This window comes from Camelus dromedarius, unplaced genomic scaffold (genome assembly GCF_036321535.1).
Source record: "Camelus dromedarius isolate mCamDro1 unplaced genomic scaffold, mCamDro1.pat HAP1_SCAFFOLD_175, whole genome shotgun sequence".
Classification (NCBI taxonomy): domain Eukaryota; kingdom Metazoa; phylum Chordata; class Mammalia; order Artiodactyla; family Camelidae; genus Camelus; species Camelus dromedarius.
The window spans coordinates 1,536,117-1,608,205 of NW_026989793.1; positions in this window are offsets into that span (position 1 = coordinate 1,536,117).

Here is a 72,089-nt window from a genome sequence, read left to right on the forward strand (position 1 = left end):
GTTCGTTCATCTAGCACAAAGGGAACGGGTTGCAGGAGAAACTATACTCTGGTTTCTCAGACTGTTTCCTAGTGCCGGTTTGAAGTTCCTGCAGTTTTCACTGTAAAAACGAGTTGGAGCTAGTACCTCCCATATATATGTACGGAGTGGAGTTTGCAACTGAAAAGAAACTTTGGGTTCCCAACAAGCTAGTTGAAGGACGGCTTTCACACACACTTATCTCTCAGAATTGAGCATGTGGAGAGACGTTCGTTCATCTAGCACAAAGGGAACGGTTTGTAGGAGAAACTATTACTCTGATTTCTCAGTCTGTTTCCTAGTGCCGGTTTGAAGTTCCTGCAATTTTCACTGTAAAACCGAGATGGAGCTTGTACCTCCCCATATATATGTATGGATTGGAGTTTGCAACTGAAAAGAATCTTTGTGTTCCCAACAAACTAGTTGAAGGACGGCTTTCACACACACTTATCTCTCGGAACTGAGCAAGTGGAGAGACTTTCGTTCATCTAGCACCAAGGGAACGGTTTGAAGTAGACACATTTTCTCTGTTTTTTCAGTCTGTTTCCTAGTGCCGGTTTGAAGTTCCTGCAGTTTTCACTGTCAAACAGTGTTGGAGCTTGCACCTCCCCATATATATGTATGGAATGAAGTTTGCAACTGAAAAGAAACTTTGTGTTCCCAACAAGCTAGGTGAAGGACGGCTTTCACACACACTTATCTCTCAGAACTGAGCAAGTGGAGAGAAGTTCGTTCATCTAGCACCAAGGGTACGGGTCGCAGTAGACACTTTTTTTCTGCTTTCTCAGTCTGTTTACTTGTGCCGGTTTGAAGTTCCTGCAGTTTTCACTGTAAAACCGTGTTGGAGCTTGTACCTCCCCATATATATGTATGGAATGGAGTTTGCAAGTGAAAAGAAACTTTGTGTTCCCAACAAGCTAGGTGAAGGACGGCTTTCACACACACTTATCTCTCGGAACTGAGCAAGTGGAGAGACGTTCGTTCATCTAGCACCAAGGGATCGGATTGCAGGAGAAACATTTACTCTGGTTTCTCAGTCTGTTTCCTAGTGCCAGTTTGAAGTTCCTGCAGTTTTCACTGTAAAACCGAGTTGGAGCTAGTATCTCCCCATATATATGTACGGAGTGGAGTTGGAACTGAAAAGAAACTTTGGGTTCCCAACAAGCTAGGTGAAGGGCGGCTTTCACACACACTAATTTCTCAGAACTTAGCATGTGGAGAGACGTTCGTTCATCTAGCACAAATGGAACGGGTTGCAGGAGAAACTTTTTCTCTGGATTCTCAGTCTGTTTCCTAGTGCCTTTATGAATTTCCTGCAGTTTTCACTGTAAACCCGAGTTGGAGCTAGTACCAACCCTTATATATGTAGGGAGCGGTGTTTGCAACTGAAAAGAATCTTTGTGTTCCCAAAAAACTAGTTGAAGGACGGCTTTCACACACACTTATCTCTCAGAATTGAGCATGTGGAGAGACGTTCGTTCATCTAGCAAAAAAGGAACGTGTTGCAGGAGAAACTTTTCTCTGGTTTCTCAGTCTGTTTCCTAGTGCCGGTTTGAAGTTCCTGCAGTTTTCACTGTAAAACCGAGTTGGAGCTAGTACCTCCCCATATATATGTATGGAGTGGAGTTTGCAACTGAAAAGAAACTTTGTTTTCCCAACAAGCTAGGTGAAGGACGGCTTTCACACACACTTATCTCTCAGAACTGAGCAAATGGAGAGACGTTCGTTCATCTAGCACAAAGGGAACGGGTTGCAGGAGAAACTATTACTCTGATTTCTCAGTCTGTTTCCTAGTGCCGGTTTGAAGTTCCTACAGTTTTCACTGTAAAACCGAGTTGGAGCTAGTAAATCCCCATATATAAGTATGGAGTGGAGTTTGCAACTGAAAAGAAACTTTGTGTTCCCAACAAGCTAGGTGAAGGACGGCTTTCACACACACTAATTTCTCAGAACTTAGCATGTGGAGAGACGTTCGTTCATCTAGCACAAAGGGAACGTGTTGCAGGAGAAACTTTTACTCTGGTTTCTCAGTCTGTTTCCTAGTGCCAGTTTGAAATTCCTGCAGTTTTCACTGTAAAACCTATTTGGAGCTAGTACATCCCCATATATATGTACGGAGTGGGGTTGCAACTGAAAAGAAACTTTGGGTTCCCAACAAGCTAGGTGAAGGACGGCTTTCACACGCAATTATCTCTCAGAACAGAACAAGTGGAGAGACGTTCGTTCATCTAGCACCAAGGGAACGGGTTGCAGGACACACTTTTTCTCTGCTTTCTCGGTGTGTTTCCTAGTGCCGTTTTGAAGTTCCTGCAGTTTTCACTGTAAAACCGAGTTGGAGCTAGTACCTCCCCATATATATGTATGGAATGAAGTTTGCAACTGAAAAGAAACTTTGTGTTCCCAATAAGCTAGGTGAAGGACGGCTTTCACACACACTTATCTCTCAGAACTGAGCAAGGGGAGAGACGTTCGTTCATCTAGCACCAAGGAACGGGTTGCAGGAGAGTGTTTTTCTCTGCTTTCTCAGTCTGTTTCCTAGTGCCGGTTTGATGTTCCTGCAGTTTTCACAGTAAAACCGAGTTGGAGCTAGTACCTCCCCATATATATGTATGGAATGGAGTTTGCAGCTGAAAAGAAACTTTGTGTTCCCAACAAGCTAGCTGAAGGACGGCTTTCACACACACTTATCTCTCAGAACTGAGTAAGTGGAGAGACGTTCGTTCATCTAGCACCAAGGGAACGGGTTGCAGGGGACACTTTTTCTCTGCTTTCTCAGTCTGTTTCCTAGTGCCAGTTTGAAGTTCCTGCAGTTTTCACTGTAAAACCGAGTTGGAGATAGTACCTACCCATATATATGTATGGAATGGAGTTTGCAAATCAAAAGAAACTTTGTGTTCCCAACAAGCTAGTTGAAGGGCGGCTTTCACACACACTTATCTCTCAGAACTGAGCAAGTGGAGAGACGTTCGTTCATCTAGCACCAAGGGAACGGGTTGCAGGAGACACTATTCCTCTGCTTTCTCAGTCTGTTTCCTAGTGCCGGTTTGAAGTTCCCGCAGTTTTCACTGTAAAACCGAGTTGGAGCTAGTACCTCCCAATATATATGTATGGAATGGAGTTTGCAACTGAAAAGAAACTTTGTGTTCCGAACAAGCTATGTGAAGGACGGCTTTCACACACACTTATCTCTCAGAACTGAGCAAGTGGAGAGACGTTCGTTCATCTAGCACCAAGGGAACGGGTTGCAGAAGATACTTTTACTCTGCTTTCTCAGTCTTTTTCCTAGTGCCGGTTTGAAGTTCCTGCAGTTTTCACTGTCAAACTGATTTGGAGCTTGTACCTCCCCATATATATGTATGGAATGTTATTTGCAACTGAAAAAAAACTTTGTGTTCCCAACAAGCTAGGTGAAGGACGGCTTTCAATCACACTTATCTCTCAGAACTGAGCAAGTGGAGAGACGTTCGTTCATCTTGCACCAAGGGAACGGGTTGCAGGAGACACTTTTTCTCTGCTTTCTCAGTCTGTTTCCTAGTGCCGGTTTGAAGTTCCTGCAGTTTTCACTGTCAAACCGAGTTGGAGCTAGTACCTCCCCATATATATGTATGGAATGGAGTTTGCAAATCAAAAGAAACTTTGTGTTCCCAACAAGCTAGGTGAAGGACGGCTTTCACACACACTTATCTCTCAGAACTGAGCAAGTGGAGAGACTTTCGTTCATCTAGCACCAAGGGAACGGTTTGAAGTAGACACATTTTCTCTGCTTTCTCAGTATGTTTCCTAGTGCCGGTTTGATGTTCCTGCAGTTTTCACAGTAAAACCGAGTTGGAGCTAGTACCTCCCCATATATATGTATGGAATGGAGTTTGCAGCTGAAAAGAAACTTTGTGTTCCCAACAAGCTTGCTGAAGGACGGCTTTCACACACACTTATCTCTCAGAACTGAGCAAGTGGAGAGAATTTCGTTCATCTAGCACCAAGGGTACGGGTCGCAGTAGACACTTTTTTACTGCTTTCTCAGTCTGTTTACTTGTGCCGGTTTGAAGCTCCTGCAGTTTTCACTGTAAAACCGAGTTGGAGCTTGTACCTCCCCATAAATATGTATGGAATGGAGTTTGCAACTGAAAACAAACTTTGTGTTCCCAACAAGCTAGGTGAAGGACGGCTTTCACACACACTTATCTCTCGGAACTGAGCAAGTGGAGAGACTTTCGTTCATCTAGCACCAAGGGAACGGTTTGAAGTAGACACATTTTCTCTGTTTTTTCAGTCTGTTTCCTAGTGCCGGTTTGAAGTTCCTGCAGTTTTCACTGTCAAACAGTGTTGGAGCTTGCACCTCCCCATATATATGTATGGAATGAAGTTTGCAACTGAAAAGAAACTTTGTGTTCCCAACAAGCTAGGTGAAGGACGGCTTTCACACACACTTATCTCTCAGAACTGAGCAAGTGGAGAGACGTTCGTTCATCTTGCACCAAGGGAACGGGTTGCAGGAGACACTTTTTCTCTGCTTTCTCAGTCTGTTTCCTAGTGCCGGTTTGAAGTTCCTGCAGTTTTCACTGTCAAACCGAGTTGGAGCTAGTACCTCCCCATATATATGTATGGAATGGAGTTTGCAAATCAAAAGAAACTTTGTGTTCCCAACAAGCTAGGTGAAGGACGGCTTTCACACACACTTATCTCTCAGAACTGAGCAAGTGGAGAGACTTTCGTTCATCTAGCACCAAGGGAACGGTTTGAAGTAGACACATTTTCTCTGCTTTCTCAGTCTGTTTCCTAGTGCCGGTTTGATGTTCCTGCAGTTTTCACAGTAAAACCGAGTTGGAGCTAGTACCTCCCCATATATATGTATGGAATGGAGTTTGCAGCTGAAAAGAAACTTTGTGTTCCCAACAAGCTTGCTGAAGGACGGCTTTCACACACACTTATCTCTCAGAACTGAGCAAGTGGAGAGAAGTTCGTTCATCTAGCACCAAGGGTACGGGTCGCAGTAGACACTTTTTTTCTGCTTTCTCAGTCTGTTTACTTGTGCCGGTTTGAAGTTCCTGCAGTTTTCACTGTAAAACCGAGTTGGAGCTTGTACCTCCCCATATATATGTATGGAATGGAGTTTGCAACTGAAAACAAACTTTGTGTTCCCAACAAGCTAGGTGAAGGACGGCTTTCACACACACTTATCTCTCGGAACTGAGCAAGTGGAGAGACTTTCGTTCATCTAGCACCAAGGGAACGGTTTGAAGTAGACACATTTTCTCTGTTTTTTCAGTCTGTTTCCAAGTGCCGTTTTGAAGTTCCTGCAGTTTTCACTGTCAAACAGTGTTGGAGCTTGCACCTCCCCATATATATGTATGGATTGGAGTTTGCAACTGAAAAGAAACTTTGTGTTCCCAACAAGCTAGGTGAAGGACGGCTTTCACACACACTTATCTCTCAGAATTGAGCAAGTGGAGAGAAGTTCGTTCATCTAGCACCAAGGGTACGGGTCGCAGTAGACACTTTTTTTCTGCTTTCTCAGTCTGTTTACTTGTGCCGGTTTGAAGTTCCTGCAGTTTTCACTGTAAAACCGAGTTGGAGCTTGTACCTCCCCATATATATGTATGGAATGGAGTTTGCAACTGAAAACAAACTTTGTGTTCCCAACAAGCTAGGTGAAGGACGGCTTTCACACACACTTATCTCTCGGAACTGAGCAAGTGGATAGACGTTCGTTCATCTAGTACCAAGGGATCGGGTTGCAGGAGAAACATTTACTCTGGTTTCTCAGTCTGTTTCCTAGTGCCAGTTTGAAGTTCCTGCAGTTTTCACTGTAAAACCGAGTTGGAGCTAGTATCTCCCCATATATATGTACGGAGTGGAGTTGCAACTGAAAAGAAACTTTGGGTTCCCAACAAGCTAGGTGAAGGACGGCTTTTACACACACTTATCTCTCAGAATTGAGCATGTGGAGAGACGTTCGTTCATCTAGCACAAAGGGAACGGGTTGCAGGAGAAACTATTACTCTGATTTCTCAGTCTGTTTCCTAGTGCCGTTTTGAAGTTCCTACAGTTTTCACTGTAAAACCGAGTTGGAGCTAGTAAATCCCCATATATAAGTATGGAGTGGAGTATGCAACTGAAAAGAAACTTTGTGTTCCCAACAAGCTAGGTGAAGGACGGCTTTCACACACACTAATTTCTCAGAACTTAGCATGTGGAGAGACGTTCGTTCATCTAGCACAAATGGAACGTGTTGCAGGAGACACTATTCCTCTGCTTTCTCAGTCTGTTTCCTAGTGCCGTTTTGAAGTTCCTGCAGTTTTCACTGTAAAACCGAGTTGGAGCTAGTACCTACCCATATATATGTATGGAATGGAGTTTGCAACTGAAAAGAAACTTTGTGTTCCCAACAAGCTAGGTGAAGGGCGGCTTTCACACACACTTATCTCTCAGAACTGAGCAAGTGGAGAGACGTTCGTTCATCTAGCACCAAGGGAACGGGTTGCAGGAGACACTATTCCTCTGCTTTCTCAGTCTGTTTCCTAGTGCCGGTTTGAAGTTCCCGCAGTTTTCACTGTAAAACCGAGTTGGAGCTAGTACCACCCAATATATATGTATGGAATGAAGTTTGCAACTGAAAAGAAACTTTGTGTTCCCAATAAGCTAGGTGAAGGACGGCTTTCACACACACTTATCTCTCAGAACTGAGCAAGTGGAGAGACGTTCGTTCATCTAGCACCAAGGGTACTGGTCGCAGTAGACACTTTTTTTCTGCTTTCTCAGTCTGTTTACTAGTGCCGGTTTGAAGTTCCTGCAGTTTTCACTGTAAAACTGAGTTGGAGCTAGTACCTCCCCATATATATGTATGGAATGGAGTTTGCAACTGAAAAGAAACTTTGTGTTCCCAACAAGCTAGGTGAAGGACGGCTTTCACACACACTTATCTCTCAGAACTGAGCAAGTGGAGAGACGTTCGTTCATCTAGCACCAAGGGAACGGGTTGCTGGAGAGACTTTTTCTCTGCTTTGTCAGTCTGTTTCCTAGTGCCGGTTTGATGTTCCTGCAGTTTTCACAGTAAAACCGAGTTGGAGCTAGTACCTCCCCATATATATGTATGGAATGGAGTTTGCAGCTGAAAAGAAACTTTGTGTTCCCAACAAGCTTGCTGAAGGACGGCTTTCACACACACTTATCTCTCAGAACTGAGCAAGTGGAGAGAATTTCGTTCATCTAGCACCAAGGGTACGGGTCGCAGTAGACACTTTTTTTCTGCTTTCTCAGTCTGTTTACTTGTGCCGGTTTGAAGCTCCTGCAGTTTTCACTGTAAAACCGAGTTGGAGCTTGTACCTCCCCATATATATGTATGGAATGGAGTTTGCAACTGAAAACAAACTTTGTGTTCCCAACAAGCTAGGTGAAGGACGGCTTTCACACACACTTATCTCTCGGAACTGAGCAAGTGGAGAGACTTTCGTTCATCTAGCACCAAGGGAACGGTTTGAAGTAGACACATTTTCTCTGTTATTTCAGTCTGTTTCCTAGTGCCGGTTTGAAGTTCCTGCATTTTTCACTGTCAAACAGTGTTGGAGCTTGCACCTCCCCATATATATGTATGGAATGAAGTTTGCAACTGAAAAGAAACTTTGTGTTCCCAACAAGCTAGGTGAAGGACGGCTTTCACACACACTTATCTCTCAGAACTGAGCAAGTGGAGAGACGTTCGTTCATCTTGCACCAAGGGAACGGGTTGCAGGAGACACTTTTTCTCTGCTTTCTCAGTCTGTTTCCTAGTGCCGGTTTGAAGTTCCTGCAGTTTTCACTGTCAAACCGAGTTGGAGCTAGTACCTCCCCATATATATGTATGGAATGGAGTTTGCAAATCAAAAGAAACTTTGTGTTCCCAACAAGCTAGGTGAAGGACGGCTTTCACACACACTTATCTCTCAGAACTGAGCAAGTGGAGAGACTTTCGTTCATCTAGCACCAAGGGAACGGTTTGAAGTAGACACATTTTCTCTGCTTTCTCAGTCTGTTTCCTAGTGAAGGTTTGATGTTCCTGCAGTTTTCACAGTAAAACCGAGTTGGAGCTAGTACCTCCCCATATATATGTATGGAATGGAGTTTGCAGCTGAAAAGAAACTTTGTGTTCCCAACAAGCTTGCTGAAGGACGGCTTTCACACACACGTATCTCTCAGAACTGAGCAAGTGGAGAGAAGTTCGTTCATCTAGCACCAAGGGTACGGGTCGCAGTAGACACTTTTTTTCTGTTTTCTCAGTCTGTTTACTTGTGCCGGTTTGAAGTTCCTGCAGTTTTCACTGTAAAACCGAGTTGGAGCTTGTACCTCCCCATATATATGTATGGAATGGAGTTTGCAACTGAAAACAAACTTTGTGTTCCCAACAAGCTAGGTGAAGGACGGCTTTCACACACACTTATTTCTCGGAACTGAGCAAGTGGAGAGACTTTCGTTCATCTAGCACCAAGGGAACGGTTTGAAGTAGACACATTTTCTCTGTTTTTTCAGTCTGTTTCCTAGTGCCGTTTTGAAGTTCCTGCAGTTTTCACTGTCAAACAGTGTTGGAGCTTGCACCTCCCCATATATATGTATGGAATGAAGTTTGCAACTGAAAAGAAACTTTGTGTTCCCAACAAGCTAGGTGAAGGACGGCTTTCACACACACTTATCTCTCAGAATTGAGCAAGTGGAGAGAAGTTCGTTCATCTAGCACCAAGGGTACGGGTCGCAGTAGACACTTTTTTTCTGCTTTCTCAGTCTGTTTACTTGTGCCGGTTTGAAGTTCCTGCAGTTTTCACTGTAAAACCGAGTTGGAGCTTGTACCTCCCCATATATATGTATGGAATGGAGTTTGCAACTGAAAACAAACTTTGTGTTCCCAACAAGCTAGGTGAAGGACGGCTTTCACACACACTTATCTCTCGGAACTGAGCAAGTGGATAGACGTTCGTTCATCTAGTACCAAGGGATCGGGTTGCAGGAGAAACATTTACTCTGGTTTCTCAGTCTGTTTCCTAGTGCCAGTTTGAAGTTCCTGCAGTTTTCACTGTAAAACCGAGTTGGAGCTAGTATCTCCCCATATATATGTACGGAGTGGAGTTGCAACTGAAAAGAAACTTTGGGTTCCCAACAAGCTAGGTGAAGGACGGCTTTTACACACACTTATCTCTCAGAATTGAGCATGTGGAGAGACGTTCGTTCATCTAGCACAAAGGGAACGGGTTGCAGGAGAAACTATTACTCTGATTTCTAAGTCTGTTTCCTAGTGCCGTTTTGAAGTTCCTACAGTTTTCACTGTAAAACCGAGTTGGAGCTAGTAAATCCCCATATATAAGTATGGAGTGGAGTATGCAACTGAAAAGAAACTTTGTGTTCCCAACAAGCTAGGTGAAGGACGGCTTTCACACACACTAATTTCTCAGAACTTAGCATGTGGAGAGACGTTCGTTCATCTAGCACAAATGGAACGTGTTGCAGGAGACACTATTCCTCTGCTTTCTCAGTCTGTTTCCTAGTGCCGTTTTGAAGTTCCTGCAGTTTTCACTGTAAAACCGAGTTGGAGATAGTACCTACCCATATATATGTATGGAATGGAGTTTGCAAATGAAAACAAACTTTGTGTTCCCAACAAGCTAGGTGAAGGACGGCTTTCACACACACTTATCTCTCGGAACTGAGCAAGTGGAGAGACTTTCGTTCATCTAGCACCAAGGGAACGGTTTGAAGTAGACACATTTTCTCTGTTTTTTCAGTCTGTTTCCTAGTGCCGGTTTGAAGTTCCTGCAGTTTTCACTGTCAAACAGTGTTGGAGCTTGCACCTCCCCATATATATGTATGGAATGAAGTTTGCAACTGAAAAGAAACTTTGTGTTCCCAACAAGCTAGGTGAAGGACGGCTTTCACACACACTTACCTCTCAGAACTGAGCAAGTGGAGAGACGTTCGTTCATCTAGCAACAAGGGAACGGGTTGCAGGAGACACTATTCCTCTGCTTTCTCAGTCTGTTTCCTAGTGCCGGTTTGAAGTTCCCGCAGTTTTCACTGTAAAACCGAGTTGGAGCTAGTACCTCCCAATATATATGTATGGAATGAAGTTTGCAACTGAAAAGAAACTTTGTGTTCCCAATAAGCTAGGTGAAGGACGGCTTTCACACACACTTATCTCTCAGAACTGAGCAAGTGGAGAGACGTTCGTTCATCTAGCAACAAGGGAACGGGTTGCAGGAGACACTATTCCTCTGCTTTCTCAGTCTGTTTCCTAGTGCCGGTTTGAAGTTCCCGCAGTTTTCACTGTAAAACCGAGTTGGAGCTAGTACCTCCCAATATATATGTATGGAATGAAGTTTGCAACTGAAAAGAAACTTTGTGTTCCCAATAAGCTAGGTGAAGGACGGCTTTCACACACACTTATCTCTCAGAACTGAGCAAGTGGAGAGACGTTCGTTCATCTAGCACCAAGGGTACTGGTCGCAGTAGACACTTTTTTTCTGCTTTCTCAGTTTGTTTACTAGTGCCGGTTTGAAGTTCCTGCAGTTTTCACTGTAAAACTGAGTTGGAGTTTGTACCTCCCCATATATATGTATGGAATGGGGTTTGCAACTGTAAAGAAACTTTGTGTTCCCAACAAGCTAGGTGAAGGACGGCTTTCACACACACTTATCTCTCAGAACTGAGCAAGTGGAGAGACGTTCGTTCATCTTGCACCAAGGGAACGGGTTGCAGGAGACACTTTTTCTATGCTTTGTCAGTCTGTTTCCTAGTGCCGGTTTGAAGTTCCTGCAGTTTTCACTGTGAAACCGAGTTGGAGCTAGTACCTCCCCATATATATGTATGGAATGGAGTTTGCAAATGAAAAGAAACTTTGTGTTCCCAACAAGCTAGGTGAAGGACGGCTTTCACACACACTTATCTCTCAGAACTGAGCAAGTGGAGAGACTTTCGTTCATCTAGCACCAAGGGAACGGTTTGCAGGAGACACTTTTTCTCTGCTTTCTCAGTCTGTTTCCTAGTGCCGGTTTGATGTTCCTGCAGTTTTCACAGTAAAACCGAGTTGGAGCTAGTACCTCCCCATATATATGTATGGAATGGAGTTTGCAGCTGAAAAGAAACTTTGTGTTCCCAACAAGCTAGCTGAAGGACGGCTTTCACACACACTTATCTCTCAGAACTGAGCAAGTGGAGAGACGTTCGTTCATGTAGCACCAAGGGAACGGGTTGCAGGAGAGACTTTTTCTCTGCTTTCTCAGTCTGTTTCCTAGTGCCGGTTTGAAGTTCCTGCAGTTTTCACTGTAAAACCGAGTTGGAGCTTGTACCTCCCCATATATATGTATGCAATGGTGTTTGCAACTGAAAAGAAACTTTGTGTTCCCAACAAGCTAGATGAAGGACGGTTTTCACACACACTTATCTCTCAGAACTGAGCAAGTGGAGAGACTTTCGTTCATCTAGCACCAAGGGAACCGGATGCAGGAGACACTTATTTTCTGGTTTCTCAGTCTGTTTCCTAGTGCCGGTTTGAAGTTCCTGCAGTTTTCACTGTCAAACCGAATTGGAGCTAGTACCTCCCCATATATATGTATGGAATGGTGTTTGCAACTGAAAAGAAACTTTGTGTTCGAAACAGGCTAGGTGAAGAACGGCTTTCACACACACTTATCTCTCTGAACTGAGCAAGTGGAGAGACGTTCGTTCATCTAGCACCAAGGGAACCGCATGCAGGAGACACTTTTTCTCTGCTTTCTCAGTCTGTTAACTAGTGCCGGTTTGAAGTTCCTGCAGTTTTCATTGTCAAACCGAGTTGGAGCTAGTACCTCCCCATATATATGTATGGAATGGAGTTTGCAACTGAAAAGAAACCTTGTTTTCCCAAGAAGCTAGGTGAAGGACGGCTTTCACACACAATTATCTCTCAGAACTGAGCAAGTGGAGAGACGTTCGTTCATCTAGCACCAAGGGTACGGGTCGCAGAAGACACTTTTTTTCTGCTTTCTCAGTCTGTTTACTAGTGCCGGTTTGAAGTTCCTGCAGTTTTCACTGTAAAACTGAGTTGGAGCTAGTACCTCCCCATATATATGTATGGAATGGAGTTTGCAACTGAAAAGAAACTTTGTGTTCCCAACAAGCTAGGTGAAGGACGGCTTTCAGACACACTTATCTCTCAGAACTGAGCAAGTGGAGAGACGTTCGTTCATCTAGCACCAAGGGAACGGGTTGCTGGAGAGACTTTTTCTCTGCTTTGTCAGTCTGTTTCCTAGTGCCGGTTTGAAGTTCCTGCAGTTTTCACTGTCAAACCGTGTTGGAGCTAGTACCTCCCCATATATATGTATGGAATGGAGTTTGCAACTGAAAAGAAACCTTGTGTTCCCAACAAGCTAGGTGAAGGACGGCTTTCACACACACTTATCTCTCAGAACTGAGCAAGTGGAGAGACGTTCGTTCATCTAGCACCAAGGGAAAGGGTTGCAGGAGACACTTTTTCTCTGCTTTCTTAGTCTGTTTCCTAGTGCCGGTTTGAAGTTCCTGCAGTTTCACTGTAAAAACGAGTTGGAGTTTGTACCTCCCCATATATATGTATGGAATGGAGTTTGCAACTGAAAAGAAACTTTGTGTTCCCAACAAGCTAGGTGAAGGACGGCTTTCACACACACTTATCTCTCGGAACTGAGCAAGTGGAGAAACGTTCGTTCATCTAGAACCAAGGAACGGGGTGCAGGAGAGTGTTTTTCTCTGCTTTCTCAGTCTGTTTCCTAGTGCCGGTTTGAAGTTCCTGCAGTTTTCACTGTCAAACCGAGTTGGAGCTTGTACCTCCCCATATATATGTATGGAATTTTTTTTGCAACTGAAAAGAAACTTTGTGTTCCCAACAAGCTAGGTGAAGGACGGCTTTCACACACACTTATCTCTCAGAACTGAGCAAGTGGAGAGACGTTCGTTCATCTAGCACCAAGGAAACGGGTTGCAGGAGACACTTTTTCTCTGCTTTCTCAGTCTGTTTCCTAGTGCCAGTTTGAAGTTCCTGAAGTTTTCACTGTAAAATCGAGTTGGAGATAGTACCTAACCATATATATGTATGGAATGGAGTTTGCAACTGAAAAGAAACTTTGTGTTCCCAACAAGCTAGGTGAAGGACGGCTTTCACACACACTTATCTCTCAGAACTGAGCAAGTGGAGAGACGTTCGTTCATCTAGCACCAAGGGAACGGGTTGCAGGAGACACTATTCCTCTGCTTTCTCAGTCTGTTTCCTAGTGCCGGTTTGATGTTCCCGCAGTTTTCACTGTAAAACCGAGTTGGAGCTAGTACCTCCCAATATATATGTATGGAATGGAGTTTGCAACTGAAAGAAACTTTTTGTTCCCAACAAGCTAGGTGAAGGACGGCTTTCACACACACTTATCTCTCAGAACTGAGCAAGTGGAGAGACGTTCGTTCATCTAGCACCAAGGGAACGGGTTGCAGGAGACACTATTTCTCTGCTTTCTCAGTCTGTTTCCTAGTGCCGGTTTGAAGTTCCTGCAGTTTTCACTGTCAAACCGAGTTGGAGCTAGTACCTCCCCATATATATGTATGGAATGGTGTTTGCAACTGCAAAGAAACTTTGTGTTCCCAACAGGCTATGTGAAGAACGGCTTTCACACACACATATCTCTCTGAACTAAGCAAGTGGAGAGACGTTCGTTCATCTAGCACCAAGGGAACGGGTTGCAGGAGACACTTTTTCTCTGCTTTCTCAGTCTGTTTCCTAGTGCCTGTTTGAAGTTCCTGGAGTTTTCATTGTCAAACCGAGTTGGAGCTAGTACCTCCCCATATATATGTATGGAATGGAGTTTGCAACTGAAAAGAAACCTTGTTTTCCCAAGAAGCTAGGTGAAGGACGGCTTTCACACACAATTATCTCTCGGAACTGAGCAAGTGGAGAGACGTTCGTTCATCTAGCACCAAGGGAACGAGTTGCAGGAAAGACTATTTCTCTGCTTTCTCAGTCTTTTTCCTAGTGCCGGTTTGTAGTTCCTGCAGTTTTCAATGTAAAACCGAGTTGGAGCTAGTACCTCCCCATATATATGTATGGAATGGAGTTTGCAACTGAAAAGAAACTTTGTGTTCCCAACAAGCTAGGTGAAGGACGGCTTTCACACACACTTATCTCTCAGAACTGAGAAAGTGGAGAGACGTTCGTTCATCTAGCACCAAAGGAACGGGTTGCAGGAGAAGCTTTTTCTCTGCTTTCTCAGTCTGTTTACTAGTGCCTGTTTGAAGTTCCTGCAGTTTTCACTGTCAAAACGTGTTGGAGCTAGTACCTCCCCATATATATGTATGGAATGGAGTTTGCAACTGAAAAGAAACTTTGTGTCCAACAAGCTAGGTGAAGGACGGCTTTCACACACATTAATCTCTCCGAACTGAGCAAGTGGAGAGACGTTCGTTCATCTAGCACCGATGGAACGGGTTGCAGGAGACACTATTTCTATGCTTTCTCAGTGTGTTTCCTAGTGCCGGTTTGAAGTTCCTTCAGTTTTCACTGTAAAACCGAGTTGGAGCTAGTACCTCCCCATATATATATATGGAAAGGTGTTTGCAACTGAAAAGAAACTTTGTGTTCCCAACAAGCTAGGTGAAGGACGGCTTTCACACACACTTATCTCTCGGAACTGAGCAAGTGGAGAGACATTCGTTCATCTAGCACCAAGGGAAGTGTTGCAGGAGAGACTTTTTCTCTGCGTTCTCAGTCTGTTTCCTAGTGCCGGTTTGAAGTTCCTGCCGTTTTCACTGTAAAACCGAGTTGTAGCTAGTACCTCCCCATATATATGTATGGAATGGTGTTTGCAACTGAAAAGAAACTTTGTGTTCCCAACAGGCTAGGTGAAGTACGGCTTTCACACACACTTAAATCTCAGAACTGAGCAAGTGGAGAGACGTTCGTTCATCTAGCACCAAGGGAACGGGTTGCAGGATACACTTTTTCTCTGCTTTCTCAGTCTGTTTCCTAGTGCCGGTTTGAAGTTACTGCAGTTTTCACTGTAAAACCGTTTTGGGGCTAGTACCTCCCCATATAAATGTATGGAATGGAGTTTGCAACTGAAAAGAAACTTTTTGTTCCCAACAAGCTATGTGAAGGACGGCTTTCAGACACACTTTTCTCACGGAACTGAGCAAGTGGAGAGACGTTCATTCATCTAGCACCAAGGGAACGGTTTGAAGTAGACACTTTTTCTCTGTTTTCTCAGTCTGTTTCCTAGTGCCTGTTTGAAGTTCCCGCAGTTTTCACTGTCAAAGAGAGTTGGAGCTTGTACCTCCCCATATATATGTATGGAATGAAGTTTGCAACTGAAAAGAAACTTTGTGTTCCCAACCAGCTAGGTGAAGGACGGCTTTCACACACACTTATCTCTCAGAACTGAGCAAGTGGAGAGACGTTCGTTTATCTAGCACCAAGGGAACGGGTTGCAGGAGACACTTTTTCTCTGCTTTCTCAGTCTGTTTCCTAGTGCCGGTTTGAAGTTCCTGCAGTTTTCACTGTCAAAACAATTTTGAGCTAGTACCTCCCCATATATATGTATGGAATGGTGTTTGCAACTGAAAAGAAACTTTGTGTTCCAAACAGGCTAGGAGTAGAACGGCTTTCACACACACTTATCTCTCTGAACTGAGCAAGTGGAGAGACTTTCGTTCATCTAGCACCAAGGGAACCGCATGCAGGAGACACTTTTTCTCTGCTTTCTCAGTCTGTTTACTAGTGCCGGTTTGAAGTTCCTGCAGTTTTCATTGTCAAACCGAGTTGGAGCTAGTACCTCCCCATATATATTTATGGAATGGAGTTTGCAACTGAAAAGAAACCTTGTTTTCCCAAGAAGCTAGGTGAAGGACGTCTTTCACACACAATTATCTCTCGGAACTGAGCAAGTGGAGAGACGTTCGTTCATCTAGCACCAAGGGAACGGGTTTCAGGAGAGACTTTTTCTCTGCTTTCTCAGTCTGTTTCCTAGTGCCGGTTTGAAGTTCCTGCAGTTTTCACTGTAAAACCGATTTGGAGCTTGTACCTCCCCATATATATGTATGGAATGGTGTTTGCAACTGAAAAGAAACTTTGTGTTCCCAACAAGCTAGATGAAGGACGGTTTTCACACACACTTATCCCTCAGAACTGAGCAAGTGGAGAGACTTTCGTTCATCTAGCACCAAGGGAACCGGATGCAGGAGACACTTATTTTCTGGTTTCTCAGTGTGTTTCCTAGTGCCGGTTTGAAGTTCCTGCAGTTTTCACTGTCAAACCGAATTGGAGCTAGTACCTCCCCATATATATGTATGGAATGGTGTTTGCAACTGAAAAGAAACTTTGTGTTCGAAACAGGCTAGGTGAAGAACGGCTTTCACACACACTTATCTCTCTGAACTGAGCAAGTGGAGAGACGTTCGTTCATCTAGCACCAAGGGAACCGCATGCAGGAGACACTTTTTCTCTGCTTTCTCAGTCTGTTTACTAGTGCCGGTTTGAAGTTCCTGCAGTTTTCATTGTCAAACCGAGTTGGAGCTAGTACCTCCCCATATATATGTATGGAATGGAGTTTGCAACTGAAAAGAAACCTTGTTTTCCCAAGAAGCTAGGTGAAGGAAGGCTTTCACACACAATTATCTCTCAGAACTGAGCAAGTGGAGAGACGTTCGTTCATCTAGCACCAAGGGAACGAGTTGCAGGAGAGACTATTTCTCTGCTTTCTCAGTCTTTTTCCTAGTGCCGGTTTGAAGTTCCTGCAGTTTTCACTGTAAAACCGAGTTGGAGCTAGAACCTCCCCATATATATGTATGGAATGGAGTTTGCAACTGAAAAGAAACTTTGTGTTCCCAACATGCTAGGTGAAGGACGGCTTTCACACACACTTATCTCTCGGAACTGAGCAAGTGGAGAGACGTTCGTTCATCTAGCACCAAGAGAACTGGTTGCAGGAGAAACTTTTTCTCTGCTTTCTCAGTCTGTTTCCTAGTGCCGGTTTGAAGTTCCTGCAGTTTTCACTGTCAAACCGTGTTGGAGCTAGTACCTCCCCATATATATTTATGGAATGGTGTTTGCAACTACAAAGAAACTTTGTGTTCCCAACAGGCTAGGTGAAGAACGGCTTTAACACACACATATCTCTCTGAACTGAGCAAGTGGAGAGACGTTCGTTCATCTAGCACCAAGGGAACGTGTCGCAGTAGACACTTTTTCGCTGCTTTCTCAGTCTGTTTACTAGTGCCGGTTTGAAGTTCCTGCAGTTTTCACTGTCAAACCGAGTTGGAGCTAGTACCTCCCCATATATATGTATGGAATGGAGTTTGCAACTTAAAAGAAACTTTGTGTTCCCAACAAGCTAGTTGAAGGACGGCTTTCACACACAATTATCTCTCAGAACTGAGCAAGTGGGAGACGTTCGTTCATCTAGCACCAAGGGAACTGGTTGCAGGAGACACTATTTCTCTGCTTTCTCAGTCTGTTTCCTAGTGCCTGTTTGAAGTTCCTGCAGTTTTCACTGTCAAATCGATTTGGAGCTAGTACCTCCCCATATATATGTATGGAATGGTGTTTGCAACTGAAAAGAAACTTTGTGTTCCCAACAGGCTAGGTGAAGAACGGCTTTCACACACACATATCTATCTGAACTGAGCAAGTGGAGAGACGTTCGTTCATCTAGCACCAAGGGAACGGTTCGCAGTAGACACTTTTTCTCTGCTTTCTCAGTCTGTTTCCTAGTGACGGTTTGAATTTCCTGCAGTTTTCACTGTCAAACAGATTTGGTGCTAGTACCTCCCCATATATATGTATGGAATGGAGTTTGCAACTGAAAAGAAACCTTGTGTTCCCAACAAGCTAGGTGAAGGACGGCTTTCACACACACTTATCTCTCCGAACTGAGCAAGTGGAGAGACGTTCGTTCATCTAGCACCAATGGAACGGGTTGCAGGAAACACTATTTCTCTGCTTTCTCAGTGTGTTTCCTAGTGCCGTTTTGAAGTTCCTGCAGTTTTCACTGTAAAACCGATTTGGAGTTGTACCTCCCCTTATATATGTATGGAATGGTGTTTGCAACTGAAAAGAAACTTTGTGTTCCCAACAAGCTAGGTGAAGGACGGCTTTCACACACACTTATCTCTCGGAACTGAGCAAGTGGAGAGACGTTCATTCATCTAGCACCAAGGGAACGGGTTGCAGGAGAGACTTTTTCTCTGCTTTCTCAGTCTGTTTCCTAGTGCCGGTTTGAAGTTCCTGCAGTTTTCACTGTAAAACAGAGTTGGAGCTAGTACCTCCCCATATATATGTATGGAATGGAGTTTGCAACTGAAAGAAACTTTTTGTTCCCAACAAGCTAGGTGAAGGCCGGCTTTCACACACACTTATCTCTCGGAACTGAGCAAGTGTAGAGACGTTCGTTCATCTAGCACCAAGGGAACGGTTTGAAGTAGACACATTTTCTCTGTTTTCTCAGTCTGTATCCTAGTGCCGGTTTGAAGTTCCTGCAGTTTTCACTGTCAAACAGAGTTGGAGCTTGTACCTCCCCATATATATGTATGGAATGAAATTTGCAACTGATAAGAAACTTTGTGTTCCCAACAAGCTAGGTGAAGGACGGCTTTCACACACACTTATCTCTCGGAACTGAGCAAGTGGAGAGACGTTCGTTCATCTAGCACCAAGGGAACGGTTTGAAGTAGAAACTTTTTCTCAGTTTTCTCAGTCTGTTTCCTAGTGCCGGTTTGAAGTTCCTGCAGTTTTCACTGTCAAACAGAGTTGGAGCTTGTACTTCACCATATATATGTATTGAATGAAGTTTGCAACTGAAAAGAAACTTTGTGTTCCCAACAAGCTAGGTGAAGGACGGCTTTCACATACACTTATCTCTCAGAACTGAGCAAGTGGAGAGACGTTCGTTCATCTAGCACCAAGGGAACGGGTTGCAGGATACACTTTTTCTCTGCTTTCTCAGTCTGTTTCCTAGTGCCGGTTTGAAGTTCCTGCAGTTTTCACTGTCAAACAGAGTTGGAGCCTGTACCTCCCCATATATATGTATTTAATGGTGTTTGCAACTGAAAAGAAACTTAGTCTTCCCAACAAGCTAGGTGAAGGATGGCTTTCACACACACTTATCTCTCAGAACTGAGCAAGTGGAGAGACGTTCGTTCATCTAGCACCAAGGGAACGGGTTGCAGGAGACACTTTTTCTCTGCTTTCTCAGTCTGTTTCCTAGTGCCGGTTTGAAGTTCCTGCAGTTTTCACTGTCAAACCGAGTTGGAGCTAGTACCTCCCCATATATATGTATGGAATGGAGTTTGCAACTGAAAAGAAACTTTTTGTTCCCAACAAGCTAGGTGAAGGACGACTTCACACACACTTATCTCTCGAAACTGAGCAAGTGGAGAGACGTTCGTTCATCTAGAACCAAGGGAACGGTTTGAAGTAGACACTTTTTCCCTGTTTTCTCAGTCTGTTTCCTAGTGACGGTTTGAAGTTCCTGCAGTTTTCACTGTCAAACCGAGTTGGAGATTGTACCTCCCCATATATATGTATGGAATGAAGTTTGCACCTGAAAAGAAACTTTGTGTTCCCAACAAGCTAGCGGAAGGACAGCTTTCACACACACTTATCTCTCAGAACTGAGCAAGTGGAGAGACGTTCGTTCATCTAGCACCAAGGGAACGGGTTGCAGGAGACACTTTTTCTCTGCTTTCTCAGTCTGTTTCCTAGTGCCTGTTTGAAGTTCCTGCAGTTTTCACTGTCAAACCGAGTTGGAGCTAGTACCTCCCCATATATATATATGGAATGGTGTTTGCAACTGAAAAGAAACTTTGTGTTCCAAACAGGCTAGGTGAAGAACGGCTTTCACACACATTTATCTCTCTGAACTGAGCAAATGGAGAGACGTTCGTTCATCTAGCACCAAGGGAACCGCATGCAGGAGACACTTTTTCTCTGCTTTCTCAGTCTGTTTACTAGTTCCGGTTTGAAGTTCCTGCAGTTTTCATTGTCAAACTGAGTTGGAGCTAGTACCTCCCCATATATATGTATGGAATGGAGTTTGCAACTGAAAAGAAACCTTGTGTTCCCAACAAGCTAGGTGAAGGACGGCTTTCACACACACTTATCTCTCAGAACTGAGCAAGTGGAGAGACGTTCGTTCATCTAGCACCAAGGGAACGGGTTGCAGGAGACACTTTTTCTCTGCTTTCTCATTCTGTTTCCTAGTGCCTGTTAGAAGTTCCTGCAGTTTTCACTGTAAAACCGAGTTGGAGCTAGTACCTCCCCATATATATGTATGGAATGGAGTTTGCAACTGAAAAGAAACTTTGTGTTCCCAACAAGCTAGGTGAAGGACGGCTTTCACACACACTTTTCTCTCAGAACTGAGCAAGTGGAGAGACGTTCGTTCATCTAGCACCAAGGGAACGGGTTGCAGGAGAAACTATTTCTCTGCTTTCTCAGTCTGTTTCCTAGTGCCGGTTTGAAGTTCCTGCAGTTTTCACTGTCAAACCGAGTTGGAGCTTGTACCTCCCCATATATATGTATGGAATGGTTTTTGCAACTGAAAAGAAACGTTGTGTTCCAAACAGGCTAGGTGAAGAACGGCTTTCACACACACTTATCTCTCTGAACTGAGCAAGTGGAGAGACGTTCGTTCATCTAGCACCAAGGGAACCGCATGCAGGAGACACTATTTCTCTGCTTTCTCAGTCTGTTTACTAGTGCCGGTTTGAAGTTCCTGCAGTTTTCATTGTCAAACCGAGTTGGAGCTTGTACCTCCCCATATATATGTATGGAATGGAGTTTGCAACTGAAAAGAAACCTTGTTTCCCCAAGAAGCTAGGTGAAGGACGGCTTTCACACACAATTATCTCTCGGAACTGAGCAAGTGGAGAGACGTTCGTTCATCTAGCACCAAGGGAACGAGTTGCAGGAGAGACTATTTCTCTGCTTTCTCAGTCTTTTTCCTAGTGCCGGTTTGAAGTTCCTGCAGTTTTCACTGTAAAACCGAGTTGGAGCTAGTACCTCCCCATATATATGTATGGAATGGAGTTTGCAACTGAAAAGAAACTTTGTGTTCCCAACAAGCTAGGTGAAGGGCGGCTTTCACACACACTTATCTCTCAGAACTGAGCAAGTGGAGAGACGTTCGTTCATCTAGCACCAAGGGAACGGGTTGCAGGAGAAACTTTTTCTCTGCTTTCTCAGTCTGTTTCCTAGTGCCGGTTTGAAGTTCATGCAGTTTTCACTGTCAAGCCGAGTTGGAGCTAGTACCTCCCCATATATATGTATGGAATGGTTTTTGCAACTGCAAAGAAACTTTGTGTTCCCAACAGGCTAGGTGAAGAACGGCTTTCACACACACTTATCTCTCTGAACTGAGAAAGTGGAGAGACGTTCGTTCATCTAGCACCAAGGGAATGTGTCGCAGTAGACACTTTTTCGCTGTTTCTCAGTCTGTTTACTAGTGCCGGTTTGAAGTTCCTGCAGTTTTCACTGTCAAACCGAGTTGGAGCTAGTACTTCCCCATATATATGTATGGAATGGAGTTTGCAACTGAAAAGAAACTTTGTGTCCAACAAGCTAGGTGAAGGACGGCTTTCACACACATTGATCTCTCCGAACTGAGCAAGTGGAGAGACGTTCGTTCATCTAGCACCGTTGGAACGGGTTGCAGGAGACACTATTTCTCTGCCTTGTCAGTGTGTTTCCTAGTGCCGGTTTGAAGTTCCTGCAGTTTTCACTGTAAAACCGAGTTGGAGCTAGTACCTCCCCATATATATGTATGGAATGGAGTTTGCAGCTGAAAAGAAACTTTGTGTTCCCAACAAGCTAGGTGAAGGACGGCTTTCACACACACTTATTTCTCGGAACTGAGCAAGTGGAGAGACGTTCGTTCATTTAGCACCAAGGGAACGGGTTGCAGGAGAGACTTTTTCTCTGCGTTCTCAGTCTGTTTCCTAGTGCCGGTTTGAACTTCCTGCAGTTTTCACTGTAAAACCGAGTTGGAGCTAGTACCTCCCCATATATATGTATGGAATGGAGTTTGCAACTTAAAAGAAACTTTGTGTTCCCAACAAGCTAGTTGAAGGACGGCTTTCACACACAATTATCTCTCAGAACTGAGCAAGTGGAGAGACGTTCGTTCATCTAGCACCAAAGGAACGGTTTGCAGGAGACACTATTTCTCTGCTTTCTCAGTCTGTTTCCTAGTGCCTGTTTGAAGTTCCTGCAGTTTTCACTGTCAAACCGAGTTGGAGCTAGTACCTCCCCATATATATGTATGGAAAGGTGTTTGCAACTGAAAAGAAACTTTGTGTTCCCAACAGGCTAGGTGAAGAACGGCTTTCACACACACATATCTATCTGAACTGAGCAAGTGGAGAGACGTTCGTTCATCTAGCACCAAGGGAACGGTTCGCAGTAGACACTTTTTCTCTGCTTTCTCAGTCTGTTTCCTAGTGCCGGTTTGAATTTCCTGCAGTTTTCACTGTCAAACAGAGTTGGAGCAAGTACCTCCCCATATATATGTATGGAATGGAGTTTGCAACTGAAAAGAAACCTTGTGTTCCCAACAAGCTAGGTGAAGGACGGCTTTCACACACACTTATCTCTCGGAACTGAGCAAGTGGAGAGACGTTCGTTCATCTAGCACCAATGGAACGGGTTGCAGGAAACACTATTTCTCTGCTTTCTCAGTGTGTTTCCTAGTGCCGGTTTGAAGTTCCTGCAATTTTCACTGTAAAACCGAGTTGGAGCTAGTACCTCCCCTTATATATGTATGGAATGGTGTTTGCAACTGAAAAGAAACTTTGTGTTCCCAAGAAGCTAGGTGAAGTACGGCTTTCACACACACTTATATCTCGGAACTGAGCAAGTGGAGAGACGTTCATTCATCTAGCACCAAGGGAACGGGTTGCAGGAGAGACTTTTTCTCTGCTTTCTCAGTCTGTTTCCTAGTGCCGGTTTGAAGTTCCTGCAGTTTTCACTGTAAAACCGAGTTGGAGCTAGTACCTCCCCATATATATGTATGGAATGGAGTTTGCAACTGAAAAGAAACTTTTTGTTCCCAACAAGCTAGGTGAAGGACGGCTTTCACACACACATCTCTCGGAACTGAGCAAGTGGAGAGACGTTCGTTCATCTAGCACCAAGGGAACGGTTTGAAGTAGACACATTTTCTCTGTTTTCTCAGTCTGTTCCCTAGTGCCAGTTTGAAGTTCCTGCAGTTTTCACTGTCAAACAGATTTGGAGCTTGTACCTCCCCATATATATGTATGGAATGAAATTTGCAACTGAAAAGAAACTTTGTGTTCCAAACAGGCTAGGTGAAGAACGGCTTTCACACACATTTATCTCTCTGAACTGAGCAAATGGAGAGACTTTCGTTCATCTAGCACCAAGGGAACCGCATGCAGGAGACACTTTTTCTCTGCTTTCTCAGTCTGTTTACTAGTTCCTTTTTGAAGTTCCTGCAGTTTTCATTGTCAAACCGAGTTGGAGCTAGTACCTCGCCATATATATGTATGGAATGGAGTTTGCAACTGAAAAGAAACCTTGTGTTCCCAACAAGCTAGGTGAAGGACGGCTTTCACACACACTTATCTCTCGGAACTGAGCAAGTGGAGAGACGTTCGTTCATCTAGCACCAAGGGAACGAGTTGCAGGAGAGTCTTTTTCTCTGCTTTCTCTGTCTTTTTCCTAGTGCCGGTTTGAAGTTCCTGCAGTTTTCACTGTAAAACCGAGTTGGAGCTAGTACCTCCCCATATATATGTATGGAATGGAGTTTGCAACTGAAAAGAAACTTTGTGTTCCCAACAAGCTAGGTGAAGGACGGCTTTCACACACACTTATCTCTCAGAACTGAGCAAGTGGAGAGACGTTCGTTCATCTAGCACCAAGGGAACGGGTTGCAGGAGACACTTTTTCTCTGCTTTCTCATTCTGTTTCCTAGTGCCGGTTAGAAGTTCCTGCAGTTTTCACTGTAAAACCGAGTTGGAGCTAGTACCTCCCCATATATATGTATGGAATGGAGTTTACAACTGAAAAGAAACTTTGTGTTCCCAACAAGCTAGGTGATGGACGGCTTTCACACACACTTTTCTCTCAGAACTGATCAAGTGGAGAGACGTTCGTTCATCTAGCACCAAGGGAACGGGTTGCAGGAGACACTATTTCTCTGCTTTCTCAGTCTGTTTCCTAGTGCCGGTTTGAAGTTCCTGCAGTTTTCACTGTCAAACCGAATTGGAGCTAGTACCTCCCCATATATATGTATGGAATGGTGTTTGCAACTGAAAAGAAACTTTGTGTTCCAAACAGGCTAGGTGAAGAACGGCTTTCACACACACTTATCTCTCTGAACTGAGCAAGTGGAGAGACGTTCGTTTATCTAGCACCAAGGGAACCGCATGCAGGAGACACTTTTTCTCTGCTTTCTCAGTCTGTTTACTAGTGCCGGTTTGAAGTTCCTGCAGTTTTCATTGTCAAACCGAGTTGGAGCAAGTACCTCCCCATATATATGTATGGAATGGAGTTTGCAACTGAAAAGAAACCTTGTATTCCCAAGAAGCTAGGTGAAGGACGGCTTTCACACACAATTATCTCTCAGAACTGAGCAAGTGGAGAGACGTTCGTTCATCTAGCACCAAGGGAACGAGATGCAGGAGAGACTATTTCTCTGCTTTCTCAGTCTTTTTCCTAGTGCCGGTTTGAAGTTCCTGCAGTTTTCACTGTAAAACCGAGTTGGAGCTAGTACCTCCCCATATATATGTATGGAATGGAGTTTGCAACTGAAAAGAAACTTTGTGTTCCCAACAATCTAGGTGAAAGACGGCTTTCACACACACTTTTCTCACGGAACTGAGCAAGGGGAGAGACGTTCATTCATCTAGCACCAAGGGAACGGTTTGAAGTAGACACTTTTTCTCTGTTTTCTCAGTCTGTTTCCTAGTGCCGGTTTGAAGTTCCTGCAGTTTTCACTGTCAAAGAGAGTTGGAGCTTGTACCTCCCCATATATATGTATGGAATGAAGTTTTCAACTGAAAAGAAACTTTGTGTTCCCAACAAGCTAGGTGAAGGACGGCTTTCACACACACTTATCTCTCAGAACTGAGCAAGTGGAGAGACGTTCGTTCATCTAGCACCAAGGGAACGGGTTGCAGGAGACGCTTTTTCTCTACTTTCTCAGTCTGTTTCCTAGTGCCGGTTTGAAGTTCCTGCAGTTTTCACTGTCAAACAGAATTGGAGCTAGTACCTCCCCATATATATGTATGGAATGGTGTTTGCAACTGAAAAGAAACTTTGTGTTCCAAACAGGCTAGGTGAAGAACGGCTTTCACACACACTTATCTCTCTGAACTGAGCAAGTGGAGAGACGTTCGTTCATCTAGCACCAAGGGAACCGCATGCAGGAGACACATTTTCTCTGCTTTCTCAGTCTGTTTACTAGTGCCGGTTTGAAGTTCCTGCAGTTTTCATTGTCAAACCGAGTTGGAGCAAGTACCTCCCCATATATATGTATGGAATGGAGTTTGCAACTGAAAAGAAACCTTGTTTTCCCAAGAAGCTAGGTGAAGGACGGCTTTCACACACAATTATCTCTCAGAACTAAGCAAGTGGAGAGACGTTCGTTCATCTAGCACCAAGGGAACGAGTTGCAGGAGAGACTATTTCTCTGCTTTCTCAGTCTTTTTCCTAGTGCCGGTTTGAAGTTCCTGCAGTTTTCACTGTAAAACCGAGTTGGAGCTAGAACCTCCCCATATATATGTATGGAATGGAGTTTGCAACTGAAAAGAAACTTTGTGTTCCCAACAAGCTAGGTGAAGGACGGCTTTCACACACACTTATCTCTCAGAACTGAGCAAGTGGAGAGACGTTCGTTCATCTAGCACCAAGGGAACGGGTTGCAGGAGAAACTTTTTCTCTGCTTTCTCAGTCTGTTTCCTAGGGCCGGTTTGAAGTTCCTGCAGTTTTCACTGTCAAACCGAGTTGGAGCTATTACCTCCCCATATATATGTATGGAATGGTGTTTGCAACTGCAAAGAAACTTTGTGTTCCCAACAGGCTAGGTGAAGAACGGCTTTCACACACACATATCTCTCTGAACTGAGCAAGTGGAGAGACGTTCGTTCATCTAGCACCAAGGGAACGTGTCGCAGTAGACACTTTTTCGCTGCTTTCTCAGTCTGTTTACTAGTGCCGGTTTGAAGTTCCTGCAGTTTTCACTGTCAAACCGAGTTGGAGCTAGTACCTCCCCATATATATGTATGGAATGGAGTTTGCAACTGAAAAGAAACTTTGTGTCCAACAAGCTAGGTGAAGGACGGCTTTCACACACATTGATCTCTCCGAACAGAGCAAGTGGAGAGACGTTCGTTCATCTAGCACCGATGGAACGGGTTGCAGGAGACACTATTTCTCTGCTTTCTCAGTGTGTTTCCTAGTGCCGGTTTGAAGTTCCTGCAGTTTTCACTGTAAAACCGAGTTGGAGCTTGTACCTCCCCATATATATGTATGGAATGGTTTTTGCAGCTGAAAAGAAACTTTGTGTTTCCAACAAGCTAGTTGAAGGACAGCTTTCACACACACTAATCTCTCCGAACTTAGCAAGTGGAGAGACGTTCGTTCATCTAGCACCAATGGAACGGGTTGCAGGGACACTATTTCTCTGCTTTCTCAGTGTGTTTCCTAGTGCCGGTATGAAGTTCCTGCAGTTTTCACAGTAAAACCGAGTTGGAGCTAGTACCTCCCCTTATATATGTATGGAAAGGTGTTTGCAACTGAAAAGAAACTTTGTGTTCCCAACAAGCTAGGTGAAGGACGGCTTTCACACACACTTATCTCTCGGAACTGAGCAAGTGGAGAGACGTTCGTTCATCTAGCACCAAGGGAACGGGTTGCAGGAGAGACTTTTTCTCTGCGTTCTCAGTCTGTTTCCTAGTGCCGGTTTGAAGTTCCTGCAGTTTTCACTGTCAAACCGAGTTGGAGCTAGTACCTCCCCATATATATGTATGGAATGGTGTTTGCAACTGCAAAGAAACTTTGTGTTCCCAACAGGCTATGTGAAGAACGGCTTTCACACACACATATCTCTCTGAACTAAGCAAGTGGAGAGACGTTCGTTCATCTAGCACCAAGGGAACGGGTTGCAGGAGACACTTTTTCTCTGCTTTCTCAGTCTGTTTCCTAGTGCCTGTTTGAAGTTCCTGGAGTTTTCATTGTCAAACCGAGTTGGAGCTAGTACCTCCCCATATATATGTATGGAATGGAGTTTGCAACTGAAAAGAAACCTTGTTTTCCCAAGAAGCTAGGTGAAGGACGGCTTTCACACACAATTATCTCTCGGAACTGAGCAAGTGGAGAGACGTTCGTTCATCTAGCACCAAGGGAACGAGTTGCAGGAAAGACTATTTCTCTGCTTTCTCAGTCTTTTTCCTAGTGCCGGTTTGTAGTTCCTGCAGTTTTCAATGTAAAACCGAGTTGGAGCTAGTACCTCCCCATATATATGTATGGAATGGAGTTTGCAACTGAAAAGAAACTTTGTGTTCCCAACAAGCTAGGTGAAGGACGGCTTTCACACACACTTATCTCTCAGAACTGAGAAAGTGGAGAGACGTTCGTTCATCTAGCACCAAAGGAACGGGTTGCAGGAGAAGCTTTTTCTCTGCTTTCTCAGTCTGTTTACTAGTGCCTGTTTGAAGTTCCTGCAGTTTTCACTGTCAAAACGTGTTGGAGCTAGTACCTCCCCATATATATGTATGGAATGGAGTTTGCAACTGAAAAGAAACTTTGTGTCCAACAAGCTAGGTGAAGGACGGCTTTCACACACATTAATCTCTCCGAACTGAGCAAGTGGAGAGACGTTCGTTCATCTAGCACCGATGGAACGGGTTGCAGGAGACACTATTTCTATGCTTTCTCAGTGTGTTTCCTAGTGCCGGTTTGAAGTTCCTTCAGTTTTCACTGTAAAACCGAGTTGGAGCTAGTACCTCCCCATATATATATATGGAATGGAGTTTGCAGCTGAAAAGAAACTTTGTGTTTCCAACAAGGTAGTTGAAGGACGGCTTTCACACACACTAATCTCTCCGAACTGAGCAAGTGGAGAGACGTTCGTTCATCTAGCACCAATGGAACGGGTTGCAGGAGACACTATTTCTCTGCTTTCTTAGTGTGTTTCCTAGTGCCGGTATGAATTTCCTGCAGTTTTCACAGTAAAACCGAGTTGGAGCTAGTACCTCCCCTTATATATGTATGGAAAGGTGTTTGCAACTGAAAAGAAACTTTGTGTTCCCAACAAGCTAGGTGAAGGACGGCTTTCACACACACTTATCTCTCGGAACTGAGCAAGTGGAGAGACATTCGTTCATCTAGCACCAAGGGAAGTGTTGCAGGAGAGACTTTTTCTCTGCGTTCTCAGTCTGTTTCCTAGTGCCGGTTTGAAGTTCCTGCCGTTTTCACTGTAAAACCGAGTTGGAGCTAGTACCTCCCCATATATATGTATGGAATGGTGTTTGCAACTGAAAAGAAACTTTGTTTTCCCAACAGGCTAGGTGAAGTACGGCTTTCACACACACTTAAATCTCAGAACTGAGCAAGTGGAGAGACGTTCGTTCATCTAGCACCAAGGGAACGGGTTGCAGGAGACACTTTTTCTCTGCTTTCTCAGTCTGTTTCCTAGTGCCGGTTTGAAGTTACTGCAGTTTTCACTGTAAAACCGTTTTGGGGCTAGTACCTCCCCATATAAATGTATGGAATGGAGTTTGCAACTGAAAAGAAACTTTTTGTTCCCAACAAGCTATGTGAAGGACGGCTTTCAGACACACTTTTCTCACGGAACTGAGCAAGTGGAGAGACGTTCATTCATCTAGCACCAAGGGAACGGTTTGAAGTAGACACTTTTTCTCTGTTTTCTCAGTCTGTTTCCTAGTGCCTGTTTGAAGTTCCCGCAGTTTTCACTGTCAAAGAGAGTTGGAGCTTGTACCTCCCCATATATATGTATGGAATGAAGTTTGCAACTGAAAAGAAACTTTGTGTTCCCAACCAGCTAGGTGAAGGACGGCTTTCACACACACTTATCTCTCAGAACTGAGCAAGTGGAGAGACGTTCGTTTATCTAGCACCAAGGGAACGGGTTGCAGGAGACACTTTTTCTCTGCTTTCTCAGTCTGTTTCCTAGTGCCGGTTTGAAGTTCCTGCAGTTTTCACTGTCAAAACAATTTTGAGCTAGTACCTCCCCATATATATGTATGGAATGGTGTTTGCAACTGAAAAGAAACTTTGTGTTCCAAACAGGCTAGGAGTAGAACGGCTTTCACACACACTTATCTCTCTGAACTGAGCAAGTGGAGAGACTTTCGTTCATCTAGCACCAAGGGAACCGCATGCAGGAGACACTTTTTCTCTGCTTTCTCAGTCTGTTTACTAGTGCCGGTTTGAAGTTCCTGCAGTTTTCATTGTCAAACCGAGTTGGAGCTAGTACCTCCCCATATATATTTATGGAATGGAGTTTGCAACTGAAAAGAAACCTTGTTTTCCCAAGAAGCTAGGTGAAGGACGTCTTTCACACACAATTATCTCTCGGAACTGAGCAAGTGGAGAGACGTTCGTTCATCTAGCACCAAGGGAACGAGTTGCAGGAGAGACTACTTCTCTGCTTTCTCAGTCTTTTTCCTAGTGCCGGTTTGAAGTTCCTGCAGTTTTCACTGTAAAACCGAGTTGGAGCTAGTACCTCCCCATATATATGTATGGAATGGAGTTTGCAACTGAAAAGAAACTTTGTGTTCCCAACAAGCTAGGTGAAGGACGGCTTTCACACACAATTATCTCTCAGAACTGAGCAAGTGGAGAGACGTTCGTTCATCTAGCACCAAGGGAAAGGTTTGCAGGAGAAACTTTTTCTCTGCTTTCTCATTCTGTTTCCTAGTGCCGGTTTGAAGTTCCTGCAGTTTTCACTGTCAAACCGAGTTGGAGCTAGTACCTCCAAATATATATGTATGTAATGGTGTTTGCAACTGCAAAGAAACTTTGTGTTCCCAACAGGCTAGGTGAAGAACGGCTTTCACACACACATATCTCTCTGAACTGAGCAAGTGGAGAGACGTTCGTTCATCTAGCACCAAGGGAACGGTTCGCAGTAGACTCTTTTTCTCTGCTTTCTCAGTCTGTTTCCTAGTGCCGGTTTGAATTTCCTGCAGTTTTCACTGTCAAACAGAGTTGGAGCTAGTACCTCCCCATATATATGTATGGAATGGAATTTGCAACTGAAAAGAAACCTTGTGTTCCCAACAAGCTAGGTGAAGGACGGCTTTCACACTCACTTACCCCTCGGAACTGAGCAAGTGGAGAGACGTTCGTTCAACTAGCACCGAGGGAATGGGTTGCAGGAGAGAAAATTTCTCTGCTTTCTCAGTCTGTTTCCTAGTGCCGGTTTGAAGTTCCTGCAGTTTTCACTGTAAAACAGAGTTGGAGCTTGTACCTCCCCATATATATGTATGGAATGAAGTTTGCAACTGAAAAGAAACTTTGTGTTTCCAACAAGCTAGGTGAAGGACGGCTTTCACACACACTAATCTCTCCGAACTGAGCAAGTGGAGAGACGTTCGTTCATCTAGCACCAATGGAACGGGTTGCAGGAAACACTATTTCTCTGCTTTCTCAGTGTGTTTCCTAGTGCCGGTTTAAAGTTCCTGCAGTTTTCACTGTAAAACCGAGTTGGAGCTAGTACCTCCCCTTATATATGTATGGAATGGTGTTTGCAACTGAAAAGAAACTTTGTGTTCCCAACAAGCTAGGTGAAGGACGGCTTTCGCACACACTTATTTCTCGGAACTGAGCAAGTGGAGAGACGTTCGTTGATCTAGCACCAAGGGAACGGGTGCAGTAGACACTTTTTCTCTGCTTTCTCTGTCTGTTTACTAGTGCCGGTTTGAAGTTCCTGCAGTTTTCACTGTCAAACAGAGTTGGAGCTAGTACCTCCCCATATATATATATGGAATGGAGTTTGCAACTGAAAAGAAACCTTGTGTTCCCAACAAGCTACTTGAAGGACGGCTTTCAAACACACTTAAATCCCAGAACTGAGGAAGTGCAGAGACGTTCGTTCATCTAGCAACAAGGGAACGGGTGGCTGGAGACACTTTTTCTCTGCTTTCTCAGTCTGTTTCTTAGTGCCGGTTTGAAGTTCCTGCAGTTTTCACTGTAAAACCGAGTTGGAGCTAGTACCTCCCCATATATATGTATGGAATGGAGTTTGCAACTGAAAAGAAACTTTTTCTTCCCAACAAGCTCTGTGAAGGACGGCTTTCAGACACACTTTTCTCACGGAACTGAGCAAGTGGAAAGACGTTCATTCATCTAGCACCAAGGGAACGGTTTGAAGTAGACACTTTTTCTCTGTTTTCTCAGACTGTTTCCTAGTGCCTGTTTGAAGTTCCCGCAGTTTTCACTGTCAAAGAGAGTTGGAGCTTGTACCTCCCCATATATATGTATGGAATGAAGTTTGCAACTGAAAAGAAACTTTGTGTTCCCAACAAGCTAGGTGAAGGACGGCTTTCACACACACTTATCTCTCAGAACTGAGCAAGTGGAGAGACGTTCGTTCATCTAGCACCAAGGGAACGGGTTGCAGGAGACACTTTTTCTCTGCTTTCTCAGTCTGTTTCCTAGTGCCGGTTTGAAGTTCCTGCAGTTTTCACTGTCAAACCGATTTGGAGCTAGTACCTCCCCATATATATGTATGGAATGGTGTTTGCAACTGAAAAGAAACTTTGTGTTCCAAACAGGCTAGGAGAAGAACGGCTTTCACACACACTTATCTCTCTGAACTGAGCAAGTGGAGAGACTTTCGTTCATCTAGCACCAAGGGAACCGCATGCAGGAGACACTTTTTCTCTGCTTTCTCAGTCTGTTTACTAGTGCCGGTTTGAAGTTCCTGCAGTTTTCATTGTCAAACCGAGTTGGAGCTAGTACCTCCCCATATATATTTATGGAATGGAGTTTGCAACTGAAAAGAAACCTTGTTTTCCCAAGAAGCTAGGTGAAGGACGTCTTTCACACACAATTATCTCTCGGAACTGAGCAAGTGGAGAGACGTTCGTTCATCTAGCACCAAGGGAACGGGTTGCAGGAGAGACTTTTTCTCTGCTTTCTCAGTCTTTTTCCTAGTGCCGGTTTGAAGTTCCTGCAGTTTTCACTGTAAAACCGAGTTGGAGCTAGTACCTCCCCATATATATGTATGGAATGGAGTTTGCAACTGAAAAGAAACTTTGTGTTCCCAACAAGCTAGGTGAAGGACAGCTTTCACACACACTTATCTCTCAGAACTGAGCAAGTGGAGAGACGTTCGTTCATCTAGCACCAAGGGAAAGGTTTGCAGGAGAAACTTTTCTCTGCTTTCTCAGTCTGTTTCCTAGTGCCGGTTTGAAGTTCCTGCAGTTTTCACTGTCAAACCGAGTTGGAGCTAGTACCTCCCAATATATATGTATGGAATGGTGTTTGCAACTGCAAAGAAACTTTGTGTTCCCAACAGGCTAGGTGAAGAACGGCTTTCACACACACATATCTCTCTGAACTGAGCAAGTGGAGAGACGTTCGTTCATGTAGCACCAAGGGAACGGTTCGCAGTAGACTCTTTTTCTCTGCATTCTCAGTCTGTTTCCTAGTGCCGGTTTGAATTTCCTGCAGTTTTCACTGTCAAACAGAGTTGGAGCTAGTACCTCCCCATATATATGTATGGAATGGAGTTTGCAACTGAAAAGAAACTTTGTGTTCCCAACAAGCTAGGTGAAGGACGGCTTTCACACACACTTATCTCTCAGAACTGAGCAAGTGGAGAGACGTTCGTTCATCTAGCAACAAGGGAACGGGTTGCAGGAGACACTTTTTCTCTGCTTTCTCAGTCTGTTTCCTAGTGCCGGTTTGAAGTTCCTGCAGTTTTCACTGTAAAACCGAGTTGGAGCTTGTACCTCCCCATATATATGTATGGAATGGAGTTTGCAGCTGAAAAGAAACTTTGTGTTTCCAACAAGGTAGTTGAAGGACGGCTTTCACACACACTAATCTCTCCGAACTGAGCAAGTGGAGAGACGTTCGTTCATCTAGCACCAATGGATCGGGTTGCAGGAGACACTATTTCTCTGCTTTCTTAGTGTGTTTCCTAGTGCCGGTATGAAGTTCCTGCAGTTTTCACAGTAAAACCGAGTTGGAGCTATTACCTCCCCTTATATATGTATGGAAAGGTGTTTGCAACTGAAAGAAACTTTGTGTTCCCAACAAGCTAGGTAAAGGACGGCTTTCACACACACTTATCTCTCGGAACTGAGCAAGTGGAGAGACGTTCGTTCATCTAGCACCAAGGGAAGTGTTGCAGGAGAGACTTTTTCTCTGCGTTCTCAGTCTGTTTCCTAGTGCCGGTTTGAAGTTCCTGCAGTTTTCAATGTCAAACCGAGTTGGAGCTAGTACCTCCCCATATATATGTATGGAATGGGGTTTGCAACTTAAAAGAAACTTTGTGTTCCCAACAAGCTAGTTGAAGGCGGCTTTCACACACAATTATCTCTCAGAACTGAGCAAGTGGAGGGACGTTCGTTCATCTAGCAACAAGGGAACGGGTTGCAGGAGACAGTATTTCTCTGCTTTCTCAGTCTGTTTCCTAGTGCCTGTTTGAAGTTCCTGCAGTTTTCACTGTCAAACCGAGTTGGAGCTAGTACCTCCCCATATATATGTATGGAATGTTGTTTGCAACTGAAAAGAAACTTTGTGTTCCCAACAGGCTAGGTGAAGGACGGCTTTCACACACACTTAAATCTCAGAACTGAGCAAGTGGAGAGACGTTCGTTCATCTAGCACCAAGGGAACGGGTTGCAGGAGACACTTTTTCTCTGCTTTCTCAGTCTGTTTCCTAGTGCCGGTTTGAAGTTCCTGCAGTTTTCACTGTAAAACCGATTTGGGGCTAGTACCTCCCCATATAAATGTATGGAATGGAGTTTGCAACTGAAAAGAAACTTTTTGTTCCCAACAAGCTCTGTGAAGGACGGCTTTCAGACACACTTTTCTCACGGAACTGAGCAAGTGGAGAGACGTTCATTCATCTAGCACCAAGGGAACGGTTTGAAGTAGACACTTTTTCTCTGTTTTCTCAGACTGTTTCCTAGTGCCTGTTTGAAGTTCCCGCAGTTTTCACTGTCAAAGAGAGTTGGAGCTTGTACCTCCCCATATATATGTATGGAATGAAGTTTGCAACTGAAAAGAAACTTTGTGTTCCCAACAAGCTAGGTGAAGGACGGCTTTCACACACACTTATCTCTCAGAACTGAGCAAGTGGAGAGACGTTCGTTCATCTAGCACCAAGGGAACGGGTTGCAGGAGACACTTTTTCTCTGCTTTCTCAGTCTGTTTCCTAGTGCCGGTTTGAAGTTCCTGCAGTTTTCACTGTCAAACCGATTTGGAGCTAGTACCTCCCCATATATATGTATGGAATGGTGTTTGCAACTGAAAAGAAACTTTGTGTTCCAAACAGGCTAGGAGAAGAACGGCTTTCACACACACTTATCTCTCTGAACTGAGCAAGTGGAGAGACTTTCGTTCATCTAGCACCAAGGGAACCGCATGCAGGAGACACTTTTTCTCTGCTTTCTCAGTCTGTTTACTAGTGCCGGTTTGAAGTTCCTGCAGTTTTCATTGTCAAACCGAGTTGGAGCTAGTACCTCCCCATATATATTTATGGAATGGAGTTTGCAACTGAAAAGAAACCTTGTTTTCCCAAGAAGCTAGGTGAAGGACGGCTTTCACACACAATTATCTCTCGGAACTGAGCAAGTGGAGAGACATTCGTTCATCTAGCACCAAGGGAACGAGTTGCAGGAAAGACTATTTCTCTGCTTTCTCAGTCTTTTTCCTAGTGCCGGTTTGTAGTTCCTGCAGTTTTCAATGTAAAACCGAGTTGGAGCTAGTACCTCCCCATATATATGTATGGAATGGAGTTTGCAACTGAAAAGAAAATTTGTGTTCCCAACAAGCTAGGTGAAGGACGGCTTTCACACACACTTATCTCTCAGAACTGAGCAAGTGGAGAGACGTTCGTTCATCTAGCACCAAGGGAACGGTTTGCAGGAGAAACTTTTTCTCTGCTTTCTCAGTCTGTTTCCTAGTGCCGGTTTGAAGTTCCTGCAGTTTTCACTGTAAAACCGAGTTGGAGCTAGTACCTCCCCATATATTTGTATGGAATGGAGTTTGCAGCTGTAAAGAAACTTTGTGTTTCCAACAAGGTAGTTGAAGGACGGCTTTCACACACACTAATCTCTCCGAACTGAGCAAGTGGAGAGACGTTCGTTCATCTAGCACCAATGGATCGGGTTGCAGGAGACACTATTTCTCTGCTTTCTTAGTGTGTTTCCTAGTGCCGGTATGAAGTTCCTGCAGTTTTCACAGTAAAACCGAGTTGGAGCTATTACCTCCCCTTATATATGTATGGAAAGGTGTTTGCAACTGAAAGAAACTTTGTGTTCCCAACAAGCTAGGTGAAGGACGGCTTACACACACACTTATCTCTCGGAACTGAGCAAGTGGAGAGACGTTCGTTCATCTAGCACCAAGGGAAGTGTTGCAGGAGAGACTTTTTCTCTGCGTTCTCAGTCTGTTTCCTAGTGCCGGTTTGAAGTTCCTGCAGTTTTCACTGTCAAACCGAGTTGGAGCTAGTACCTCCCCATATATATGTATGGAATGGAGTTTGCAACTTAAAAGAAACTTTGTGTTCCCAACAAGCTAGTTGAAGGCGGCTTTCACACACAATTATCTCTCAGAACTGAGCAAGTGGAGGGACGTTCGTTCATCTAGCAACAAGGGAACGGGTTGCAGGAGACACTATTTCTCTGCTTTCTCAGTCTGTTTCCTAGTACCTGTTTGAAGTTCCTGCAGTTTTCACTGTCAAACCGAGTTGGAGCTAGTACCTCCCCATATATATGTATGGAATGGTGTTTGCAACTGAAAAGAAACTTTGTGTTCCCAACAGGCTAGGTGAAGGACGGCTTTCACACACACTTAAATCTCAGAACTGAGCAAGTGGAGAGACGTTCGTTCATCTAGCACCAAGGGAACGGGTTGCAGGAGACACTTTTTCTCTGCTTTCTCAGTCTGTTTCCTAGTGCCGGTTTGAAGTTCCTGCAGTTTTCACTGTAAAACCGATTTGGGGCTAGTACCTCCCCATATAAATGTATGGAATGGAGTTTGCAACTGAAAAGAAACTTTTTGTTCCCAACAAGCTCTGTGAAGGACGGCTTTCAGACACACATTTCTCACGGAACTGAGCAAGTGGAGAGACGTTCATTCATCTAGCACCAAGGGAACGTTTTGAAGTAGACACTTTTTCTCTGTTTTCTCAGACTGTTTCCTAGTGCCTGTTTGAAGTTCCCGCAGTTTTCACTGTCAAAGAGAGTTGGAGCTTGTACCTCCCCATATATATGTATGGAATGAAGTTTGCAACTGAAAAGAAACTTTGTGTTCCCAACAAGCTAGGTGAAGGACGGCTTTCACACACACTTATCTCTCAGAACTGAGCAAGTGGAGAGACGTTCGTTCATCTAGCACCAAGGGAACGGGTTGCAGGAGACACTTTTTCTCTGCTTTCTCAGTCTGTTTCCTAGTGCCGGTTTGAAGTTCCTGCAGTTTTCACTGTCAAACCGATTTGGAGCTAGTACCTCCCCATATATATGTATGGAATGGTGTTTGCAACTGAAAAGAAACTTTGTGTTCCAAACAGGCTAGGAGAAGAACGGCTTTCACACACAATTATCTCTCTGAACTGAGCAAGTGGAGAGACTTTCGTTCATCTAGCACCAAGGGAACCGCATGCAGGAGACACTTTTTCTCTGCTTTCTCAGTCTGTTTACTAGTGCCGGTTTGAAGTTCCTGCAGTTTTCATTGTCAAACCGAGTTGGAGCTAGTACCTCCCCATATATATTTATGGAATGGAGTTTGCAACTGAAAAGAAACCTTGTTTTCCCAAGAAGCTAGGTTAAGGAAGTCTTTCACACACAATTATCTCTCGGAACTGAGCAAGTGGAGAGACGTTCGTTCATCTAGCACCAAGGGAACGAGTTGCAGGAGAGACTATTTCTCTGCTTTCTCAGTCTTTTTCCTAGTGCCGGTTTGAAGTTCCTGCAGTTTTCACTGTAAAACCGAGTTGGAGCTAGTACCTCCCCATATATATGTATGGAATGGAGTTTGCAACTGAAAAGAAACTTTGTGTTCCCAACAAGCTAGGTGAAGGACAGCTTTCACACACACTTATCTCTCAGAACTGAGCAAGTGGAGAGACGTTCGTTCATCTAGCACCAAGGGAAAGGTTTGCAGGAGAAACTTTTTCTCTGCTTTCTCAGTCTGTTTCCTAGTGCCGGTTTGAAGTTCCTGCAGTTTTCACTGTCAAACCGAGTTGGAGCTAGTACCTCCCAATATATATGTATGGAATGGTGTTTGCAACTGCAAAGAAACTTTGTGTTCCCAACAGGCTAGGTGAAGAACGGCTTTCACACACACATATCTCTCTGAACTGAGCAAGTGGAGAGACGTTCGTTCATCTAGCACCAAGGGAACGGTTTGAAGTAGACACATTTTCTCTGTTTTCTCAGTCTGTTTCCTAGTGCCGGTTTGAAGTTCCTGCAGTTTTCACTGTCAAACCGAGTTGGAGCTAGTACCTCCCCATATATATGTATGGAATGGAGTTTGCAACTGAAAAGAAACCTTGTGTTCCCAACAACTAGGTGAAGGACGGCTTTCACACACACTTATCTCTCAGAACTGAGCAAGTGGAGAGACGTTTGTTCATCTAGCACCAAGGGAACGGGTTGCAGGAGACACTTTTTCTCTGCTTTCTCAGTCTGTTTCCTAGTGCCGGTTTGAAGTTCCTGCAGTTTTCACTGTCAAACCGAGTTGGAGCTAGTACCTCCCCATATATATGTATGGAATGGAGTTTGCAACTGAAAATAAACCTTGTGTTCACAACAAGCTATGTGAAGGACGGCTTTCACAAACACTTATCTCTCAGAACTGAGCAAGTGGAGAGACGTTCGTTCATCTAGCACCAAGGGAACGGGTTGCAGGAAACACTATTTCTCTGCTTTCTCAGTCTGTTTCCTAGTGCCTGTTTGAAGTTCCTGCAGTTTTCACTGTCAAACCGAGTTGGAGCTAGTACCTCCCCATATATATGTATGGAATGGTGTTTGCAACTGAAAAGAAACTTTGTGTTCCCAACAGGCTAGGTGAAGTACGGCTTTCACACACACATATCTCTCTGAACTGAGCAAGTGGAGAGACGTTCGTTCATCTAGCACCAAGGGAACGGTTCGCAGTAGACACTTTTTCTCTGCTTTCTCAGTCTGTTTCCTAGTGCCGGTTTTAATTTCCTGCAGTTTTCACTGTCAAACAGAGTTGGAGCTAGTACCTCCCCATATATATGTATGGAATGGAGTTTGCAACTGAAAAGAAACTTTGTGTTTCCAACAAGCTAGGTGAAGGACGGCTTTCACACACACTAATCTCTCAGAACTGAGCAAGTGGAGAGACGTTCGTTCATCTAGCACCAATGGAACGGGTTGCAGGAAACACTATTTCTCTGCTTTCTCAGTGTGTTTCCTAGTGCCGGTTTGAAGTCCTGCAGTTTTCACTGTAAAAACGATTTGGAGCTAGTACCTCCCCTTATATATGTATGGAATGGTGTTTGCAACTGAAAAGAAACTTTGTGTTCCCAACAAGCTAGGTGAAGGACGGCTTTCACACACACTTATCTCTCGGAACTGAGCAAGTGGAGAGACGTTCATTCATCTAGCACCAAGGGAACGGGTTGCAGGAGAGACTTTTTCTCTGCGTTCTCAGTCTGTTTCCTAGTGCCGGTTTGAAGTTCCTGCAGTTTTCACTGTAAAACCGAGTTGGAGCTAGTACCTCCCCATATATATGTATGGAATGGTGTTTGCAACTGAAAAGAAACTTTGTGTTCCCAACAGGCTAGGTGAAGAACGGCTTTCACACACACATATCTCTCTGAACTGAGCAAGGGGAGAGACGTTCGTTGATCTAGCACCAAGGGAATGGGTGCAGTAGACACTTTTTCTCTGCTTTCTCTGTCTGTTTACTAGTGCCGGTTTGAAGTTCCTGCAGTTTTCACTGTCAAACCGAGTTGGAGCTAGTACCTCCCCATATATATATATGGAATGGAGTTTGCAACTGAAAAGAAACCTTGTGTTCCCAACAAGCTAGTTGAAGGACGGCTTTCAAACACACTTAAATCCCAGAACTGAGGAAGTGGAGAGACGTTCGTTCATCTAGCAACAAGGGAACGGGTGGCTGGAGACACTTTTTCTCTGCTTTCTCAGTCTGTTTCTTAGTGCCGGTTTGAAGTTCCTCCAGTTTTCACAGTAAAATCGAGTTGGAGCTAGTACCTCCCCATATATATGTATGGAATGGAGTTTGCAACTGAAAAGAAACTTTTTCTTCCCAACAAGCTAGGTGAAGTATGGCTTTCACACACACTTATCTCTCGGAACTGAGCAAGTGGAGAGACGTTCGTTCATCTAGCACCAAGGGAACGGTTTGAAGTAGACACATTTTCTCTGTTTTCTCAGTCTGTTTCCTAGTGCCGGTTTGAAGTTCCTGCAGTTTTCACTGTCAAACCGAGTTGGAGCTAGTACCTCCCCATATATATGTATGGAATGGAGTTTGCAACTGAAAAGAAACCTTGTGTTCCCAACAAGCTAGGTGAAGGACGGCTTTCACACACACTTATCTCTCAGAACTGAGCAAGTGGAGAGACGTTCGTTCATCTAGCACCAAGGGAACGGGTTGCAGGAGACACTTTTTCTCTGCTTTCTCAGTCTGTTTCCTAGTGCCGGTTTGAAGTTCCTGCAGTTTTCACTGTCAAACCGAGTTGGAGCTAGTACCTCCCCATATATATGTATGGAATGGAGTTTGCAACTGAAAATAAACCTTGTGTTCCCAACAAGCTAGGTGAAGGACGGCTTTCACACACACTTATCTCTCAGAACTGAGCAAGTGGAGAGACGTTCGTTCATCTAGCACCAAGGGAACGGGTTGCAGGAAACACTATTTCTCTGCTTTCTCAGTCTGTTTCCTAGTGCCTGTTTGAAGTTCCTGCAGTTTTCACTGTCAAACCGAGTTGGAGCTAGTACCTCCCCATATATATGTATGGAATGGTGTTTGCAACTGAAAAGAAACTTTGTGTTCCCAACAGGCTAGGTGAAGTACGGCTTTCACACACACATATCTCTCTGAACTGAGCAAGTGGAGAGACGTTCGTTCATCTAGCACCAAGGGAACGGTTCGCAGTAGACACTTTTTCTCTGCTTTCTCAGTCTGTTTCCTAGTGCCGGTTTTAATTTCCTGCAGTTTTCACTGTCAAACAGAATTGGAGCTAGTACCTCCCCATATATATGTATGGAATGGAGTTTGCAACTGAAAAGAAACTTTGTGTTTCCAACAAGCTAGGTGAAGGACGGCTTTCACACACACTAATCTCTCAGAACTGAGCAAGTGGAGAGACGTTCGTTCATCTAGCACCAATGGAACGGGTTGCAGGAAACACTATTTCTCTGCTTTCTCAGTGTGTTTCCTAGTGCCGGTTTGAAGTTCCTGCAGTTTTCACTGTAAAACCGATTTGGAGCTAGTACCTCCCCTTATATATGTATGGAATGGTGTTTGCAACTGAAAAGAAACTTTGTGTTCCCAACAAGCTAGGTGAAGGACGGCTTTCACACACACTTATCTCTCGGAACTGAGCAAGTGGAGAGACGTTCATTCATCTAGCACCAAGGGAACGGGTTGCAGGAGAGACTTTTTCTCTGCGTTCTCAGTCTGTTTCCTAGTGCCGGTTTGAAGTTCCTGCAGTTTTCACTGTAAAACCGAGTTGGAGCTAGTACCTCCCCATATATATGTATGGAATGGTGTTTGCAACTGAAAAGAAACTTTGTGTTCCCAACAGGCTAGGTGAAGAACGGCTTTCACACACACATATCTCTCTGAACTGAGCAAGGGGAGAGACGTTCGTTGATCTAGCACCAAGGGAATGGGTGCAGTAGAAACTTTTTCTCTGCTTTCTCTGTCTGTTTACAAGTGCCTTTTTGAAGTTCCTGCAGTTTTCACTGTCAAACCGAGTTGGAGCTAGTACCTCCCCATATATATGTATGGAATGGAGTTTGCAACTGAAAAGAAACCTTGTGTTCCCAACAAGCTAGGTGAAGCACGGCTTTCACACACACTTATCTCTCAGAACTGAGCAAGTGGAGAGACGTTCGTTCATCTAGCACCAAGGGAACGGGTTGCAGGAGACACTTCTTCTCTGCGTTATCAGTCTGTTTCCTAGTGCCGGTTTGATGTTCCTGCAGTTTTCACTGTCAAACCGAGTTGGAGCTAGTACCTCCCCATATATATGTAAGGAATGGAGTTTGCAACTGAAAAGAAACCTTGTGTTCCCAACAAGCTAGGTGAAGGACGGCTTTCACACACACTTATCTCTCAGAACCCGGCAAGTGGAGAGACGTTCGTTCATCTAGCACCAAGGGAACGGGTTGCAGGAGACACTATTTCTCTGCTTTCTCAGTCTGTTTCCTAGTGCCTGTTTGAAGTTCCTGCAGTTTTCACTGTCAAACCGAGTTGGAGCTAGTACCTCCCCATATATATGTATGGAATGGTGTTTGCAACTGAAAAGAAACTTTGTGTTCCCAACAGGCTAGGTGAAGTACGGCTTTCACACACACATATCTCTCTGAACTGAGCAAGTGGAGAGACGTTCGTTCATCTAGCACCAAGGGAACGGTTCGCAGTAGACACTTTTTCTCTGCTTTCTCAGTCTGTTTCCTAGTGCCGGTTTTAATTTCCTGCAGTTTTCACTGTCAAACAGAGTTGGAGCTAGTACCTCCCCATATATATGTATGGAATGGAGTTTGCAACTGAAAAAAACCTTGTGTTCCCAACAAGCTAGGTGAAGGACGGCTTTCACACACACTTATCTCTCGGAACTGAGCAAGTGGAGAGACGTTCGTTCATCTAGCACCGATGGAACGGGTTGCAGGAGAGAAAATTTCTCTGCTTTCTCAGTCTGTTTCCTAGTGCCGGTTTGAAGTTCCTGCAGTTTTCACTGTCAAACCGAGTTGGAGCTAGTACCTCCCCATATATATATATGGAATGGTGTTTGCAACTGAAAAGAAACTTTGTGTTCCAAACAGGCTAGGTGAAGAACGGCTTTCACACACATTTATCTCTCTGAACTGAGCAAATGGAGAGACGTTCGTTCATCTAACGCCAAGGGAACCGCATGCAGGAGACACTTTTTCTCTGCTTTCTCAGTCTGTTTCCTAGTGCCGGTTTGAAGTTCCTGCAGTTTTCACTGTCAAACAGTGTTGGAGCTAGTACCTCCCCATATATATGTATGGAATGGAGTTTGCAACTGAAAAGAAAGTTTTTGTTCCCAACAAGCTAGGTGAAGGACGACTTCACACACACATATCTCTCGGAACTGAGCAAGTGGAGAGACGTTCGTTCATCTAGAACCAAGGGAACGGTTTGAAGTAGACACTTTTTCTCTGTTTTCTCAGTCTGTTTCCTAGTGCCGGTTTGAAGTTCCTGCAGTTTTCACTGTCAAACAGAGTTGGAGCTTGTACCTCCCCATATATATATGGAATGAAGTTTGCAACTGAAAAGAAACTTTGTGTTCCCAACAAGCTAGCTGAAGGACGGCTTTCACACACACTTATCTCTCAGAACTGAGCAAGTGGAGAGACGTTCGTTCATCTAGCACCAAGGGAACGGGTTGCAGGAGACACTTTTTCTCTGCTTTCTCAGTCTGTTTCCTAGTGCCGGTTTGAAGTTCCTGCAGTTTTCACTGGCAAACCGAGTTGGAGCTAGTACCTCCCCATATATATATATGGAATGGTGTTTGCAACTGAAAAGAAACTTTGTGTTCCAAACAGGCTAGGTGAAGAAAGGCTTTCACACACTTTTATCTCTCTGAACTGAGCAAATGGAGAGACGTTCGTTCATCTAGCGCCAAGGGAACCGCATGCAGGAGACACTTTTTCTCTGCTTTCCCAGTCTGTTTACTAGTGCCGGTTTGAAGTTCCTGCAGTTTTCATTGTCAAACCGAGTTGGAGCTATTACCTCCCCATATATATGTATGGAATGGAGTTTGCAACTGAAAAGAAACCTTGTGTTCCCAACAATCTATGTGAAGGACGTCTTTCACACACAATTGTCTCTCGGAACTGAGCAAGTGGAGAGACGTTCGTTCATCTAGCACCAAGGGAACGAGTTGCAGGAGAGACTTTTTCTCTGCTTTCTCAGTCTTTTTCGTAGTGCCGGTTTGAATTTCCTGCAGTTTTCACTGTAAAACTGTGTTGGAGCTAGTACCTCCCCATATATATGTATGGATTGGAGTTTGCAACTGAAAAGAAACTTTGTGTTCCCAACAAGCTAGCTGAAGGACGGCTTTCACACACACTTATCTCTCAGACCTGAGCAAGTGGAGAGACGTTCGTTCATTTAGCACCAAGGGAACGGGATGCAGGAGAGAATTTTTCTCTGCTTTCTCAGTCTGTTTCCTAGTGCCGGTTTGAAGTTCCGGCAGTTTTCACTGTAAAACCGAGTTGGAGCTAGTACCTCCCCATATATATGTATGGAATGGTGTTTGCAACTGAAAAGAAACTTTGTGTTCCCAACAAGCTAGGTGAAGGACGGCTTTCACACACACTTATCTCTCAGAACTGAGCAAGTGGAGAGACGTTCGTTCATCTATCACCAAGGGAACGGGTTGCAGGAGAGACTTTTTCTCTGCTTTCTCAGTCTGTTTCCTAGTGCCGGTTTGAAGTTCCTGCAGTTTTCACTGTCAAACAGAGTTGGAGCTTGTACCTCCCCATATATATGTATGGAATGGTGTTTGCAACTGAAAAGAAACTTTGTGTTCCCAACAAGCTAGGTGAAAGACGGCTTTCAAACACACTTATCTCTCGGAACTGAGCAAGTGGAGAGACGTTCGTTCATCTAGCACCAAGGGAACGGGTTGCAGGGACACTATTTCTCTGCTTTCTCAGTCTGTTTCCTAGTGCCGGTTTGAAGTTCCTGCAGTTTTCACTGTCAAACAGAGTTGGAGCTTGTACCTCCCCATATATATGTATGGAATGAAGTTTGCAACTGAAAAGAAACTTTGTGTTCCCAACAAGCTAGCTGAAGGACGGCTTTCACACACACTTATCTCTCAGAACTGAGCAAGTGGAGAGACGTTCGTTCATCTAGCACCAAGGGAACGGGTTGCAGGAGACACTTTTTCTCTGCTTTCTCAGTCTATTTCCTAGTGCCGGTTTGAAGTTCCTGCAGTTTTCACTGGCAAACCGAGTTGGAGCTAGTACCTCCCCATATATATATATGGAATGGTGTTTGCAACTGAAAAGAAACTTTGTGTTCCAAACAGGCTAGGTGAAGAAAGGCTTTCACACACATTTATCTCTCTGAACTGAGCAAATGGAGAGACGTTCGTTCATCTAGCGCCAAGGGAACCGCATGCAGGAGACACTTTTTCTCTGCTTTCCCAGTCTGTTTACTAGTGCCGGTTTGAAGTTCCTGCAGTTTTCATTGTCAAACCGAGTTGGAGCTATTACCTCCCCATATATATGTATGGAATGGAGTTTGCAACTGAAAAGAAACCTTGTGTTCCCAACAAGCTATGTGAAGGACGTCTTTCACACACAATTGTCTCTCGGAACTGAGCAAGTGGAGAGACGTTCGTTCATCTAGCACCAAGGGAACGAGTTGCAGGAGAGACTTTTTCTCTGCTTTCTCAGTCTTTTTCGTAGTGCCGGTTTGAAGTTCCTGCAGTTTTCACTGTAAAACTGTGTTGGAGCTAGTACCTCCCCATATATATGTATGGATTGGAGTTTGCAACTGAAAAGAAACTTTGTGTTCCCAACAAGCTAGCTGAAGGACGGCTTTCACACACACTTATCTCTCAGACCTGAGCAAGTGGAGAGACGTTCGTTCATTTAGCACCAAGGGAACGGGATGCAGGAGAGAATTTTTCTCTGCTTTCTCAGTCTGTTTCCTAGTGCCGGTTTGAAGTTCCTGCAGTTTTCACTGTAAAACCGAGTTGGAGCTAGTACCTCCCCATATATATGTATGGAATGGTGTTTGCAACTGAAAAGAAACTTTGTGTTCCCAACAAGCTAGGTGAAGGACGGCTTTCACACACACTTATCTCTCAGAACTGAGCAAGTGGAGAGACGTTCGTTCATCTATCACCAAGGGAACGGGTTGCAGGAGAGACTTTTTCTCTGCTTTCTCAGTCTGTTTCCTAGTGCCGGTTTGAAGTTCCTGCAGTTTTCACTGTCAAACAGAGTTGGAGCTTGTACCTCCCCATATATATGTATGGAATGGTGTTTGCAACTGAAAAGAAACTTTGTGTTCCCAACAAGCTAGGTGAAAGACGGCTTTCAAACACACTTATCTCTCGGAACTGAGCAAGTGGAGAGACGTTAGTTCATCTAGCACCAAGGGAACGGGTTGCAGGGACACTATTTCTCTGCTTTCTCAGTGTGTTTCCTAGTGCCGGTTTGAAGTTCCTGCAGTTTTCACTGTCAAACCGAGTTGGAGCTAGTACCTCCCAATATATATGTATGGAATGGAGTTTGCAACTGAAAATAAACTTTGTGTTTCCAACAAGCTAGGTGAAGGACGGCTTTCACACACACTAATCTTTCCGAACAGAGCAAGTGGAGAGACGTTCGTTCATCTAGCACCAATGGATCCGGTTGCAGGAGACACTATTTCTCTGCTTTCTCAGTGTGTTTCCTAGTGCCGGTTTGAAGCTCCTGCAGTTTTCACTGTAAAACCGAGTTGGAGCTAGTACCTCCCCATATATATGTATGGAATGGAGTTTGCAACTGAAAAGAATCCTTGTTTTTCCAACAAGTTATGTGAAGGACGGCTTTCACACACACTAATCTCTCCGAAATGAGCAAGTGGAGAGACGTTCGTTCATCTAGCACCAATGGAACCGGTTGCAGGAGACACTATTTCTCTGCTTTCTCAGTGTGTTTCCTAGTGCCGGTTTGAAGTTCCTGCAGTTTTCACTGTAGAACAGAGTTGGAGCTAGTACCTCCCCATATATATGTATGGAATGGAGGTTGCAACTGAAAAGAAACTTTGTGTTTCCAACAAGCTAGGTGAAGGACGGCATTCACACACACTTATCTCTCGGAACTGAGCAAGTGGAGAGACGTTCGTTCATCTAGCACCAAGGGAACGGGTTGCAGGAGAGAATTTTTCTCTGCTTTCTCAGTCTGTTTCCTAGTGCCGGTTTTAAGTTCCTGCAGTTTTCACTGTCAAACCGAGTTGGAGCTAGTACCTCCCTATATATATGTATGGAATGGAGTTTGCAACTGAAAAGAAACTTTGTGTTCCCAACAAGCTAGGTGAAGGACGGCTTTCAAACACAATAATCTCTCCGAACTGAGTAAGTGGAGAGACGTTCGTTCATCTAGCACCAATGGAACGGCTGGCAGGAGACACTATTTCTCTGCTTTCTCAGTGTGTTTCCTAGTGCCGGTTTGAAGTTCCTGCAGTTTTCACTGTAAAACCGAGTTGGAGCTAGTACCTCCCCATATATATGTATGGAATGGTGTTTGCAGCTGAAAACATACTTTGTGTTCCCAACAAGCTAGGTGAAGGACGGCTTTCACACACACTTATCTCTCGGAACTGAGCAAGTGGAGAGACGTTCGTTCATCTAGCACCAAGGGAACGGGTTGCAGGAGAGACTTATTCTCTGCGTTCTCAGTCTGTTTCCTAGTGCCGGTTTGAAGTTCCTGCAGTTTTCACTGTAAAACCGAGTTGGAGCTAGTACCTCCCCATATATATGTATGGAATGGAGTTTGCAACTGAAAAGAAATTTGTGTTTCCAACAAGCTAGATGAAGGACGGCTTTCACACACACAAATCTCTACGAACTGAGCAATTAGAGAGACGTTCGTTCATCTAGCACCAAGGGAACGGGTTGCAGGAGAGACTTTTTCTCTGCTTTCTCAGTCTGTTTCCTAGTGCCAGTTTGAAGTTCCTGCAGTTTTCACTGTCAAACTGAGTTGGAGCTTGTACCTCCCCATATATATGTATGGAATGGTGTTTGCAACTGAAAAGAAACTTTGTGTTCCCAACAAGATAGGGGAAGGACGGCTTTCACACACACTTATCTCTCGGAACTGAGCAAGTGGAGAGACGTTCGTTCATCTAGCACAAATGGAACCGGTAGCAGGAGACACTATTTCTCTGCTTTCTCAGTGTGTTTCCTAGTGCCGGTTTGAAGTTCCTGCAGTTTTCACTGTAAAACTGAGTTGGAGCTAGTACCTCCCCTTATATATGTATGGAATGGTGTTTGCAACTGAAAAGAAACTTTGTGTTCCCAACAAGCTAGGTGAAGGACGGCTTTCACACACACTTATCTCTCGGAACTGAGCAAGTGGAGAGACGTTCGTTCATCTAGCACCAAGGGAACGGGTTGCAGGAGAGACTTTTTCTCTGCGTTTTCAGTCAGTTTCCTAGTGCCGATTTGAAGTTCCTGCAGTTTTCACTGTAAAACCGAGTTGGAGCTAGTACCTCCCCATATATATGTATGGAATGGAGTTTGCAACTGAAAAGAAACTTTGTTTTTCCAACAAGCTAGTTGATGGACGGCTTTCACACACACTTATTTCTCAGAACTGAGCAAGTGGAGAGACGTTCGTTCATCTAGCACCAATGGAACGGGTTGCAGGAGACACTATTTCCCTGCTTTCTCAGTCTGTTTACTAGTGCTGGTTTGAAGTTCCTGCAGTTTTCATTGTCATACAGAGTTGGAGCTTGTACCTCCCCATATATATGTATGGAATGAAGTTTGCAACTGAAAAGAAACTTTGTGTTCCCAACAAGCTAGGTGAAGGACGGCTTTCACACACACTTATCTCTCAGAACTTAGCAAGTGGAGAGACGTTCGTTCATCTACCACCAAGGGAACGGGTTGCAGGAGACACTTTTTCTCTGCTTTCTCAGTCTGTTTCCTAGTGCCGATTTGAAGTTCCTGCAGTTTTCACTGTCAAACAGAGTTGGAGCTTGTACCTCCCCATATATATGTATGGAATGGAGTTTGCAACTGAAAAGAATCCTTGTTTTTCCAACAAGTTATGTGAAGGACGGCTTTCACACACACTAATCTCTCCGAAATGAGCAAGTGGAGAGACGTTCGTTCATCTAGCACCAATGGAACCGGTTGCAGGAGACACTATTTCTCTGCTTTCTCAGTGTGTTTCCTAGTGCCGGTTTGATGTTCCTGCAGTTTTCACTGTAAAACCGAGTTGGAGCTAGTACCTCCCCATATATATGTATGGAATGGTGTTTGCAGCTGAAAACATACTTTGTGTTCCCAACAAGCTAGGTGAAGGACGGCTTTCACACACACTTATCTCTCGGAACTGAGCAAGTGGAGAGACGTTCGTTCATCTAGCACCAAGGGAACGGGTTGCAGGAGAGACTTATTCTCTGCGTTCTCAGTCTGTTTCCTAGTGCCGGTTTGAAGTTCCTGCAGTTTTCACTGTAAAACCGAGTTGGAGCTAGTACCTCCCCATATGTATGTATGGAATGGAGTTTGCAACTGAAGAGAAATTTGTGTTTCCAACAAGCTAGATGAAGGACGTCTTTCACACACACTAATCTCTACGAACTGAGCAATTAGAGAGACGTTCGTTCATCTAGCACCAAGGGAACGGGTTGCAGGAGAGACTTTTTCTCTGTTTTCTCTGTCAGTTTCCTAGTGCCGGTTTGAAGTTCCTGCAGTTTTCACTGTCAAACAGAGTTGGAGCTTGTTCCTCCCCATATATATGTATGGAATGGTGTTTGCAACTGAAAAGAAACTTTGTGTTCCCAACAAGATAGGTGAAGGACGGCTTTCACACACACTTATCTCTCGGAACTGAGCAAGTGGAGAGACGTTCGTTCATCTAGCACCAAGGGAACGGGTTGCAGGAGACACTATTTCTCTGCTTTCTCAGTGTGTTTCCTAGTGCCGGTTTGAAATACCTGCAGTTTTCACTGTCAAACCGAGTTGGAGCTAGTACCTCCCCATATATATGTATGGAATGGAGTTTGCAACTGAAAAGAAACTTTGTGTTTCCAAAAAGCTAGGTGAAGGACGGCTTTCACACACACTAATCTCTCCGAACTGAGCAAGTGGAGAGACGTTCGTTCATCTAGCACCAATGGAACCGGTTGCAGGAGACACTATTTCTCTGCTTTCTCAGTGTGTTTCCTAGTGCCGGTTTGAAGTTCCTGCAGTTTTCACTGTAAAACCGAGTTGGAGCTAGTACTTCCCCTTATATATGTATGGAATGGTGTTTGCAACTGAAAAGAAACTTTGTGTTCCCAACAAGCTAGGTGAAGGACGGCTTTCACACACACTTATCTCTCGGAACTGAGCAAGTGGAGAGACGTTCGTTCATCTAGCACCAAGGGAACGGGTTGCAGGAGAGACTTTTTCTCTGCGTTTTCAGTCAGTTTCCTAGTGCCGGTTTGAAGTTCCTGCAGTTTTCACTGTAAAACCGAGTTGGAGCTAGTACCTCCCCATATATATGTATGGAATGGAGTTTGCAACTGAAAAGAAACTTTGTGTTTCCAACAAGCTAGTTGAAGGACGGCTTTCACACACACTTATCTCTCAGAACTGAGCAAGTGGAGAGACGTTCGTTCATCTAGCACCAATGGAACGGGTTGCAGGAGACACTATTTCTCTGCTTTCTCGGTTTGTTTCCTAGTGCTGGTTTGAAGTTCCTGCAGTTTTCATTGTCAAACAGAGTTGGAGCTTGTACCTCCCCATATATATGTATGGAATGAAGTTTGCAACTGAAAAGAACTTTGTGTTCCCAACAAGCTAGGTGAAGGACGGCTTTCACACACACTTATCTCTCAGAACTTAGCAAGTGGAGAGACGTTCGTTCATCTACCACCAATGTAACGGGTTGCAGGAGACACTTTTTCTCTGCTTTCTCAGTCTGTTTCCTAGTGCCGGTTTGAAGTTCCTGCAGTTTTCACTGTAAAACCGAGTTGGAGCTTGTACCTCCCCATATATATGTATGGAATGCTGTTTGCAACTGAAAAGAAACTTTGTGTTCCCAACAAGCTAGGTGAAGGACGGCTTTCACACACACTTATCTCTCAGAACTGAGCAAGTGGAGAGACGTTCGTTCATCTAGCACCAAGGGAACGGGTTGCAGGAGACACTTTTTCTCTGCTTTCTCAGTCTGTTTCCTAGTGCCGGTTTGAAGTTCCTGCAGTTTTCACTGTCAAACAGAGTTGGAGCTAGTACCTCCCCATATATATGTATGGAATGGAGTTTGCAACTAAAAAGAAACTTTTTGTTCCCAACAAGCTAGGTGAAGGACGGCTTTCACACACACCTATCTCTCGGAACAGAGCAAGTGGAGAGACGTTCGTTCATCTAGCACCAAGGGAACGGTTTGTAGTAGACACTTTTTCTCTGTTTTCTCAGTCTGTTTCCTAGTGCCGTTTTGAAGTTCCTGCAGTTTTCACTGTCAAACAGAGTTGGAACTTGTACCTCCCCATATATATGTATGGAATGAAGTTTGCAACTGAAAAGAAACTTTGTGTTCCCAACAAGTTAGGTGAAGGACGGCTTTCACACACACTTATCTCTCGGAACTGAGCAAGTGGAGAGACGTTCGTTCATCTAGCACCAAGGGAACGGGTTGCAGGAGACACTATTTCTCTGCTTTCTCAGTGTGTTTTCTAGTGCCGGTTTGAAATACCTGCAGTTTTCACTGTCAAACCGAGTTGGAGCTAGTACCTCCCCATATATATGTATGGAATGGAGTTTGCAACTGAAAAGAAACTTTGTGTTTCCAACAAGCTAGGTGAAGGACGGCTTTCACACACACTAATCTCTCCGAACTGAGCAAGTGGAGAAACGTTCGTTCATCTAGCACCAAGGGAACGGGTTGCAGGAGAGACTTTTTCTCTGCGTTTTCAGTCAGTTTCCTAGTGCCGGTTTGAAGTTCCTGCAGTTTTCACTGTAAAACCGAGTTGGAGCTAGTACCTCCCCATATATATGTATGGAATGGAGTTTGCAACTGAAAAGAAACTTTGTGTTTCCAACAAGCTAGTTGAAGGACGGCTTTCACACACACTTATCTCTCAGAACTGAGCAAGTGGAGAGACGTTCGTTCATCTAGCACCAATGGTACGGGTTGCAGGAGACACTATTTCTCTGCTTTCTCAGGCTGTTTCCTAGTGCTGGTTTGAAGTTCCTGCAGTTTTCATTGTCAAACAGAGTTGGAGCTTGTACCTCCCCATATATATGTATGGAATGAAGTTTGCAACTGAAAAGAAACTTTGTGTTCCCAACAAACTAGGTGAAGGACGGCTTTCACACACACTTATCTCTCAGAACTTAGCAAGTGGAGAGACGTTCGTTCATCTACCACCAAGGGAACGGGTTGCAGGAGACACTTTTTCTCTGCTTTCTCAGTCTGTTTCCTAGTGCCGGTTTGAAGTTCCTGCAGTTTTCACTGTAAAACCGAGTTGGAGCTTGTACCTCCCCATATATATGTATGGAATGGTGTTTGCAACTGAAAAGAAACTTTGTGTTCCCAACAAGCTAGGTGAAGGACGGCTTTCACACACACTAATCTCTCCGAACTGAGCAAGTGGAGAGACGTTCGTTCATCTAGCACCAATGGAACCGGTTGCAGGAGACACTATTTCTCTGCTTTCTCAGTGTGTTTCCTAGTGCCGGTTTGAAGTTCCTGCAGTTTTCACTGTAAAACCGAGTTGGAGCTAGTACCTCCCCTTATATATGTATGGAATGGTGTTTGCAACTGAAAAGAAACTTTGTGTTCCCAACAAGCTAGGTGAAGGACGGCTTTCACACACACTTATCTCTCGGAACTGAGCAAGTGGAGAGACGTTCATTCATCTAGCACCAAGGGAACGGGTTGCAGGAGAGACTTTTTCTCTGCGTTTTCAGTCAGTTTCCTAGTGCCGGTTTGAAGTTCCTGCAGTTTTCACTGTAAAACCGAGTTGGAGCTAGTACCTCCCCATATATATGTATGGAATGGAGTTTGCAACTGAAAAGAAACTTTGTGTTTCCAACAAGCTAGTTGAAGGAAGGCTTTCACACACACTTATCTCTCAGAACTGAGCAAGTGGAGAGACGTTCGTTCATCTAGCACCAATGGAACGGGTTGCAGGAGACACTATTTCTCTGCTTTCTCAGTCTGTTTCCTAGTGCAGGTTTGAAGTTCCTGCAGTTTTCATTGTCAAACAGAGTTGGAGCTTGTACCTCCCCATATATATGTATGGAATTAAGTTTGCAACTGAAAAGAAACTTTGTGTTCCCAACAAGCTAGGTGAAGGACGGCTTTCACACACACTTATCTCTCGGAACTGAGCAAGTGGAGAGACGTTCGTTCATCTAGCACCAAGGGAACGGGTTGCAGGAGACACTATTTCTCTGCTTTCTCAGTGTGTTTCCTAGTGCCGGTTTGAATTACCTGCAGTTTTCACTGTCAAACCGACTTGGAGCTAGTACCTCCCCATATATATGTATGGAATGGAGTTTGAAACTGAAAAGAAACTTTGTGTTTCCAACAAGCTAGGTGAAGGACGGCTTTCACACACACTAATCTCTCCGAACTGAGCAAGTGGAGAGACGTTCGTTCATCTAGCACCAATGGAACCGGTTGCAGGAGACACTATTTCTCTGCTTTCTCAGTGTGTTTCCTAGTGCCGGTTGGAAGTTCCTGCAGTTTTCACTGTAAAACCGAGTTGGAGCTAGTACCTCCCCTTATATATGTATGGAATGGTGTTTGCAACTGAAAAGAAACTTTGTGTTCCCAACAAGCTAGGTGAAGGACGGCTTTCACACACACTTATCTCTCGGAACTGAGCAAGTGGAGAGACGTTCGTTCATCTAGCACCAAGGGAACGGGTTGCAGGAGAGACTTTTTCTCTGCGTTTTCAGTCAGTTTCCTAGTGCCGGTTTGAAGTTCCTGCAGTTTTCACTGTAAAACCGAGTTGGAGCTAGTACCTCCCCATATATATGTATGGAATGGAGTTTGCAACTGAAAAGAAACTTTGTGTTTCCAACAAGCTAGTTGAAGGACGGCTTTCACACACACTTATCTCTCAGAACTGAGCAAGTGGAGAGACGTTCGTTCATCTAGCACCAATGGAACGGGTTGCAGGAGACACTATTTCTCTGCTTTCTAAGTCTGTTTCCTAGTGCTGGTTTGAAGTTCCTGCAGTATTCATTGTCAAACAGAGTTGGAGCTTGTACCTCCCCATATATATGTATGGAATGAAGTTTGCAACTGAAAAGAAACTTTGTGTTCCCAACAAGCTAGGTGAAGGACGGCTTTCACACACACTTATCTCTCAGAACTTATCAAGTGGAGAGACGTTCGTTCATCTACCACCAAGGGAAAGGGTTGCAGGAGACACTTTTTCTCTGCTTTCTCAGTCTGTTTCCTAGTGCCGGTTTGAAGTTCCTGCAGTTTTCACTGTAAAACCGAGTTGGAGCTTGTACCTCCTCATATATATGTATGGAATGGAGTTTGCAACTGAAAAGAAACTTTTTGTTCCCAACAAGCTAGGTGAAGGACGGCTTTCACACACACCTATCTCTCGGAACAGAGCAAGTGGAGAGACGTTCGTTCATCTAGCACCAAGGGAACGGTTTGAAGTAGACACTTTTTCTCTGTTTTCTCAGTCTGTTTCCTAGTGCCGGTTTGAAGTTCCTGCAGTTTTCACTGTCAAACAGAGTTGGAACTTGTACCTCCCCATATATATGTATGGAATGAAGTTTGCAATTGAAAAGAAACTTTGTGTTCCCAACAAGTTAGGTGAAGGACGGCTTTCACACACACTTATCTCTCGGAACTGAGCAAGTGGAGAGACGTTCGTTCATCTAGCACCAAGGGAACGGGTTGCAGGAGACACTATTTCTCTGCTTTCTCAGTGTGTTTCCTAGTGCCGGTTTGAAATACCTGCAGTTTTCACTGTGAAACCGAGTTGGAGCTAGTACCTCCCCATATATATGTATGGAATGGAGTTTGCAACTGAAAAGAAACTTTGTGTTTCCAACAAGCTAGGTGAAGGACGGCTTTCACACACACTAATCTCTCCGAACTGAGCAAGTGGAGAGACGTTCGTTCATCTAGCACCAATGGAACCGGTTGCAGGAGACACTATTTCTCTGCTTTCTCAGTGTGTTTCCTAGTGCCGGTTTGAAGTTCCTGCAGTTTTCACTGTAAAACCGAGTTGGAGGTAGTACCTCCCCTTATATATGTATGGAATGGTGTTTGCAACTGAAAAGAAACTTTGTGTTCCCAACAAGCTAGGTGAAGGACGGCTTTCACACACACTTATCTCTCGGAACTGAGCAAGTGAAGAGACGTTCGTTCATCTAGCACCAAGGGAACGGGTTGCAGGAGAGACTTTTTCTCTGCGTTTTCAGTCAGTTTCCTAGTGCCGGTTTGAAGTTCCTGCAGTTTTCACTGTAAAACCGAGTTGGAGCTAGTACCTCCCCATATATATGTATGGAATGGAGTTTGCAACTGAAAAGAAACTTTGTGTTTCCAACAAGCTAGTTGAAGGACGGCTTTCACACACACTTATCTCTCAGAACTGAGCAAGTGGAGAGACGTTCGTTCATCTAGCACCAATGGAACGGGTTGCAGGAGACACTATTTCTCTTCTTTCTCAGTCTGTTTCCTAGTGCTGGTTTGAAGTTCCTGCAGTTTTCACTGTAAAACCGAGTTGGAGCTTGTACCTCCCCATATATATGTATGAAATGGTGTTTGCAACTGAAAAGAAACTTTGTGTTCCCAACAAGCTAGTTAAAGGACGGCTTTCACACACACATATCTCTCAGAACTGAGCAAGTGGAGAGACGTTCGTTCATCTAGCACCAAGGGAACGGGTTGCAGGAGACACTTTTTCTCTGCTTTCTCAGTCTGTTTCCTAGTGCCGGTTTGAAGTTCCTGCAGTTTTCACTGTCAAATAGAGTTGGAGCTAGTACCTCCCCATATATATGTATGGAATGGAGTTTGCAACTGAAAAGAAACTTTTTGTTCCCAACAAGCTAGGTGAAGGACGGCTTTCACACACACCTATGTCTCGGAACAGAGCAAGTGGAGAGACGTTCGTTCATCTAGCACCAAGGGAACGGTTTGAAGTAGACACTTTTTCTCTGTTTTCTCAGTCTGATTCCTAGTGCCGGTTTGAAGTTCCTGCAGTTTTCACTGTCAAACAGAGTTGGAACTTGTACCTCCCCATATATATGTATGGAATGAAGTTTGCAACTGAAAAGAAACTTTGTGTTCCCAACAAGTTAGGTGAAGGACGGCTTTCACACACACTTAACTCTCAGAACTGAGCAAGTGGAGAGACGTTCGTTCATCTAGCACCAAGGGAACGGGTTGCAGGAGACACTATTTCTCTGCTTTCTCAGTGTGTTTCCCAGTGCCGGTTTGAAATACCTGCAGTTTTCACTGTCAAACCGAGTTGGAGCTAGTACCTCCCCATATATATGTATGGAATGGAGTTTGCAACTGAAAAGAAACTTTGTGTTTCCAACAAGCTAGGTGAAGGACGGCTTTCACACACACTAATCTCTCCGAACTGAGCAAGTGGAGAGACGTTCGTTCATCTAGCACCAATGGAACCGGTTGCAGGAGACACTATTTCTCTGCTTTCTCAGTGTGTTTCCTAGTGCCGGTTTGAAGTTCCTGCAGTTTTCACTGTAAAACCGAGTTGGAGCTAGTACCTCCCCTTATATATGTATGGAATGGTGTTTGCAACTGAAAAGAAACTTTGTGTTCCCAACAAGCTAGGTGAAGGACGGCTTTCACACACACTTATCTCTCGGAACTGAGCAAGTGGAGAGACGTTCGTTCATCTAGCACCAAGGGAACGGGTTGCAGGAGAGACTTTTTCTCTGCGTTTTCAGTCAGTTTCCTAGTGCCGGTTTGAAGTTCCTGCAGTTTTCACTGTCAAACCGAGTTGGAGCTAGTACCTCCCCATATATATGTATGGAATGGAGTTTGCAACTGAAAAGAAACTTTGTGTTTCCAACAAGCTAGTTGAAGGACGGCTTTCACACACACTTATCTCTCAGAACTGAGCAAGTGGAGAGACGTTCGTTCATCTAGCACCAATGGAACGGGTTGCAGGAGACACTATTTCTCTGCTTTCTCAGTCTGTTTCCTAGTGCTGGTTTGAAGTTCCTGCAGTTTTCATTGTCAAACAGAGTTGGAACTTGTACCTCCCCATATATATGTATGGAATGAAGTTTGCAACTGAAAAGAAACTTTGTGTTTCCAACAAGCTAGTTGAAGGACGGCTTTCACACACACTTATCTCTCAGAACTGAGCAAGTGGAGAGACGTTCGTTCATCTAGCACCAATGGAACGGGTTGCAGGAGACACTATTTCTCTGCTTTCTCAGTCTGTTTCCTAGTGCTGGTTTGAAGTTCCTGCAGTTTTCATTGTCAAACAGAGTTGGAGCTTGTACCTCCCCATATATATGTATGGAATGAAGTTTGCAACTGAAAAGAAACTTTGTGTTCCCAACAAACTAGGTGAAGGACGGCTTTCACACACACTTATCTCTCGGAACTGAGCAAGTGGAGAGACGTTCGTTCATCTAGCACCAAGGGAACGGGTTGCAGGAGACACTATTTCTCTGCTTTCTCAGTGTGTTTCCTAGTGCCGGTTTGAAATACCTGCAGTTTTCACTGTCAAACCGAGTTGGAGCTAGTACCTCCCCATATATATGTATGGAATGGAGTTTGCAACTGAAAAGAAACTTTGTGTTTCCAACAAGCTAGGTGAAGGACGGCTTTCACACACACTAATCTCTCCGAACTGAGCAAGTGGAGAGACGTTCGTTCATCTAGCACCAATGGAACCGGTTGCAGGAGACACTATTTCTCTGCTTTCTCAGTGTGTTTCCTAGTGCCGGTTTGAAGTTCCTGCAGTTTTCACTGTAAAACCGAGTTGGAGCTAGTACCTCCCCTTATATATGTATGGAATGGTGTTTGCAACTGAAAAGAAACTTTGTGTTCCCAACAAGCTAGGTGAAGGACGGCTTTCACACACACTTATCTCTCGGAACTGAGCAAGTGGAGAGACGTTCGTTCATCTAGCACCAAGGGAACGGGTTGCAGGAGAGACTTTTTCTCTGCGTTTTCAGTCAGTTTCCTAGTGCCGGTTTGAAGTTCCTGCAGTTTTCACTGTAAAACCGAGTTGGAGCTAGTACCTCCCCATATATATGTATGGAATGGAGTTTGCAACTGAAAAGAAACTTTGTGTTTCCAACAAGCTAGTTGAAGGACGGCTTTCACACACACTTATCTCTCAGAACTGAGCAAGTGGAGAGACGTTCGTTCATCTAGCACCAATGGAACGGGTTGCAGGAGACACTATTTCTCTGCTTTCTAAGTCTGTTTCCTAGTGCTGGTTTGAAGTTCCTGCAGTATTCATTGTCAAACAGAGTTGGAGCTTGTACCTCCCCATATATATGTATGGAATGAAGTTTGCAACTGAAAAGAAACTTTGTGTTCCCAACAAGCTAGGTGAAGGACGGCTTTCACACACACTTATCTCTCAGAACTTATCAAGTGGAGAGACGTTCGTTCATCTACCACCAAGGGAAAGGGTTGCAGGAGACACTTTTTCTCTGCTTTCTCAGTCTGTTTCCTAGTGCCGGTTTGAAGTTCCTGCAGTTTTCACTGTAAAACCGAGTTGGAGCTTGTACCTCCCCATATATATGTATGGAATGGAGTTTGCAACTGAAAAGAAACTTTTTGTTCCCAACAAGCTAGGTGAAGGACGGCTTTCACACACACCTATCTCTCGGAACAGAGCAAGTGGAGAGACGTTCGTTCATCTAGCACCAAGGGAACGGTTTGAAGTAGACACTTTTTCTCTGTTTTCTCAGTCTGTTTCCTAGTGCCGGTTTGAAGTTCCTGCAGTTTTCACTGTCAAACAGAGTTGGAACTTGTACCTCCCCATATATATGTATGGAATGAAGTTTGCAATTGAAAAGAAACTTTGTGTTCCCAACAAGTTAGGTGAAGGAAGGCTTTCACACACACTTATCTCTCGGAACTGAGCAAGTGGAGAGACGTTCGTTCATCTAGCACCAAGGGAACGGGTTGCAGGAGACACTATTTCTCTGCTTTCTCAGTGTGTTTCCTAGTGCCGGTTTGAAATACCTGCAGTTTTCACTGTGAAACCGAGTTGGAGCTAGTACCTCCCCATATATATGTATGGAATGGAGTTTGCAACTGAAAAGAAACTTTGTGTTTCCAACAAGCTAGGTGAAGGACGGCTTTCACACACACTAATCTCTCCGAACTGAGCAAGTGGAGAGACGTTCGTTCATCTAGCACCAATGGAACCGGTTCCAGGAGACACTATTTCTCTGCTTTCTCAGTGTGTTTCCTAGTGCCGGTTTGAAGTTCCTGCAGTTTTCACTGTAAAACCGAGTTGGAGGTAGTACCTCCCCTTATATATGTATGGAATGGTGTTTGCAACTGAAAAGAAACTTTGTGTTCCCAAAAAGCTAGGTGAAGGACGGCTTTCACACACACTTATCTCTCGGAACTGAGCAAGTGGAGAGACGTTCGTTCATCTAGCACCAAGGGAACGGGTTGCAGGAGAGACTTTTTCTCTGCGTTTTCAGTCAGTTTCCTAGTGCCGGTTTGAAGTTCCTGCAGTTTTCACTGTAAAACCGAGTTGGAGCTAGTACCTCCCCATATATATGTATGGAATGGAGTTTGCAACTGAAAAGAAACTTTGTGTTTCCAACAAGCTAGTTGAAGGACGGCTTTCACACACACTTATCTCTCAGAACTGAGCTAGTGGAGAGACGTTCGTTCATCTAGCACCAATGGAACGGGTTGCAGGAGACACTATTTCTCTGCTTTCTCAGTCTGTTTCCTAGTGCTGGTTTGAAGTTCCTGCAGTTTTCATTGTCAAACAGAGTTGGAGCTTGTACCTCCCCATATATATGTATGGAATGAAGTTTGCAACTGAAAAGAAACTTTGTGTTCCCAACAAGCTAGGTGAAGGACGGCTTTCACACACACTTATCTCTCAGAACTTAGCAAGTGGAGAGACGTTCGTTCATCTACCACCAAGGGAACGGGTTGCAGGAGACACTTTTTCTCTGCTTTCTCAGTCTGTTTCCTAGTGCCGGTTTGAAGTTCCTGCAGTTTTCACTGTAAAATCGAGTTGGAGCTTGTACCTCCCCATATATATGTATGAAATGGTGTTTGCAACTGAAAAGAAACTTTGTGTTCCCAACAAGCTAGTTGAAGGACGGCTTTCACACACACTTATCTCTCAGAACTGAGCAAGTGGAGAGACGTTCGTTCATCTAGCACCAAGGGAACGGGTTGCAGGAGACACTTTTTCTCTGCTTTCTCAGTCTGTTTCCTAGTGCCGGTTTGAAGTTCCTGCAGTTTTCACTGTCAAACAGAGTTGGAGCTAGTACCTCCCCATATATATGTATGGAATGGAGTTTGCAACTGAAAAGAAACTTTTTGTTCCCAACAAGCTAGGTGAAGGACGGCTTTCACACACACCTATCTCTCGGAACAGAGCAAGTGGAGAGACGTTCGTTCATCTAGCACCAAGGGAACGGTTTGAAGTAGACACTTTTTCTCTGTTTTCTCAGTCTGTTTCCTAGTGCCGGTTTGAAGTTCCTGCAGTTTTCACTGTCAAACAGAGTTGGAACTTGTACCTCCCCATATATATGTATGGAATGAAGTTTGCAACTGAAAAGAAACTTTGTGTTCCCAACAAGTTAGGTGAAGGACGGCTTTCACACACACTTAACTCTCAGAACTGAGCAAGTGGAGAGACGTTCGTTCATCTATCACCAAGGGAACGGGTTGCAGGAGACACTATTTCTCTGCTTTCTCAGTGTGTTTCCTAGTGCCGGTTTGAAATACCTGCAGTTTTCACTGTCAAACCGAGTTGGAGCTAGTACCTCCCCATATATATGTATGGAATGGAGTTTGCAACTGAAAAGAAACTTTGTGTTTCCAACAAGCTAGGTGAAGGACGGCTTTCACACACACTAATCTCTCCGAACTGAGCAAGTGGAGAGACGTTCGTTCATCTAGCACCAATGGAACCGGTTGCAGGAGACACTATTTCTCTGCTTTCTCAGTGTGTTTCCTAGTGCCGGTTTGAAGTTCCTGCAGTTTTCACTGTAAAACCGAGTTGGAGCTAGTACCTCCCCTTATATATGTATGGAATGGTGTTTGCAACTGAAAAGAAACTTTGTGTTCCCAACAAGCTAGGTGAAGGACGGCTTTCACACACACTTATCTCTCGGAACTGAGCAAGTGGAGAGACGTTCGTTCATCTAGCACCAAGGGAACGGGTTGCAGGAGAGACTTTTTCTCTGCGTTTTCAGTCAGTTTCCTAGTGCCGGTTTGAAGTTCCTGCAGTTTTCAATGTAAAACTGAGTTGGAGCTAGTACCTCCCCATATATATGTATGGAATGGAGTTTGCAACTGAAAAGAAACTTTGTGTTCCCAACAAGCTAGTTGAAGGACGGCTTTCACACACACTTATCTCTCAGAACTGAGCAAGTGGAGAGACGTTCGTTCATCTAGCACCAAGGGAACGGGTTGCAGGAGAGAATTTTTCTCTGCTTTCTCAGTCTGTTTCCTAGTGCCGGTTTGAAGTTCCTGCAGTTTTCACTGTCAAACAGAGTTGGAGCTAGTACCTCCCCATATATATGTATGGAATGGAGTTTGCAACTTAAAAGAAACTTTTTGTTCCCAACAAGCTAGGTGAAGGACGGCTTTCACACACACCTATCTCTCGGAACAGAGCAAGTGGAGAGACGTTCGTTCATCTAGCACCAAGGGAACGGTTTGAAGTAGACACTTTTTCTCTGTTTTCTCAGTCTGTTTCCTAGTGCCGGTTTGAAGTTCCTGCAGTTTTCACTGTCAAACAGAGTTGGAACTTGTACCTCCCTATATATATGTATGGAATGAAGTTTGCAACTGAAAAGAAACTTTGTGTTCCCAACAAGTTAGGTGAAGGACGGCTTTCACACACACTTAACTCTCAGAACTGAGCAAGTGGAGAGACGTTCGTTCATCTAGCACCAAGGGAACGGTTTGCAGGAGACACTTTTTCTCTGCTTTCTCAGTCTGTTTCCTAGTGCCGGTTTGAAGTTCCTGCAGTTTTCACTGTCAAAACGAGTTGAAGCTAGTACCTCCCTATATATATGTATGGAATGTTGTTTGCAACTGAAAAGAAACTTTGTGTTCCAAACAGGCTAGGTGAAGAACGGCTTTCACACACACTTATCTCTCTGAACTGAGCAAGTGGAGAGACGTTCGTTCATCTAGCACCAAGGGAACCGCATGCAGGAGACACTTTTTCTCTGCTTTCTCAGTCTGTGTACTAGTGCCGGTTTGAAGTTCCTGCAGTTTTCATTGTCAAACCGAGTTGGATCTAGTACCTCCCCATATATATGTATGGAATGGAGTTTGCAACTGAAAAGAATCCATGTGTTCCCAACAAGCTAGGTGAAGGACGACTTTCACACACAATTATCTCTCGGAACTGAGCAAGTGGAGAGACGTTCGTTCATCTAGCACCAAGGGAACGAGTTGCAGGAGAGACTTTTTCTCTGCTTTCTCAGTGTTTTTCTTAGTGCCGGTGTGAAGTTAGTGCTGTTTTCACTGCAAAACCTAGTTGGAGCTAGTACCTCCCCATATATATGTATGGATTGGAGTTTGCAACTGAAAAGAAACTTTGTGTTCCCAACAAGCTAGTTGAAGGAAGGCTTTCACACACACTTATCTCTCAGAACTGAGCAAGTGGAGAGACGTTCGTTCATCTAGCACCAAGGGAACGGGTTGCAGGAGAGAATTTTTCTCTGCTTTCTCAGTCTGTTTCCTAGTGCCGGTTTGAAGTTCCTGCAGTTTTCACTGTAAAACAGAGTTGGAGCTAGTACCTCCCCATATATATGTATGGAATGGTGTTTGCAACTGAAAAGAAACTTTGTGTTCCCAACAAGCTAGGTGAAGGACGGCTTTCACACACACTTATCTCTCGGTACTGAGCAAGTGGAGAGACGTTCGTTCATCTAGCACCAAGGGAACGGGTTGCAGGAGACACTATTTCTCGACTATCTCAGTGTGTTTCCTAGTGCCGGTTTGAAGTTCCTGCAGTTTTCACTGTCAAACCGAGTTGGAGGTAGTACCTCCCCATATATATGTATGGAATGGAGTTTGAAACTGAAAAGAAACTTTGTGTTTCCAACAAGTTATGTGAAGGACGGCTTTCACACACACTAATCTCTCCGAACTGAGCAAGTGGAGAGACGTTCGTTCATCTAGCACCAATGGAACCGGTTGCAGGAGACACTATTTCTCTGCTTTCTCAGTGTGTTTCCTAGTGCCGGTTTGAAGTTCCTGCAGTTTTCACTGTAAAACCGAGTTGGAGCTAGAACCTCCCCTTATATATGTATGGAATGGTGTTTGCAACTGAAAAGAAACTTTGTGTTCCCAACAAGCTAGGTGAAGGACGGCTTTCACACACACTTATCTCTCGGAACTGAGCAAGTGGAGAGACGTTCGTTCATCTAGCACCAAGGGAACGGGTTGCAGGAGAGACTTTTTCTCTGCGTTCTCCGTCTGTTTCCTAGTGCCGGTTTGAAGTTCCTGCAGTTTTCACTGTAAAACCGAGTTGGAGCTAGTACCTCCCCATATATATGTATGGAATGGAGTTTGCAACTGAAAAGAAACTTTGTGTTTCCAACAAGCTAGTTGAAGGACGGCTTTCACACACACTTATCTCTCAGAACTGAGCAAGTGGAGAGACGTTCTTTCATCTAGCACCAAGGGAACGGGTTGCAGGAGAGAACTTTTCTCTGTTTTCTCAGTCTGTTTCCTAGTGCCGGTTTGAAGTTCCTGCAGTTTTCACTGTCAAACAGAGTTGGAGCTAGTACCTCCCCATATATATGTATGGAATGGTGTTTGCAACTGAAAAGAAACTTTGTGTTTCCAACAGGCTAGGTGAAGAACGGCTTTCACACACACATATCTCTCTGAACTGAGCAAGTGGAGAGACTTTCGTTCATCTAGCACCAAGGTAACGTGTCGCAGTAGACACTTTTTCTCTGCTTTCTCAGTCTGTTTCCTAGTGCCGGTTTGAAGTTCCTGCAGTTTTCACTGTCAAACCGAGTTGGAGCTAGTACCTCCCCATATATATGTATGGAATGGTGTTTGCAACTGAAAAGAAACCTTGTGTTCCCAACAGGCTAGGTGAAGGACGGCTTTCACACACACTTATCTCTCGGAACTGAGCAAGTGGAGAGACGTTCGTTCATCTAGCACCAAGGGAACTGGTTGCAGGAGAGAATTTTTCTCTGCCTTCTCAGTCTGTTTCCTAGTGCTGGTTTGAAGTTCCTGCAGTTTTCACTGTAAAAGCGAGTTGGAGCTAGTACCTCCCCATATATATGTATGGAATGGAGTTTGCCACTGAAAAGAAACTTTGTGTTTCCAACAAGGTAGTTGAAGGACGGCTTTCACACACACTTATCTCTCAGAACTGAGCAAGTGGAGAGACGTTCGTTCATCTAGCACCAAGGGAACGGGTTGCAGGAGACACTATTTCTCTGCTTTCTCAGTCTGTTTCCAAGACCCGGTTTGAAGTTCCTGCAGTTTTCACTGTCAAACCGAGTTGGAGCTAGTACCTACCCATATATATTTATGGAATGGTGTTTGCACTGAAAAGAAACTTTGTGTTCCCAACAGGATAGGTGAAGAACGGCTTTCACACACATATATCTCTCTGAACTGAGCAAGTGGAGAGACGTTCGTTCATCTAGCACCAAGGGAACGGGTTGCAGGAGACACTTTTTCTCTGCTTTCTCAGTCTGTTTACTAGTGCCGGTTTGAAATTCCTGCAGTTTTCACTGTCAAACCGAGTTGGAGCTAGTACCTCCCCATATATATGTATGGAATGGAGTTTGCATCTGAAAAGAAACCTTGTGTTCCCAAAAAGCTAGGCTAAGGACGGCTTTCACACACACTTATCTCTCGGAACTGAGCAAGTGGATAGACGTTCGTTCATCTAGCACCAAGGGAACGGGTTGCAGGAGAGAATTTTTCTCTGCTTTCTCAGTCTGTTTCCTAGTGCCGGTTTGAAGTTCCTGCAGTTTTCACTGTAAAACCGAGTTGGAGCTAGTACCTCCCCATATATATGTATGGAATGGAGTTTGCAACTGAAAAGAAACTTTGTGTTCCCAATAAGCTAGGTGAAGGCGGCTTTCACACACACTAATCTCTACGAACTGAGCAATTGGAGAGACGTTCGTTCATCTAGCACCAATGGAACGGGTTGCAGGAGTCACTATTTCTCTGCTTTCTCAGTGTGTTTCGTAGTGCCGTTTTGTAGTTCCTGCAGTTTTCACTGTAAAACCGAGTTGGAGCTAGTACCTCCCCTTATATATGTATGGAATGGTGTTTGCAACTGAAAAGAAACTTTGTGTTCCCAACAAGCTAGTTGAAGGACGGCTTTCACACACACTTATCTCTCGGAACTGAGCAAGTGGAGAGACGTTCGTTCATCTAGCACCAAGGGAACGGGTTGCAGGAGACACTATTTCTCTGCTTTCTCAGTCTGTTTCCTAGTGCCGGTTTGAAGTTCCTGCAGTTTTCACTGTCAAACCGAGTTGGAGCTAGTACCTCACCATATATATGTATGGAATGGTGTTTGCAACTGAAAAGAAACTTTGTGTTCCCAACAGGCTAGGTGAAGAACGGGTTTCACACACACATATCTCTCTGAACTGAGCAAGTGGAGAGACGTTCGTTCATCTAGCACCAAGGGAACGGGTCGCATTAGACACTTTTTCTCTGCTTTCTCAGTCTGTTTACTAGTCCCGGTTTGAAGTTCCTGCAGTTTTCACTGTAAAACCGAGTTGGAGCTAGTACCTCCCCATATATATGTATGGAATGGTGTTTGCAACTGAAAAGAAACCTTGTGTTCCCAACAAGCTAGGTGAAGGACCGCTTTCACACACACTTATCTCTCGGAACTGAGCAAGTGGAGAGACGTTCGTTCATCTAGCAAAAAGGGAACGGGTTGCAGGAGAGAATTTTTCTCTGCTTTCTCAGTCTGTTTCCTAGTGCCGGTTTGAAGTTCCTGCAGTTTTCACTGTAAAACCGAGTTGGAGCTAGTACCTCCCCTTATATATGTATGGAATGGTGTTTGCAACTGAAAAGAAACTTTGTGTTCCCAACAAGCTAGGTGAAGGACGGCTTTCACACACACTTATCTCTCGGAACTGAGCAAGTGGAGAGACGTTCGTTCATCTAGCACCAAGGGAACGGGTTGCAGGAGAGACTTTTTCTCTGCGTTCTCAGTCTGTTTCCTAGTGCCTGTTTGAAGTTCCTGCAGTTTTCACTGTCAAACAGATTTGGAGCTTGAACCTCCCCATATATATGTATGGAATGGTATTTGCAACTGAAAAGAAACTTTGTGTTCCCAACAAGCTAGGTGAAGGACGGCTTTCACACACACTTATCTCTCAGAACTGAGCAAGTGGAGAGACGTTCGTTCATCTTGCACCAAGGGAACGGGTTGCAGGAGACACTTTTTCTCTGCTTTCTCAGTCTGTTTCCTAGTGCCGGTTTGAAGTTCCTGCAGTTTTCACTGTCAAACCGATTTGGAGCTAGTACCTCCCCATATATATGTATGGAATGGAGTTTGCAAATGAAAAGAAACTTTGTGTTCCCAAAAAGCTAGGTGAATGACGGCTTTCACACACACTTATCTCTCATAACTGAGCAAGTGGAGAGACTTTCGTTCATCTAGCACCAAGGGAACGGTTTGCAGGAGACACTTTTTCTCTGCTTTCTCAGTCAGTTTCCTAGTGCCCGTTTGATGTTCCTGCAGTTTTCACAGTAAAACCGAGTTGGAGCTAGTACCTCCCCATATATATGTATGTAATGGAGTTTGCAACTGAAAAGAAACTTTGTGTTCCCAACAAGCTAGCTGAAGGACGGCTTTCACACACACTTATCTCTCAGAACTGAGCAAGTGGAGAGACGTTCGTTCATCTAGCACCAAGGGAACGGGTTGCAGGAGAGACTTTTTCTCTGCTTTCTCAGTCTGTTTCCTAGTTCCGGTTTGAAGTTCCTGCAGTTTTCACTGTAAAACCGAGTTGGAGCTTGTACCTCCCCATATATATGTATGGAATGGAGTTTGCAACTGAAAAGAAACTTTGTGTTCCCAACAAGCTAGATGAAGGACGGTTTTCACACACACTTATCTCTAAGAACTGAACAAGTGGAGAGAATTTCGTTCATCTAGCACCAAGGGAACCGGATGCAGGAGACACTTATTCTCTGGTTTCTCAGTCTGTTTCCTAGTGCCGGTTTGAAGTTCCTGCAGTTTTCACTGTCAAACCGAGTTGGAGCTAATACCTCCCCATATATATATATGGAATGGAGTTTGCAACTGAAAAGAACTTTGTGTTCCCAACAAGCTAGTTGAAGGACGGCTTTCACACACACTTATCTCTCAGAACTGAGCAAGTGGAGAGACGTTCGTTCATCTAGCACCAAGGGAACGGGTTGCAGGAGAGAATTTTTCTCTGCTTTCTAAGTCTGTTTCCTAGTGCCGGTTTGAAGTTTCTGCAGTTTTCATTGTCAAACCGAGTTGGAGCTAGTACCTCCCCGTATATATGTATGGAATGGTGTTTGCAACTGAAAAGAAACCTTGTGTTCCCAATAAGCTAGGTGAAGGACGGCTTTCACACACAATTATCTCTCGGAACTGAGCAAGTGGAGAGACGTTCGTTCATCTAGAACCAAGCTAACGAGTTGCAGGAGAGACTTTTTCTCTGCTTTCTCAGTCTTTTTCCTAGTGCCGGTTTGAAGTTCCTGCAGTTTTCACTGTAAAACCGAGTTGGAGCTAGTACCTCCCCATATATATGTATGGAATGGAGTTTGCAACTTAAAAGAAACTTTGTGTTCCCAACAAGCTAGGTGAAGGAAGGCTTTCACACACACTTAAATCTCAGAACTGAGCAAGTGGAGAGACGTTCTTTCATCTAGCACCAAGGGAACGGGTTGCAGGAGACACTATTTCTCTGCTTTCTCAGTCTGTTTCCTAGTGCCGGTTTGAAGTTCCTGCAGTTTTCACTGTAAAACCGAGTTGGAGTTAGTACCTCCCCATATATATGTATGGAATGGAGTTTGCAACTGAAAAGAAACTTTTTGTTCCCAACAAGCTAGGTGAAGGACGGCTTTCACACACACTTATCTCACGGAACTGAGCAAGTGGAGAGACGTTCATTCATCTAGCACCAAGGGAACGGTTTGAAGTAGACACTTTTTCTCTGTATCCTCAGTCTGTTTCCTAGTGCCGGTTTGAAGTTCCTGCAGTTTTCACTGTCAAAGAGATTTGGAGCTTGTACCTCCCCATATATATGTATGGAATGAAGTTTGCAACTGAAAAGAAACTTTGTATTCCCAACAAGCTAGGTGAAGGACGGCTTTCACACACACTTATCTCTCAGAACTGAGCAAGTGGAGAGACGTTCGTTCATCTAGCACCAAGGGAACGGGTTGCAGGTGACACTTTTTCTCTGCTTTCTCAGTCTGTTTCCTAGTGCCGGTTTGAAGTTCCTGCACTTTTCACTGTCAAACCGATTTGGAGCTAGTACCTCCCCATATATATGTATGGAATGGTGTTTGCAACTGAAAAGAAACTTTGTGTTCCAAACAGGCTAGGTGAAGAACGGCTTTCACACACACTTATCTCTCTGAACTGAGCAAGTGGAGAGACGTTCGTTAATCTAGCACCAAGGGAACCGCATGCAGGAGACACTTTTTCTCTGCATTCTCAGTCTGTTTACTAGTTCCGGTTTGAAGTTCCTGCAGTTTTCATTGTCAAACCGAGTTGGAGCTAGTACCTCCCCATATATATGTATGGAATGGAGTTTGCAACTGAAAAGAAACCTTGTGTTCCCAACAAGCTAGGTGAAGGACGGCTTTCACACACAATTATCTCTCGGAACTGAGCAAGTGGAGAGACGTTCGTTCATCTAGCACCAAGGGAACGAGTTGCAGGAGAGACTTTTTCTCTGCTTTCTCTGTCTTTTTCCTAGTGCCGGTTTGAAGTTCCTGCAGTTTTCACTGTAAAACCGAGTTGGAGCTAGTACCTCCCCATATATATGTATGGAATGGAGTTTGCAACTGAAAAGAAACTTTGTGTTCCCAACAAGCTAGGTGAAGGAAGGCTTTCACACACACTTATCTCTCAGAACTGAGCAAGTGGAGAGACGTTCGTTCATCTAGCACCAAGGGAACGGGTTGCAGGGGACACTTTTTCTCTGCTTTCTCATTCTGTTTCCTAGTGCCGGTTAGAAGTTCCTGCAGTTTTCACTGTCAAACCGAGTTGGAGCTAGTACCTCCCCATATATATGTATGGAATGGAGTTTGCAACTGAAAAGAAACTTTGTGTTCCCAACAAGCTAGGTGAAGGACGGCTTTCACACACACTTATCTCTCAGAACTGAGCAAGTAGAGAGACGTTCGTTCATCTAGCACCAAGGGAACGGGTTGCAGGGGACACTTTTTCTCTGCTTTCTCATTCTGTTTCCTAGTGCCGGTTAGAAGTTCCTGCAGTTTTCACTGTCAAACCGAGTTGGAGCTAGTACCTCCCCATATATATGTATGGAATGGAGTTTGCAACTGAAAAGAAACTTTGTGTTCCCAACAAGCTAGGTGAAGGACGGCTTTCACACACACTTATCTCTCAGAACTGAGCAAGTGGAGAGACGTTCGTTCATCTAGCACCAAGGGAACGGGTTGCAGGGGACACTTTTTCTCTGCTTTCTCATTCTGTTTCCTAGTGTCGGTTAGAAGTTCCTGCAGTTTTCACTGTCAAACCGAGTTGGAGCTAGTACCTCCCCATATATATGTATGGAATGGAGTTTGCAACTGAAAAGAAACCTTGTGTTCCCAACAAGCTATGTGAAGGACGGCTTTCACACACACTTATCTCTCAGAACTGAGCAAGTGGAGAGACGTTCGTTCATCTAGCACCAAGGGAACGGGTTGCAGGAGACACTATTTCTCTGCTTTCTCAGTCTGTTTCCTAGTGCCGGTTTGAAGTTCCTGCAGTTTTCACTGTCAAACCGAGTTGGAGCTAGTACCTCCCCATATATATGTATGGAATGGTGTTTGCAACTGCAAAGAAACTTTGTGTTCCCAACAAGCTAGGTGAAGAACGGCTTTCACACACACATATCTCTCTGAACTGAGCAAGTGGAGAGACGTTCGTTCATCTAGCACCAAGGGAACGGGTCGCAGTAGACACTTTTTCTCTGCTTTCTCAGTCTGTTTACTAGTGCCGGTTTGAAGTTCCTGCAGTTTTCACTGTAAAACCGAGTTGGAGCTAGTACCTCCCCATATAAATGTATGGAATGGAGTTTGCAACTGAAAAGAAACTTTTTGTTCCCAACAAGCTATGTGAAGGACGGCTTTCAGACACACTTTTCTCACGGAACTGAGCAAGTGGAGAGACGTTCATTCATCTAGCACCAAGGGAACGGTTTGAAGTAGACAATTTTTCTCTGTTTTCTCAGTCTGTTTCCTAGTGCCGGTTTGAAATTCCTGCAGTTTTCACTGTCAAAGAGAGTTGGAGCTAGTACCTCCCCATATATATGTATGGAATGAAGTTTGCAACTGAAAAAAAACGTTGTGTTCCCAACAAGCTAGGTGAAGGACGGCTTTCACACACACTTATCTCTCAGAACTGACCAAGTGGAGAGACGTTCGTTCATCTAGCACCAAGGGAACGGGTTGCAGGAGACACTTTTTCTCTGCTTTCTCAGTCTGTTTCCTAGTGCCGGTTTGAAGTTCCTGCAGTTTTCACTGTAAAACCGAGTTGGAGCTAGTACCTCCCCATATATATGTATGGAATGGAGTTTGCAACTGAAAAGAAACTTTGTGTTCCCAACAAGCTAGGTGAAGAACGGCTTTCACACACACTTATCTCTCAGAACTGAGCAACTGGAGAGACGTTCGTTCATCTAGCACCAAGGGAACGGGTTGCAGGAGACACTTTTTCTCTGCTTTCTCATTCTGTTTCCTAGTGCCGGTTAGAAGTTCCTGCAGTTTTCACTGTCAAACCGAGTTGGAGCTAGTACCTCCCCATATATATGTATGGAATGGAGTTTGCAACTGAAAAGAAACTTTGTGTTCCCAACAAGCTAGGTGAAGGACGGCTTTCACACACACTTATCTCTCACAACTGAGCAAGTGGAGAGACGTTCGTTCATCTAGCACCAAGGGAACGGGTTGCAGGAGACACTATTTCTCTGCTTTCTCAGTCTGTTTCCTAGTGTCGGTTTCAAGTTCCTGCAGTTTTCACTGTCAAACCGAGTTGGAGCTAGTACCTCCCCATATATATGTATGGAATGGTGTTTGCAACTGCAAAGAAACTTTGTGTTCCCAACAGGCTAGGTGAAGAACGGCTTTCACACACACATATCTCTCTGAACTGAGCAAGTGGAGAGACGTTCGTTCATCTAGCACCAAGGGAACGGGTCGCAGTAGACACTTTTTCTCTGCTTTCTCAGTCTGTTTACTAGTGCCGGTTTGAAGTTCCTGCAGTTTTCACTGTAAAACCGAGTTGGAGCTAGTACCTCCCCATATAAATGTATGGAATGGAGTTTGCAACTGAAAAGAAACTTTTTGTTCCCAACAAGCTATGTGAATGACGGCTTTCAGACACACTTTTCTCACGGAACTGAGCAAGTGGAGAGACGTTCATTCATCTAGCTCCAAGGGAACGGTTTGATGTAGACACTTTTTCTCTGTTTTCTCAGTCTGTTTCCTAGTGCCGGTTTGAAGTTCCTGCAGTTTTCACTGTCAAAGAGAGTTGGAGCTTGTACCTCCCCATATATATGTATGGAATGAAGTTTGCAACTGAAAAGAAACTTTGTGTTCCCAACAAGCTAGGTGAAGGACGGCTTTCACACACACTTATCTCTCAGAACTGACCAAGTGGAGAGACGTTCGTTCATCTAGCACCAAGGGGACGGGTTGCAGGAGACACTTTTTCTCTGCTTTCTCAGTCTGTTTCCTAGTGCCGGTTTGAAGTTCCTGCAGTTTTCACTGTCAAACCGAATTGGAGCTAGTACCTCCCCATATATATGTATGGAATGGAGTTTGCAACTGAAAAGAAACTTTGTGTTCCCAACAAGCTAGGTGAAGGACGGCTTTCACACACACTTATCTCTCAGAACTGAGCAAGTGGAGAGACGTTCGTTCATCTAGCACCAAGGGAACGGGTTGCAGGTGACACTATTTCTCTGCTTTCTCAGTCTGTTTCCTAGTGCCGGTTTGAAGTTCCTGCAGTTTTCACTGTCAAACCGAGTTGGAGCTAGTACCTCCCCATATATATGTATGGAATGGTGTTTGCAACTGCAAAGAAACTTTGTGTTCCCAACAGGCTAGGTGAAGAACGGCTTTCACACACACATATCTCTCTGAACTGAGCAAGTGGAGAGACGTTCGTTCATCTAGCACCAAGGGAACGGGTCGCAGTAGACACTTTTTCTCTGCTTTCTCAGTCTGTTTACTAGTGCCGGTTTGAAGTTCCTGCAGTTTTCACTGTAAAACCGAGTTGGAGCTAGTACCTCCCCATATATATGTATGGAATGGAGTTTGCAACTGAAAAGAAACTTTTTGTTCCCAACAAGCTATGTGAAGACGGCTTTCAGACACACTTTTCTCACGGAACTGAGCAAGTGGAGAGACGTTCATTCATCTAGCACCAAGGGAACGGTTTGAAGTAGACACTTTTTCTCTGTTTTCTCAGTCTGTTTCCTAGTGCCGGTTTGAAGTTCCTGCAGTTTTCACTGTCAAATAGAGTTGGAGCTTGTACCTCCCCATATATATGTATGGAATGAAGTTTGCAACTGCAAAGAAACTTTGTGTTC